This window comes from Mytilus trossulus, chromosome 4 (assembly GCF_036588685.1).
Source record: "Mytilus trossulus isolate FHL-02 chromosome 4, PNRI_Mtr1.1.1.hap1, whole genome shotgun sequence".
NCBI lineage: Eukaryota > Metazoa > Mollusca > Bivalvia > Mytilida > Mytilidae > Mytilus > Mytilus trossulus.
In genome coordinates this window covers 19633483-19705571 of record NC_086376.1, presented here as the reverse complement: position 1 = coordinate 19705571, position 72089 = coordinate 19633483, and the positions used below count along the sequence as shown (strand labels likewise).

Below are 72089 nucleotides of genomic sequence, written 5' to 3'. Positions count from 1 at the left end.
CTAACCGTATATCGGGATTGTTTGCTTAAAACTGTTAAAGCATGGTCCATTTTCAAAAGTGTTTTCAACTGTTACCCTGATTTCGCAAGGTAAATAAATCTTTTATATTTTGTTACGTATATATCCTGTAAAAGGCACTTTGGGACAAAATTTCACTCCATTGTATGTATTTTTGCAGCTTGTTACAATGGTTTCTTATAATTTTAATAAAGTTTTTCACATTTTGTAAATGGGTATTTTTCTTGTTCTATTGGTCTTTTATGACAGTTGTCAATTGGTAAACAGTTTAAAAAAGGAAGCGTATTTTTTTGCAACAAAATTTGGACATAAATACAAAAATTAAGCTTTATTTTGAAGAGTACAGGAAGAGTTTTATTTGTTTATGCAGCAAGACAATAAGTATGATTTCCCTATATTCTATCTTCCTGAAGGCTTTAAAAACTTGTGATTTTTTATATATTATTCTATTTAGTTTGTTTATTCTGTTTTCAAATTTGGCAATGCTTTCGTATTTTACCATTCTTATGTAATATCAATTTTGCTTTTCAATAAACTGAAGTACACGAAAAATTGCAAATTTTAATCTGATTTATATTTTTACCTAACGATATTGGTTTTTTTTCTGCATTCGATAGATATTTCCCCGGTCGATTTATGTTTCCCCTGTCGATTGATTTATCCCACTGTCGATTGATTGTTTCCCCTGTCAAAATATGATTTCCCTGTCGATTTATTTTCCACCTCGCTGTCGATTTATTTCCACCCTGTCAATAGATTTTTTTCCGATGCCGATTGATGTTTTCCCCCTGTCGATTTGTTTCCCCCTGGCGATTGATTTCCACCTGTTGATTGGTTTCACCCCTGTCGATTGATTTTTTTTCCACTGTCGATTTATTCCCACCTTATGATTTTTATCTACTGATCAACGTGTGTTTCTCTTGATCATAGTTCTTTATTGATCAAAATTCAATTTTGTCGTTAAACTCTGTTGCTGTAGTCTGAATTTCTCATTCCTGTTTACTTATGGTGATTGCATTTTTTTTTCCGAACATTTTTTCGGTAGATTTTGAATTAACTTTTCTGAACTTATTGAATTTGCAGACCACATTTTTTATCACCAACTAAGATTATGGTAAAATATGACTGTGCACTGAACACGGTTGGGATGATTTTAAAGGCTGGCCGTTTTGGTCGAGAATTTTTAATCTTTTGATCCTCGATGCATTTCATTTTTGTACTTGTTTTGGCTTTCAAACTTTTTACATCTTGGTCTCGCTGGTTAGTCTTGTGTGAAAGTGGCGCACGTCTGGCGTATTAAATATTTAGCAAAGTACCTTTTGTTGGCTATTAATCGTTCGTTTCTCTGTCCTATTTTTTCTCTCATTTATTAGTATTGTAGTCCTGTCATGTAATGTTGTCATTTTAATGTTATAATTATCATTGCCGTTAAAGCGGGAGGTTTAGCATGCCATAAAACCAGGTTCAACCCACCATTTTTATCTTAAAATGCCCTGTACCAAGTCAGGGAAATGATCATTGTTATATTATAGTTTGTTTCTGTGTGCGTTATATTTTAATGTTGTGTTTCTGTTGTGTCGTAGTTCTCTTATATTTGAAGCGTTTCCCTCAGTTTTGGTTTGTAACTCGGATATGTTTTTCTCTATCGATTTATGAATTTCGAACAGCGGTATAGTGCTGTTGCCTTTATTTAATATTATCGATGCTTATGGTATGTTCATATTTTGTTTGTGGCACTTACAAATTCTGTAACATCCGTTTTCGTAAGTAAAATTTTGAATAGTAAGATATAACATCATAACAGAATTGCTATCAGCTATAGCATTTATACATATATATGCAAAAATCAAGTCATTGCAGAATATCAATCGGCAATGGCCCTGATTTAGATTGATGGACATTCTTTTGGCGTTTCAGTATCTAAAGCAATAAATAGCTAATCTCATTGATTGTACCTGAATTTTAAAAATTACGTCACTTCATTGGTTGATTTCCCACTGTAAGTGACATTGTGAGCCAATCACAACATTTTAATGTACGCTTTAGTGCTTAGAATGCATTAAATTCTGCAACAACGAACTATTTCAAACAGTAAACACTGCATTTACAGCAGTGACCCTTCTAGCCAATCACAGCGTTGTTGTGTACGCATTGGTGCCCAGAATATAACATTCAGAAACGGTGAACTATTTCAAACAGTCAACACAACATTATGTATACAGCGGTCGGAAAAATGAGTTCCGTTGTATAATTTGATACGATTGTATTACGAAATCAGATGACCTGCTGGGTCTGACATTTATTAAGTGCTAATTTTGCACTTTGGGACACGAAAGAATTAATTTGGTTACTACAGCTGACTATCTTTAATTCACACTGGATTCAAATTATTTGCGTCTATTAAATATACAATTGAATTTACAGGCGTATTAAGGGAATGCAACACGCATATGGTCACAATAATTCACAGAAAACCCATTTGAATCTATAAAATCAGTTTATTTTTAGGCATGAGTGATCAAAGTTCTTATAAATGAACACGTTTACATCGCGCCCACATCCACATCTTGCATTTATTTTCATACTATGGTGTGAAATTAATGGGGTTATAAATATGTTTTACTAGAACTTTCTTTCTAAAGTTTCGATGCAAATAGTTTCCATTAACAATGATTGCATAAGGTAAGGGAAACACATTGTAGTATCTTTTTTTATTCTTAATCAAACCCTAAAGGGAAAAATGCATTAAGATGACATGCAATCAACAGGAACCGAAGGCGAGACAGTGACTCAAAAAAGAAAACATACATTAAGATGACATACAGTCAACAGGAACCGAAGGTTTAACTCGGTATATGGGTATCTGTATCATCTCTATATCAGTTTAACCCTTTTAAAAGAGGATCGTTTATTATATTGTTCTGAATGTATAAAATACGCCACGTCCGGTTGCAACGGCGACAGGGAGAGTGGTTTCCTCTGTCTAGCACGCCACCTTTTTCTTGTTGCAGTATGATTGTTACATTTCAGTCTTTAGAACCTTCATTATGGACTATGATTTTACTTTTCGTCATACATAAGCATTAAATATTTGTCAACGGATATAATTTCAAAAATCACAAACAATTTTTCTAAAGATATAGCTAAGTATCATCCATATTAAATATCACAACAGGTATTTTTCGAAAACAAAACAACTTTTAAATCAGAAAACTCAAACTTACTTAATTTCAAGACACATAAGGAAACACTGAATAAGTGCCAAAAAGTATAAAAATCCTGATTTAATATCAAAATTAAAAATCCGAGATATGAAACTTAGTGAATGAGGACATACTAAGGGATAAAAAATCAAATATCAAAATAGGACATTGTTACAACAACGACATCCCATAAGTCGGTTAGCTGTTAAACTTTTTAAGCATTAATCAGATAATTTCAACAAATTATAGAAATGATCTAAAAGCATCAATGATTAACCGATTATATTATTACATTTCCGTTTGCTCCATTGAAAGTTGTTATCAAGATTAACCTTTACTGAGAACAAACCAAAGATGTATGACTGTTAATGAAGAATGAGACGATTTAGGCCTATCCTATGTTGAACGATTTTCTTATCCTTATTCCCCATCCTGATCAACGATACTATTTAGACATTCCTTTTTCTGGTTTGTATTTTTGCATTGTAAGGTTGACGACAATAAGTCAAAGTAATAAATGTAAAAGTGCGAAATGAGGTAATCCGGAGCAATATGGCGATTGTAAACTGGCAACACCCCTTCCATAATAACTGATACGAAAGGTCAAACAACTTCCTACAATATGGATTAATTAGGGCAAATACTTCATGGATAGAAACTAATTTGATCATTTCAAAAAAAAAGTTCTGTTAGGTAGAGCATGGAAGTAATATTAATAAATAGTAAATATTACTTCCATGTTACTTCCATGGGTAGAGAGACAAGAATGAAGAATAGAATTTTCGAAGATGATTATGTAGGGACAGAAATTTTGATTTTAAGTAGGAAACCCACGGACTTGTCTAAAAAATTATAGCAAGGGTTCTTAAACTTACAGAGTGCGTCGCATTCTCTATGCATATATTGATGATGCATTTCGACCTGAAGTGGCTGTTTATTTTTACATGTCCGCATTTAAAAAAAATCAAAAAACTAGGCGAGACAAGAATACCTGGTATTAATTTTCGATCAATCCTTGTCTAAATGAAAATAATGAGACTATTATCCACGAGAGCCCAAATGAAATAGATATCAGTAGCTATGTGTCACCGTTGAGCGGCACTCACACCATACAGACTGTTTGTGTATGAGGTGACACAATCATGTACAACCGTCGATGTTGGAGCTAATTTAAAACACTAAAAATTTGCAGTTTTTTATAGAACAAGTTTACATCTTTTCTTATTTACGCTTTTGTATATACTTACTTCCTGGTTGACATTTGCTTAAGTTATTGAAGTGCAATACTTTTGGTTTTAAATTATTCTTTAGTGAAAATAGCACATTGAACAATGCAAGAAGAGTGCAAATTAATGATTTTGTTCTAACATTGTATTTTCTAAGGACGCCATCGTATACTGTCTTTTGTAGTAATTTGTTTAGAATAAACACGAGCAAATCAAATTAATCAAGTTTATTCAAATATCAAAGTAATTGCATTACTGCAGAAAACACATAACTTGATGCAACATTTTTCAACTCTTATCAGAGCTTAATAAGAATGAAACTGAAGAATTCCTTAAGGACAATTTAACTTGTTTCACTATTTTCAGATTACAATCTCAGTGAGAACAAGATAGTTTTGGCATTCAGTATCATGAAATAATATCAAGATACGAATACAATGAGTTATTATATCAGCTCGTAATTGAATTAATGATTCCATTTTTCTTTCTATTTTTTCATTCTTGCTTCATTTTACTATATTTAATTAGTTATGAAATATATTCACGAAGGAGATAAGCAAGTTGTCTTACTTTGGCAAGAATAATATTAGATATTAATATAAAGAGACAATGATTGCAGGTACATGTACATTTTTACAAGGATAAATAATATTCTTAAAGTTTGATGTTAATAATTTATAGGGGGAGGGTTTTTTTTCTCATTTGCTTTTTCCCCGACAAATGAGACTGTAAAATTAGGGGGTCCCTTAGTTGCTCCCCTGGGCAACTGAGGGTTGATGTAACAGGTGATTGTTAATAAAATATGTTAAATATTAAAAAATAAAAAAATAAAAAATATACAGAGACATGTTCTGGGGAATTGTAGTTTTCTATAACATAGGACACATGAAATAAGGTTAACGCATTTGAGTTTTGTACGTTACAGAATTAATTGTTTTTCAACACACCAATCACACAAAACAAACACATGCCAATATAGATATCTGTATTACCAAAGTCTATAGAAACTATAGGTATGATGGTGTGTGTCAATTACACCTGAAGAAACTGCAACAATACTGATCAAAGTTACTTATATTTAGCCTGTATAGATCATTGTTAATGTTATTAATACCACTGGTTGGTCGAAACCTCTGCTGGTGGACTGTCAGTCCCGAGGGTATCGTCAGCTAAGTAGCCAGTACTTCGAATCTTGCATTTACAAAATTTAGGAAATTATTTTAAATCAAGTAATATAGGGCCTAACGCAAAGCTATGATTCCTTGTCCGACTAATGCTACACTTTTTTGTCATTTTTGGTTTATAAGTTATTCATATTTTCTTTTATAAACTTCGGGTTTTCAATTATTTTGGCTACGAGCATCACTGAAGAGACATATATTGTCGAAATGCGCATCCGATACAGAAAATTTTGTACCGTTGATATGATATAGCCATCAAATACTTACTTGCGCACTCCGGCCGGTGGCGAGGATGTATAATAATCATACCCATTCCTCATATCAACTCTATATTAGTACATAAGTTGACTTGATCACCAATTTAAACATGATAACACCGCAAAAGTTTCAAAGGTATTGGATCATGACTGAGTGTGCATGTCTCTACGGAAAAGAGATTTATTATAGAGCTACAATACAGATATCAATTGGTCCAATATAAACTGACCTAGATAGATCATAAATTGTAACATTTAAACTATTGATAAATTTAGAAGACAATAGACCGTAAATGACCAGACCAGACCAAACTATCTCCACGGAAATGGGATATGTCAATTTTAATAATTCAACTGCATGCACCATTGTAAATGATGCGAATACAGACCACGTTATTTGGTCTCTGTTGGATAGTTGGCAATCATATCATCATATCTGAATATTTTTCCTATTTCATTGAAACGCAATATGATTAAGGCCAGTTGAAAATAAGAGCGAAACTACACCAAACTTGCAGACAACTACAATGCTAGAAAGATGGTATCAAATTGTCATTCTTTCGGACGCTAATCAGAGGTTGGAACAATTTCGTATATGAACTGATCTTTAAAACATTCTCACCTCTGAATCATTTGAATGAAACACATTGTTGCTGTCCGTATAGATATGTTATGTATGTACATATGTTAATAAATAAATTAAGTGTACAAATAATTTAAATGACTATAAGAATTGGAAAGTTATGAATAATTTAACTTTACACGAAAATTTAAAACACAAAATCAATTTTCCGAAAGAAAAGCATGCGAAGACAAATCCAATTAACTGATGTTCCAGGAGTTGACGGAAATCGTATCCAGTGAAGAAGTAGAAGTAATTGGTACAGTAAGTTTAAATTACATTGATTAAATATTGTTAAAAACGACAGTAAACAAAATTATACATAGTCTAAAAATAAGACCATGCGGTATGATTCCAAATGAGACATCTATCTACCAGAATTCATAAGACGTGGATGCTAGCAATTATACACAACCTTGTGGCTATTAACAATGAGAAAAAAAACCATGCCGTATAGTCGGTTGTATAGGCGCCGATAAGAAAAAGTAAAACAATTCAAAAGAAAAAACTAACCACCTTATTTCAAACCCATAACAAACCCTCGACAATATCAAGCAACGGAAGGAATCGAAAACAAATGGCACATTCCTCACTTGGATCAAGGATAATATTACCCGTATGCATGGTATAATAAAGGGGAATATAGTTTATTCCATGAAATATAAGAAATGTTGCGGGGTACCATTATTTGAATTATGCTTCATTTTATCAAAAACTGTTTACACTTTTATTAATTGCCATCTTGAGCTCTGATCCCATCAACAACTGTCAGTCCATACTTTACCAATGCAAGTACATTTATTTGGTTTTGAGATTTCCCGTTGGAGAAACACCCAGATCAGCGCTTCAGACGAATAAGAGTTGTCAAGTGTAATTTTCATTTTATTAGACCATACACAACAAAAGGTTCAACAACTAGAATGTGGTTATTGGTGCTTGGTGATATGAAAACCTGAGTGTTTCGATTGATAATATTCGATAAACAGTAAATTTACAGCAAAATGGTATGCCATGTCAGCAAATGGATGGTAAGTTCTATGTAGCGATGCCCTAGATAATGAAACATCAAATAGCAGTGGTATTGAATAGGGTGTAATACAAATTCATCAAAGTCACCAGGTCAAATACTAATCACTTGACCCACTTAAAAAATAACATTAAAAAATATTTCTAAAATAAAAATAAAAATAAGTCAAACACTAGTCAACACTAACAGGGTGTCTAGAAATGAAAACATACAAACATGACTATAAGTTCAAATTACTTACATGTAATGCGATATCAGTGCAGAACGATTACAGTAAGATGTCTCCAAACAAACATGTCCAAACAAAAAGTACTTTCGGAAAAAAACTCTTCCGATATTGATCTTTAAATCACAACAATTGTTTCAGTCCTTCTTCCTTTATAAGTTTTGCATGATGTAACGAGACGGAACAATCCTCAAGGGGCTATAGAATTTCAAGACATCAATAAAAGCCTTACAATTTTCTGTCCTCTCAGTAGTAAATTGATATATGATAGGATCACTGTAATTACACTCAAATCAGTTCTACAGTAATTAGATACATGCTGGAAAAAAACAAAACGATATTGTCACGTTAAGATCTTTAATTTTACTATGAAGACTCAAATTGGATAGTATATATATAATTATGATTTGATTTTACTTTACCATGGACGTTTATTGAACTTGATTGCAATGCTGATTCTTCTGTGATTGGAAATGAGGATGAAGCAAAATCATACAATCACATACTATTGACAAGTTATGTCGTTAGAACTGACCATGGATTTGATTTAGTATACAACATATTATCTCCTATAATCATCGTATTTTTCATTCCCTGGATAAAATGAATAATTGATGGACCAGATTGTGGAATATAATCACAATCTTTATAAATCAGGGGAAGTAGTATGCCAGTAAAAGATGTTGACAATTCAAGACCGAGATCACGTTGAGGTGTCTCATGCCTACGAGGGCAGACTGACATTCGCTGAAAAAGATCACAACAATGTATGTGGCATAAGCGTAGCTTCAAGCCTTTGTAATACCATGACCGATGAAAACAATACGAGAAGTAACCAATTATTAAGCAGTTTTAATGAGTAGGATAGGCGAATGTGGGTTTTTTTAGCATTATAACGTACGCTTGTGATTGGGGTTTTTTTCGCATAAAGGGAGTCTTATGTACCGAAAGGGATTTCAAAACTCTTCAGAAAAAAACTGACAACATTATAGTCAAAAAAGCATGACAATCAACAGTCTATAAAATACTACATAAAGAACTTTAAATAGTGTACAAAATTTACCCCAACAAAAATCTCAGATAAAATCAGGTGCTCCAAACGAAAGGTTAATCATGTTTCCGTGTGGCACCCTTCATGAAATTTTTTATGATGAGTTTTTGGCATATGACTTGTGATTAATATAGTCTTTTTAATCACTATATGTCATCATTTATTTCATCTTTACAAGGATCTGTATTTTTCAAAAGTATGGAAAAAAAATTTAATTCTGCACGAAGTGCATTTAGATCTTTTTTTTTGGAACAGACAATTTTTACTAGACATCGAAAAAAAAATCCAAAATGATGAACTAAGGCAAGAGTAGTTTCCGCCTTCAAATCAAATAAAACATATCAATAAGATTCGAATAAAAAATAAAGAAGCTGCAAGGGGTACAATCAAAATCACGTGATGGATATACACACACCGGAAGTAACAGTCGAGCAGACCGCTTGAAAGGTAAGTAGTCGTATTTACTTGTTTATATCAATAAAATTTAATAAATAAGGTAGTGCACCGAATGTCGGAAACTATCTAGTTTTGAAATACACAATTATCCTTACTAGAAAGCGTGCAGTTAATGCTAACACTTCGACACAGTTCCAAAATTTCACCAGATAACACACACACCTCATATGTTTTTATAACAAAAGTGTTTGCAATAACTGCACGCTTTCTATCAAAAACAATTGTGTATTTTAAAACTACATACTATCCGACATTCGGTTTGCCAACTTATTAATCAAAATTTAATTGATATCAACAAGAAAATGCAACTACTAACCTTTCAAGCTACTGTAACTTCCGGTGTGTGTATATCCATCACGTGATTTTGATTGTACCCCTTGTGCATGGTCTCGAAAGGAGTCAGACCGGGTGCGTTTACTGGAAAGCTTGCATGCATGCATGCGTCACTCACTATGCGAATCTTCACTCAGTCAAACTGTTTCAACCAGCTTGAATATGACAACACAATGACTAAACGATGCTGGAAAAAAATATTAATTGATGAAACAGATAGTGTAATACATATCAATCCTGATAAATTAGGGGAAGTAGTATTCCAGTTAAAGATGTTGACAATTCAAGACCGAGATCACTTCTATGTGTCTTGGCCCTAGGAGGACAGTGTGACATTCTCTAACAAAGATCAAAACAATGAAGGTGGCATTAGCGTAGCTTAAAGCCTTTATAAAAGCATGTCTTCCCGTACATGACCGATAATAAAAGTAACCAATTATTAAGCAGTTTTCATGAGTAGGATGGGTGTGGGGCTATAAGAATTATAACGTGCACTTGTTGCTACTATCTTTGCATAAAGGAAGTCTGTACGTACCGAAAGGATTTCAAAAGTATTAAGTAGAAAAGAAACTAAAAACACTATAGTAAAAAAACCATGACAGTCAACAGTCTACAAAATACAACATAGAGAACTTTAAGTAATGTACAAATATACCCCAACAAAAAACTGGGATAATATCAGGTGCTCCAGAAGGTAGGTAGATCCTGTTTCCGTGTGGCACCCTTCGTGAAATTTTAATAATGAGTTTTATCATATGACTTGTGATTAATATAGTCTTTTTACCCACTATATTTCATCATTTATTTCATCTTTATAAGTTTCTTTACTCAGTCTAACTGTTTCAACCAGCTTGAGTGGGACAACACATTTACGATGATGGATGACATTATTAATTGATGAAACAGATAGTGTAATACAATCACAATCTTTATAAATCAGTGGAAGTAGTATTCCAGTTAAAGATGTTGACAATTCAAGACCAGGATCACGTCGAGGTGTCTCAGCCTTAGGAGGACAGACTGACATTCGCTGAAAAAGATCACAACAATGTAGGTGGCATTCCTTTGTTATAAAATGTCTTCCTGTATATGACCGATAAAAAGTTAGAGAAGTAACCAATTATCAAGCAGTTTGTATGAGTAGGATAGGTGAATGTGGGATTATTAGCTTCACAACGTGCACTTGTGACTGTTATCTTCCCATAGACAGAGTCTGAACGTATCGAACGGGACTTCAAATCTCGTTAAGAAGAAGAGAAGATTCTTCCCTGGGTTATACAAGCTAAATTATATTCAGGTGATTTTCAATAAATGTATTTCAAGTCTTAAAAAAAAAAGAAGAAGAGAAGAAATTGACAACACTATGGCAAAAAAAAAAGAACTGACAAACAAAATTCTATGAAAAATCAAATAGTACTTTAAATAACGAGCAAAATTTCCCCACAAAAAGCAGAGGTAAGATCAGGTGCTTTGGAAGGTAGGCGTATCTTGTTCCTTGTGTTGCACCATTTATGAAATTTTAAATAGGATAATCATATTGTTGTCATTCTCGTCACTACAATTCATTTTTACAAGGATTTTGCATTTTTGAAAGTCCCCCAAAGATTTTTAATTCTGCACGAAGTGTGGTTAGATTTTTTTTTTGCATAGACAATTTTAACTAGACATCGATAATATTATTTCAATTATTATGAAAGGCAATAGTAGTTTACCGATTTTCAAATTTAGTAAAGCATATCAATAAGATACACATCAATTTATGACAAACACAAAATGAGGGAATCGCATGAAGTCAGAAGGAGACAGACCGGCGTATCCTGCTAGTTTGCATGTGTCACTTACGCGCGTCTGGCGTATATATAAAATTTTGATCCTGGTATCTATGATGAGTTTATTTACCATGCGAGACGACACAATCAAACTGTTTCAATCAGAAATAAGATCGACGACAACAACGACTATACGATGCAAATTATATCATATATCTATTAAGCAAAACCTCACCAGCAGATATTTTGGGCATGGATGGATTTCAACAGGGTTACCAAAAAGTGCTTCATAAGTTCAGCAGGAACTTCAGATTATTCCGGAGTAACTAGATACACCCTAAATTAGTTTTTGGTTTTGTGTTGCTCAGTTAAAGATTTTCTGTTTATTTAGTGTTGACTGTTACTTGTATGTTTTGTAATTTATTTTGGTAACGGTGTTGCATGTTTCTATGCTAGAAGCCTTCTTTATCAAGATTGTATTTTGTCTAGAATACTCATAGTTCGGTCTGCGTTCAGTTGTACAATGTGTGTTGTTAAGTAAAGTTGGGAAAGGAAATAGGAAATGTGTCAAATCGACAACAACCCAACCATAGTGCAGACAACAGCCGAAGGCCACCAATGGGTTGTCAATGTAGCGAGAAACTCCCGCACATGAAGGCGTCCTTCAGCTGGCCCCTTAAAAAATATGTATACTAGTACAGTGATACTGGACGTCATTATAAACTCCGAATTATACACAGGAAACTAAAATTAAAAATCATACAAGACTAATAAAGGCCAGTGGCTCCTGACTTGGGACAGGCGCCAAATTGCGGCTTGGTTAAACATGTTTATGAGATCTCAACCCTTCCCCTATACCTCTAGCCAATGTAGAAAAATAAACGCAGAACAATACGCACATTAAAATTCAGTTCAAGAGAAGTCCGAATCCGATGTCAGAAGATGTAACAAAAGAAAACAAATAAAATGACAAAAATGCTTTAATTTGTCAAGTTTATAAACATTTCTTTCTAAGATGATTAATTCTATATCAAACTAAGAAATATACCCATACTACGTTATGCAAGATTTGTACAAGTTTTTCAGGTAAGCTCTATGACCAAAGTTTCGGGCTCAAATGGAGATGATTACATCATAACAACATATTTAACAAATACGACTTCCTGCGATAACACTTAAGTAGTTATAAATGCAAGCTCTACCGCAAAGTTTCAGCATTTCTTGTAAAGGTAGTAGACAACGTTGCTATGTGAATTTTCAATGTCAATGTTGTGTTGTTTTGCTCAGCCTTGCGATGCACAGATTTTGAGTGCCCTTTCAGTTGGTAAAAAGGCACTGTTTTGGTTCATTAAAATCAAAGGTTACATGCGTGTTAATTAATCCAAATAAATCCCTTCTAACTTGCATGGGAATTCTTAAAGTATTAAAAAGTAAAATACCAAAAATACTAAACTCCGAGAAAAAAATCAATAATGAAAGTCTCTTATCAAATTGCAAAATACAAAAACTCGCTCAAATTACATGCATGGATAACAACTGTCATATTCCTGATTTCTCTCAATTTGTTCATAGTTTAATTAGTCATAAGACGTCAAGGATAGTTTTGTCAACTCTTTTAGCAGCGGCAACACCCTTTGGAAGGTACATTGGAATGCCATAAGACAAGACTCGTTGTTGTACTTGCATAAACATAAAAATCTTAAAATGTTTAAAAAGAGAGACTGGAGATATCAAAGGGATATCCAAACCCATAATTTAATGACAAACTGGCAACACTATGACAACACTATGACAACAATATGGCAAATAAACAAAACGACCAAAAGACAAACAACAGTATACAAAGCACAACATAATAAAATAATTACATTAGATGTATGTTTCATTATAATACGTTATTCTGATTGGATAATTGCACATCACATGTTATTCCGTAAGCAATTGCATGAGACAATAACATTTCATTCATGATGACACGAGGTCCCACAATAAAGTGCACAGGTGAATCTAAAAATTAAACTTCATGAAAATCGTGTTTTTATAATCCTAGCTAAAAAATGTAATTATAAGTATTGAATGCTTCTTTTTGTAACTTTATAGGGTTGTAAAAGCGTTGACCGTGCGTACATTTTTAGAATGAAGCGCTTCCGCGCTTCATACAAAATGTACTTCGGTCAACGCTTTTACACCCCAATAAATTTACAAAAAGAAGCATTCAATTCTTAAATAAAGATTGAGTTACATGAACTGATTACTCCACCAATAACCGGGGTGCTATCAGATCCAAACTCCGAAACAGCGGTAACGTCCTCTTTACTACGCTTCGTTGACTTTAATGATAGTTTAGCGAAGCAACGTCACCACTGTTTCAGAGTTTGCATCAGATGATGTCGCAAGCTAATCAACTCCTCCTCCTCATGTGAAATCTACTCGTGTTATTCTGACAAATTACGTTAATTAATCTACTTCAAGTAACAAGGAAGCACGTTAAATAATTTCAAAAATCTATTTTTGATTTTTAATCTCGTATGTCAGATCTTAATGACCTTCTTCTTGTTTACTAACAGTGCAATTTCTGTATATAAATCTATTCGAACAAAGCATTATTATAACAGAGGTGTTTCGGGTTTGTTGTAAGATTAGTTTTTTACCCTTCTATAATGTCATTAACATCTTGAAGCACAAGATTATGAAGAGCTCTGATCCATAATGATTTGACATGCAATTAATCTACTCTATTTGAGCGATTCTTTACATTTTCCTGGGAATTTCCTTTGAGAGATTTGTCTTACAAAATCTAATTAAGCTTTAAGATTGAGTATTTTATAATAAACCACAGTCTGCTAAGAGGTTACTAATTAAAGCACCAACGTAATCTGTCTTAAAAACTAACGTCTTATTTATCAAACTTTATTGAAGAAAGCTACATTACAGTATTTGGACAATACATAATAAATTACATACAAACACAAAATAATAAATATTCAACTTCAGACAAATTAATCCTACAAGAAAGATACATTACTAACAAATAAATTAAATGGATTTCAGTTTATATTAAGCACTATCTTGTTGTATCAGATGAACTTTGAGATCAGAATAGTATTCTGTTCAAATTTTTCTTCTTTTCACCAGCTGTCCAGGATTTGGACTTAGACCTGAAGTGGCGTACATCTTCAGCGTGATCTTTGTGAAACATTGATTTGTAGCTCATTGGTTCGCACAACATCTGTAAAAAAAAAGGTGAAGATTAAAGAACCAGCTCAAATGAAAGGTGCTAAAATGAACAACTGAGCTTATGCATTCGTTGAAAAATTAAGTGAAATGGTTTTTGAATCATAAATACACTCATCTCCAACATACAGCATATTTGTGTGTGATAACCACAACACATTAGCAAAAAGTCGAGAATACATTCAAGTATGCCCATTCAAAAAAGTGACATCTAGTAAAGTATTTAAAATTTGAACATAAAACTCTTGAATCACGTAACTTAGAATTCTAGCACGATGAACACTGTGTAACACTTTTATTTCTGGCAGGTATTTTACTCAAAGTAAACATTTATGTAAATAGCATGCGTCTAATTTTGTGTTCAGAGTCCTTTAATTGGTTTAGTCTTTGCGCCTTATTCTGTAGTGATGTGGTGGCATCGTTTACGGTTTGTCATTTTTCAAAAAAGCACCATAATTTACATGTTGGAAAAAGAAAATTTGTTTTTGAAAATATTTATACACACTTTTTACTTTAAAGTGAATGTGGATTTACCAACTGACGAAAATTACAGTTTCAAAATGAGATGTTCAATTCGTTGTCAGTAGAAAAATCAGAAAAATTAAAGCTACTTTCTCCAAATCGTTGAACTAATTAACGTTTCCTTTATAATAGGATAGTGACATTATTCCACGTTAAATTACAGAAACTCGTATACGTTATTGCTCTAGAATAGAATTAGCACCCAAGGGAGGAATACGTGTCAAGACAATTACATACTGAGCACAGTATAAGATAAAAAGTAAATAGAAATTACAATGTTATTATGTACTCTCTACGCATATTCTGTTATAGATGTAGATAAATAATAGATTGGTCATCATCTTTACTTTCTTGTAGGTGTCTGGAAGGCAGTAATTAGATATTTTTAAATATAAATCATCTGCACAAGTTCAAAAAGCAGATTCCAATAAGATAATGTAATTTGCTGCGTGTTTTTTTTCTACATTGGCTAGAGATGTAAGGGGAAGGTTAATTTCTCACAAAACAAAATAACCCCGCCGCATTTTTGCGACTGTCCCAAGTAACCTCTGGCTTTTGTTAGTCTTGGTTGATTTTAAATCTAAGTTCTTTTTTTTTAGTATAGCAGAACACATTTTGTTAAGGGGCCAGCTGAAGCAGGACTATCTTGCTATGTTAAAGACCCACAATGTCCTTCAAACTGGTCCGCCATTTCATCTAAAGCTTTGCAACGGTATTAGTGTAGAGATAAGTGAACGCAACAGGGGTCTAGTTTATGGTAGCCTTCGGCTGTTTTCTGCTCTTTTGTCTGATTGTTGTCTCTTTTACACATTCCCCGTTTCCATTCTTAATTTTATTTCATATAGTTATTGACCGATATCAATACCAAGAAGTAAAACTGTTTAATTGATCTTACCATGTGATCTGGATAGAAAGCTTTGTAACCACCTTCAAGAAGATATACTTCTGGATACGTCAAATGTGGATAGTTTTCAGCGTTTATTTCTCGGTCTTTATTTCTTAGAAACCTGCATCTGAAAAGTAGATAAGACTAATAATAAAATTCAATAAAAAAGATGTGGCATGAGCGCCAATAAGACAACTCTCAATCCTAGTCACAATTTGTAAAAGTAAACCACTATAGGTAAAATTACGGTCTTCAACACGGAGCCCTGGTTCACACTTAACATGTACATATAGGGATTATCTTCTATGGGCAAATCTAGACCAGGTTTCAATGCATTACTATTTGTATGGTAAAAGTGATACTTCCATGAAAGTATGAGATTTGGTCAAACTTAGACTGCACTGAAAACGATTTCATCTGAGTGTATCTATTACAACTGGCTTGTAGGACCTTTTTTATATTGTTTTCATGAAAATCGCCCAAAGATCAATTGTGGCAAATAAATTTTGTTTTTTGTGTAATAGATGTTCGTAAATAATCTTTCATGTTCTGTATTTAAGTTTTACTTTGTGAAATTTAATCATGTTTCTGTGTCATTCTTATTTAAGTTAACTGTTCACTAATGTATAGTCCTTGATAAAAGGATCAACATCAGGTTGTTTTTGCTGGTTATGCGTTGTGTAAGTTCAAGAAATGTGGGTTCTTTTTTAACAAAGGTTTTAATGTTTTCTGATATCTAACGATCACTGATTTAATTTGGTTTCAATACTTAAACTTTTTCTATATAATTTAACGAACTTATACGACCCTGTCTATAGTTATACATTGTGTACGGCTTCAACAAGAAGACAATCTTGATGTTTCTAAAGTTAATAGAGAGCCAATTATTCGACCAAGGTGGTTGGTTTTCTAGTAATTATAATTCAACTTCATTTTCACAAATTTTCCTTTAGTTTTATCAATATTTCTCTTATAGGGATTATTTAATATTGTTAAAGGTTTGTTCGTGTAAATTCTCGATTGTTAATGTACTTTATGACAGTTTTTATTAGATAAGCTTTTTGGTGGATAGTTGTCTAATTGACGTCTCCTTAAGTTTCTATTGTATCTAACAGAGTCCCTGTGGACGAATTTATCTCCCCCACCCTTTTCATTCCTTTTTATCTCTTTTTATTTTAACACCAAAGATATATTTATATTGTATAGCTTTATGAGCAGAATATTCGCATCTGTTTTTATTTCACGTCTGACAAAAATAGTTTTAAGGTTGTCTAAATGTGGAATCATTTGGGCTTCAAAAACCTATATGTTATATTCAATACGAGGCGCACCCCGACTTCCCGACTATGTTATCTCATTTATTTACTTTACAAGGTCCGTCTCTGGTAATATTTCAAGGTATTTTAACAGTAACATTAGACATAAAACCATTAAGCATCTAACAGAATTAAATAAAAAATGTGTTTATTTGGAATGATAAATGTTGGTCTCAAAGTTCTTTTAGTCATTAGCGATTCTCCAGTGTAGAATAATTCTTATCCTTCCCCGTAACATAACCCCTGCAATTTATTTTAAAATGTGTAGTTTTTTTTATGTCATTATCCAAAGAGTTACATTAATTAAGTTGAAGATAGTTTAGCAATACACATGAGAAAATATAAGGCGTTTAACCCAAAATTATAAATGGGATAAAGGGTGATAGCCTGCTTGTTCAGTTTTATTAAAAGGAACATGGTCTACAAAATTCACGATTCTTGTCAATACGCGATAATTTATATAAGATAACTTTGAAAACGGCAATAAAAGAGACTCTTCACTTTATAAAAGATCTTTATAGTTATTATTTTTATTTACTAGTATATTTTATATACATACACTCATCGTTGAATTTGGAACTGTAAAGATTTAGTAATTTGAAGAAATTAAAACATTAAAATGTTTTTGATATTCGATTGAGGACATATATCTTACCTACGGAAGGGCGAAAGTCTTCGTTTTGATTCTATTTGGGGTCGTTTAAAGAAATGTAAGAGACGGTGAAGGGAAATGATACGTAAATTGAAACTTACAGTTTTGGTCCTCTTTCTGATGAAAATTCACAGTGAAAGATCAAAACATTTGATTTTTCCTCAGAACTGTGCATGGCTACATTTCTCTGTTCCAACAGCGCTGTCACTGCTTCTTGAGTGTATAAATTTTCAGCGCCCTGTAATGATAATCACGAAGTTTTCACTTGTATGCTTTAGTTTAGACAGTATTTATTAATGAAAAATTACAACAATACAGTGTAGTAAAATATTACATGAAATTCAAATATGGGATTCGGAAAAAAGTTTGAAAAAACTTTTATAAATCCGTCTCTCAGTGAGTATGTTTAGCTCAGACATCATGGCAATCACGTTTGTAATTTTTATTTGCATGTTTCGATTCAATTTTAGGTATATAAAAGGGAGATGGATGTTTTACGTTTAACATAGCTATATGTTGCTTGATATTAATATCCGAAGTAGTAATATTACAAAGTCTACAGAATACATCTGAACTAGTAGTATTACAAAGTCTACATAGTACATCTAAACAAGTAGTATTACAAAGTCTACATAATACATCTAAACTAGTAGTGTACAGAAGTGCGAACGCCGTTGGTAGACTAGTTGCGGTCGTTCGCAGAAATTCTAGAGAGTGAAGTGAAGTGATAAATAACATGTTGCTAGACTCTTTGATGTTAATTTAAAAACCAGTTTCAACGCCTCTCACTTTTGCTTTTTAAGTGAGAGAATTTACATCATACCTTAATATGTCCGCCATCGTATTCAAATGGATATCTGCAGTCGATGACTCTGTAGCTATCAATTCTGTCGTCAAATTTTCCTGATACTAAATCGGCAACCTAAATAGGAAATTTAACACAATGAAGTATGTTTGTAGAAACTATATTTGAGGAAAATAATAAGGTACTCATAATGTTAATAAATAAAACAGAATCTATTCCAAAGCGGTTAAAGAAATAAGATAATAAAAATAAAACTTGTGATACAAACGCCATTTTTGAAAAGTAATATTAGTAATTGATTTATTCGCCAACATTTTGTAAAACCATAAAAAATGTATGTAGCATACTTCGGTTGGGTCAAGTATCATTAGTCTAGGAATAAACAAGCAATTAAGAAAAAAGTGGAAATTTGAAAATTACAAGAACCTCAAATCATGGCGATTTTAAATACGCTAGCAACGTTTACAAGGATAAACTGTTTAATATATCGATGAACTCTTCCAATTGCTCTATTTCCTTGTTGTGTTTCAAGAAAGAGTACTTATTTTTTGTATTTTGATCGATTCACTCACGACAAAATAAATGACTTACTGTTTCTGGGGTAATGCTTTTCAAATCTTTGTTTTTGCCGTGGATTGTGGGTAGACAATATGGTCGGCTGCCGTCAGCAACAAGGTGGTCCACTTCAAACAATTTATTCACAACATCGGTTGATATATTTGCATTGTTTTTGGGAGAGTCCTGCAATAAAAGTATCAAACAATTTAAAATGATGAACTAACAAGTAAAAGCACTTATCATATGCGGTGGTTTGTTAAATTTGGTTCAGCCTCCAATAAACACTTGTGTCTCAAAAACTATTTGAAACATTTCAAGAAAACTTACACTAAAAGGAATTATCTTAATCCTTTAAGCAACCTATCAACAATTCGACATATGACTGCAACAGAATCCATATAAAATTATTTTTGTTTTAATATTTCTTTCTCTTTAGATTTATATCGACTAAAATGTTACAAAATTAGCTTCTAACCCCGAGCGATAAATTAGAATGTTACATAAATATTTTCGTATCCCGAACGATAAACTTGAATGTTTCAAAATTAGCGTCTTATCCCGAACGATAAACTAGCATGTTACAAAAATATTTTCGTATCCCGAACGATAAACTAGAATGTTTCAAAATTAGCGTCTTACCCCGAACGATAAACTAGCATGTTTCAAAAATAGTTTCTTACCCCGAACGATAGAGATTTCTTCAAAATTCTTTGAGGTCTTGGTCTGCATGGTCTTTTGCTTGGCAGTTTGGGAGTGTCTGTGTCGAGAAGTCGTTTCTGGTGAAATAACGATCTCTTGGCTAGTTTTGGATCTCCACTTTTCAATTTTGTCAGCTTACCTTGTAACTACATAAAAAAAAACATAATTTATTTTAGCATCGTCGTCTTACAGCTTGAAAATTTTATGAGGGTCTGAATAGGGTTTACATAATATAGAATAATTGGTAGAAAGTACATAAAAGACAAGAAATATAAAGAATACAAAAAAAAAACGTTATTTTTGAAAATTGTCGGAAACGTCTGTTGAACCCTCGGACAGTCATAAACAGCACATAGTCCACAATTAAAGATAAACAATTGAAAACAAACATACCTCGGATAAGCTTGTGTCGTGTGTATCTTCATCAAAAATCGTTAGTAATCCTCCGAAACTACTGCACAGAAATGGACTCTCACTTGACTGAAAAGGAAACAAAAAATAATATTACAGCATTTGACGTTTGTTACTTGTTGACTAATCTTATCTTACTTGACGACAAAGTTTGTTTCTTACTGATTTACCGATTTGTGAATGACACGTTAAAAACTTTGATATGCATTTAGTGTATTAATCAAAAATTGTTTTGTGGAATTTTGTCGCAAATGCAACAGTGCTCTGCAGGATTATAAGATAAAAAAAATAATGTTTGATACAAATTTATTAATTCGTACTACTTTCATATATTTTGTATTAATGTAATACAATGCTTTTTATCAACAATTATTAAATTCCTTTTAAAATAATTGTCTTTAAATACTCATATATATACGCAACCATGAACACTTATTTCCAAATGTGTTTCTTTCGTATTAGTAGGGGTTTCTTTGCACCACGCTTACCGCACGGTTTAGATATTCATTTTAAACCAAATTTACAAGAAATTAAAAGTACTTGTTTATAACCTTTTATATCCTTAATAAGCCTTGGATGTTGTACCCGTATATTCAGTCAGACAAAGCCTACACAAAGATCCATACCTGCATTGTTTCTTCCATACCAAGTCCTGAATCTTCGTCACACAAAATCACAGAACTTTTCAGTGTTGTCTCTTTCTGGATTACAGAATCCTGCAAACATGCACTTGTAAAATCTAAAGATTTCTTTCTTCCGAATAGGGATTTTCTCGACATTGTTTAACCTGTAAGTTCAAATAATATTATGACAACTTTTGATCAATTCCTATAAATATATCTTGTCCGGTCAGATAAAGATCAGAACAAGTTAATCTATGTATTGGATACTGACATGTTTTGACAGTTTCTGGAAGCAATATGTTTTTGTGTTTTACACCAAATTAAGTGACGATATTATCAAGGATTCGTGTTTTGCAACAATTAGAGTATGCCCGTGCCATAAAATACATGTTTTACCCCCGTTTTACCATTTCTACACGTAAATTTACATGTCATAAAGATGTTCAATACGTCTTGTGGGAATGCCAATTTCTTTTTTTTAATTTTGACACTGATAGTCTTATTTTGAAATATTCAAGGAAAATAGTTTTATGTACATGTTTTATCCACCAAAGTACCACATTTTTTTTCTTTTTTAAATGTGATTACGTATTGTTTGTCTGGTTCTTTTCATCACTAAATTTCTTTCGACGGAAAGAAAAATCCAAGACTTTTTTTGTTCCTTATGAGTTTTGATTTTTGTCATCCTAGTTAAATATATTATTATTTAAACCCAGAAGTTGACTTCATACTACAATGCCAAACATATGAAAACAACACGTTATTAATGTGATGCGTCAAAAGCGCTTTTCTGGATTTACCTTTACCAGGAACGCTCATAGCCGAATATTTGAAAGCCAAGGATGTAAAAGAATCGAAACAGTTTGGAGAGTTGGAATACCTTGAAAAAATAGCCAAATTCATCTAAGGTCAACTTAATCTGAAGTAGTTGAAACCTAAGTTTCTTTAGATTTAAGAAGAATTCTTTGTATAACTTTGATAAAGTATTCTCAAGCGCAGATACTCTCCCTTTCGAGTTAGATGTAAGCGTACGAATGCTTAATGGCTTTGTTTATGATTTATTTAACCAAATCAACATTGTATAAGTCATGCTTTTTTTTATGAAAAATGGAATTTTCGGGATTTTTGCATTTTACAAATTCATTATTATATTTCGTCAAGAGAACGACTGTTTATTAACTTTCAATGGAAAAGATGGAAAAAAACAGATATACAAGTCAATTAACAGAAAGTTGTTAACTCAATGGACGTGTATTGCGTTTTACAGAAAAGGTGAAAAAAAACTCAAAATCATAATTTTAAAACCATGAAAAAAAGTTAGAAAAAATCAGAAAATTTAAAGTTAGAAAAAACATAAATTACCTTTGTAGATACTTCGTGAAACTAAAATAGAAATATGAATATTTTGATTTGTATTTTTTTGTTATATATAGAAAGTTTAAAATGTCATGCTCTATAATTAGTAGTAATTAAATATTGTACTCTGCACTTCTAAACTCGGCTTGAAGCATTTTTAGCTTGAGTAGGAAGTCCTTCTCACCTTATGTGTTGTAAAAACAACAAAAATCATGTTTGGCAAAACTATGATTGCAATTAATTTCGATTTAGAATAAGAAATACTAAGTGGCCTATTGACAAGGTATTTGTCTTTTAAAACATATTCAGCAATTATATTGATTTTAAACATGAGTAAGAATATTATTTAAGATTATTGCTATTAAGTTTGATAAAAAAAAATCATATTTATCTGTTTTTTTTTTGTTTTTTTTTTTTTTCTAAAAGGGATTTTGACTCTGTTTTATTGAGTACGTATGTGTTATCGTTTTATGCATTGGAAACAAAAATTCTATAAACATGATTCATTTTAATTCTTGTTTTTCGTTGACTTTTTTTTTTAAAGTGCTAAGGATATAAGTTCTGATAACAATAGTTCTTAGAATACTTCGAAAGAAATGAATATTAAAAATATCAGAATTAAAGAATTGAAAAATTCGATTTACATAATGCAACAACTCTCTTGTTTTGATGGTCATTTCATTACATTATTAAATTGTTTATTACTGTTACACCCAGACACGCAATATGTGAAAAAATAGGAACAGAGTATACAACATGAAAGTAGCAAATATTTCAAGCAATATGAGAAATAACATTGCCCTTTTTTGGGGGGGAGGGGGGGCATCTAAACCATTTTTCAAAGGAGAATTACCAAAATTTGCATCAGAGACTAGTAATTGCAATCTGGAAGCTCAGAAATGTGTGATAAACAAATCTGGCTCCTGATAATTAATTCTGTTACGTTGAAGACTTATTTTTACATTTGTCTTTAGAAGCACTTGAATGAAAATATCAAATATCAATGAATGAGTTCATCAATCAAATATTTGAAAGAAAAAAAAGTATCGGACACAAACTTTTTATATCAGAAATAGGTTTGTTCAACATTTCAATAAAGCAACTACGACAAATACTAGTATTCTTATTTCTACTGACATCTGTAAGTTATGTACTTTGTTAACTCTGAATATAGGTCTTTTACTACCGTTTGACTGTAAGACCCATACCTGAAGGGGTCATTCGTTTGCCGTGACGAATATATAAATCAGTATATCAGTTCGGTCAGAATGGTTACTGCGATAAATCAGATGCGTTGTATTTTTAGGATAAGATAATGCCCATATCAAACAACTCCTCATTTCCAGTGGCAGTCCACAATTCTGGCCTTAATCGCCGTGGAACTGTTTTTCGAGATTTTTCCATTGTTTTTAAAATACTTGTATGTTCTCGACCCGAACATGAATAAATTGTTTGCCATAAGACGTTAAGCAACAACAAAAAGCATTCAATCAATCACAACGAAATGATTTACTTACATTACCCGTGACTCTATATTCTCCGTTCTAAGACTTACGTAAAAGACAAGAACATGAGATTTTAAAGAAGACTTTTTTCAAAAAAAGAAACACTAGTCTACATCTCTACTAAAAAAAAACATATATAAGTCTACGGTTTTGTCGTTTATTTAGCCTTATTAATTTTCTCTCCCACATAATGAGATAATATAAATCGTTTAAATTGGTTAATTCAAACTAAGACTAGTATAATACGGTAGTAACCGGTTCAAATGTCCGACTGAACCTATCTCTCACATTCAGCAAATAAGTTCAATTGACATGAAGGGAAAGAGAGACAACTCCTGTTTCTGGAATAAAGTATGAAAGGTAGACAAGTTCTCGTTAATATCAATTGACCTGATAACTTGATAACTACCTTGCAGCAAACTTCTCTTCATATTGCTATATATTGTTTGGTTTCGTTGTAAATAGTCCCCTGAGTGGCTAATAAACACTAACTTGGCAACACTCTGCTAGCGCCTAACTAGTAACATACTCTTGATTTACACAGTGGTTTTTCATATTTTAAAAAAACATTTTCTGAAGTACACCATGTTCATAAAATTATTACAGTGTATTTGCACTGAAGTTTTGCAACTTGTGACGTATTATTTTTCTTTTGTCATCGTCACACTGAACATTTGTCCTATATTTGAATTGGTCATGTAAAGATGCTTTTCAACTCGCAATATCATATTCTATGTTTAGGGGACCGTGAAATTGGAATAAAATCTCTAATTTGGCATTTAAATTAGAATGGTCATATCTGCTATCATAGGGAACATGTATACTAAGTTTCAAGTTGATTTGACTTCAACTTCATCAAAAACTACCTTGACCAAAAACTTTAACCTGAAATTTGAACTATCATTTTCTATGTTCAATGAACCGTGAAATTGGGGTAAAAACTCTAATAAGGCATTAAAATTAGAAAGATCATATTAAAGGGCTTATATGTACTAAGTTTCAACTTGATTGCATCAAAAACTACCTTGACCAAAAAATTTAACCTGAATGGGACAGACGGATGAACAAAGGAACGGACAAACAAACGAACGAACGGACAAACGAAGGGACGCAGACCAGAAAACATAATGCCCCTCTACTATCGTAGGTGGGGCATAAAAAATCAACGGCTTATGATAGTTTTACGGAGATGAATACCAATAGTACTAACTGTGATGGTCCTACATTCTATTGATATCTATATTTTTGCATATGCACTAGTTGTACTTTTCTCAAGACACTAAACTCATTAGTTCTGTACCTATAGATATTTAAGATGGGGAAAACCAGGGTTTATCTTTGACTGGTAACTGAATGTTAAGAAGGTATTGCTTGTTGATAAGGGTCATAAATGTTATTGTTTCTAGTTTCTCGTTTTTAATATAGATTAGAACGTTGGTTTTCCCGCTTGAATAGTTTTACACTTGTCATTTTTGTTCTGTTCTGTGTGAGCCAAGGCTCCATGTTAAAGATCGTACTTTGACCTATCATAGTTTTTCTTTTTCTTTTAACAATTGTGACTTGGATGGACAGTTGTCTCATTGGCACTCATACCACATCTTCTTATATCTTTTTGACCTAGCTTTCATTCCTGGGAGTACTAAAAGATCAATACTTGGTGGTTTTTTTATGTCTTTTTTTTTAATTATCTTATTGTTGTTCTGATGAGTCAAGCCCTATGCAACTGATTTATTTTTACATATTATACTTTTGTTGTGCTGTTAAACCTGTCAAAAGTTTGGGGAGGATTGAGGACTGACAAACATGTGTAGCCCCGACACATTCTTTATATATCTGTCCAAAGTGAGGAGTGGTGATCATTTACAACTGTCTACTTTCTTTGTTTTTTGCATTGGTTTTCCAATTGAATTGTACCATATTTTGTCATGATCGTGCCTTTTGACAGTTTATTATATGGTTCGGAATTTGCTTATTGTTGAAGGTCATACTGTGACATGAAGTTATTCATATCATCTTCCTTTGGTCTCTGGTGGACAGTTGTCTAATTGATAATAATACCACATGTTGTTTTCCTTTGTTTTTTTATTCTCCTTTTATCATTTTTAATGTGCATGTTTCATTGAAATTCAGTTGTATACTCAAAAATTATACTCATTCCAAAATTAAAACACACATTTGAATACAATACTCAACTTTTATTTGTTTTTTCGTTGATCATTCACTCATTTACCTTTTACACAACAATTCCATTTAAACAGATATATACAAAATATAACAACTACACATAATCACAGATTTAATATGATGTTTTACAAGAATATATTACTCCTTTAAGATTTTGTTGGTGTCTTTAACCAAGCACACTAAAAATAAAATTCTTACAAACTGAATAATAGCTGAGTAGAGCAAACCTTGTACATGTATTCATATCAGTAAGAGAATATTCAAGAAAAAAAACCTCATTTTAAATATATATATATCTACTGATTAGTGTCACACGCTAATAATTTTTTAATTTATTTCTTTGTTCAGAATACTGCAGAACAAAGCCATACTTTATGAAGGTGTTAAAAATTAAATAAAACAAAAACAAATTCTCTATATATATAATTTCAATTTTCTTCATAAAAATAACAAATAATGTTTCCTATAATATATTATAACTTCTTAGCAAGAAAACAAAAGAATAACAAAAAAAAGCTTTTAATAATCAGAGATCCCTTGATAGCTTAAATTTTAACGGAGGAAATATCAAATGAAACGGAAAATGTTCAATTATCTCAAAATCTGCTGAATACAAATATAAGCTAAATTAGATGAAATTCATTAGAAATCATACCTGTTTGAAAAGGACGAAAACATTGATACTGCAGGATATATAAGAATTATCAGCAAGGGAAACATTTACATCAATAAAAAATAGGGATATCAAGAATATATGCAGTTTTGAAAGATTCAGATAACATTAATCTTTTAAATTCATAATCAAACATTATATTCTTTCTTCTAGATGAGAAAATATTGATGGCTAACTTCTATTTTTACTAAGAAACATTAAAAATGATACACAGATAATGAATGGATTGTTTCCCTTTATATTGGAATGTATTTTTTTTTACAACCAGTGTAGTAATAAACCTCAATAACAGCTTACTTCACATTTGTAATTGAATACTGATATACAAAGCCGTCTGAAAACAGATAACGTCAGGTTCTTTTTATTAAACCTTTCACAGAAAAGTTTGTTCAATTTATTTTTACATCCGCCAACATTAAATACATGCACCAAATATAATTTAAATAAACTTAAAATTTCAAAAATAATTTATTCTATACATAAACAGCACTTATTCAACCAAACACTGAATTCACTATGAGTTATCCTCCACCAAACATAGTTAGGCTAAAATGCTGAGAAATTCTTAACAAGGTGTAGAGTAGGGTGCCCATTTTCGCCACATCGTTCCATGTTTTCTACAGTTTATGGTCAGGTCTAAATGTTTTTGAAGTAAACTGATATTTTTATATGAAGATAACTTCAAATGCAAAATATTCTTAAGCTTGAAAACGTGTTTGTTTGAAAAAAATCATCTGAAAAGTTAGATTAAAGGGTTCTTGAAATTTCCGGATATTTTGTCAATGGGGGACACATATTCGCCGTTTTTACACATCTTTTTAAAACCAAATAACCGCAGCTTTTAACAATTTTTTTCAAATCAATTGCATTATAGATGAATAGCAGACTTTTCAAGGGTGTAAAGAATTCAAAATTAGAGCATTCAGTCAAATATTTACTTAGAAATACTTCTTTGAAATCATTTTTTTTATTCAGGAAATTGTTCGAAAATCGTTGTCCGTTTTTTCGGTCATTTTCGGTAGGAGCTGCAATTTGTTTCAGTTTAAAAAAATATCATATTTGTTATAAAAATATAATTTACCAGTACATTTTTTTCATTTTAGCCATCCTTTGAAGGTTTTTACACCTCAAAATCCTAAAACGGCGAAATTGTGTCCCCGGCGAAAATGAGCACCCCACTCTACACAAAATAAGTGTAACTTCACATGTAAAAATTTCCCATATTTTCACCTATTTTTGTGACAGAAATGTCTATGCCATTGTTTCCTACACACTGTCAGTGCTACAGCCTTTTCAAATTCCCAAATAAATTCATTTATCACAGTAAATCTTAAGTAGTATAATAATAATGGAACTGTGAAAACTATAGAATTTATACTAAAAACAAATTCCTCAATGACAAGAATTTTCAAAGATGCAGTTGGTTTTTCTAAGTTGTGTTATTTTAAATTAAAATACACATGATACAAGTTATAAAAGACAATGCCAATGTACTTATGTAAAATTTGTTTCTGTTTCCAGAAGTGATGTGAATAAATATAGATGAATTTCTATTATGCCCATTTGATGTGTTTTCTTATGAACATTTTTGAATTTTAGGCAATTGAACAACAAATTGATTGAAAATATTGATTCGAAATTCTGTTAAAAGTTGTTTGCGATTTAATGAAGGAATGTAAGGTCTGTTGTTTTACAAGCCTAACACCAAAATCTGCTGTAATCAGTACCTAGAAAGTAAAATGATAAAAGTCATCAGTCCAATCGATTAATTATTATATTGCCTAATGAAAAATAAAAATTCTACAAAATTTCATTTCTGAGGTCCCTACAGCTAATATTTTCTAATTCTATAAAGAAACAAGATATCTAGTTAACAGAAAGGAGCAAAAGAAACCATTTTCACAGGTTAAAAATTTCCTAAAAGCAAATTCAGTATTTCTACATAAAAGGCATTATATGAATACATCTCTAACTTCTGAAGAACCCAAACTAAAGCCTGAAATCAACAATAAATATAGCACTTGAAAAGAAAAGCATAATTTTTTTAAATGTACAGCTAAACCAAAACTCTTGCAAGTATTATTTCTAAAAAAAATAAAATGAGAAATCTTCATTTCTTAACCAATGATTTTCCTTAAATGAATATTTAAATCATTTTTCAGAAATTTCACATGTTGGTTTAACAATAATTTCTAACATTACAATCTCATTACATGTGAAAAAGTAATTAAATCAAAGATATAGGAATATTACATAATCAAAATTACTACATAGCTGAAAAAAAAATTAATTTCATTTCATTTTAGTCAAAATAAAATTCATTAAAATTCATAATGAGGCATGAAACCATAGAGTTAACAGATTTAAAATCACGATAATACAAAATAATGATTAGCGATGACATAAATTTAATTGACTTTAAGATCTGCTTCACGAATTTGCTTCTGCATCTTCAGATTTCATGACAAGTTTTTATGTTAATCAAAGGGAAGGAATGCAGGAAACGTAGTTTTTAAGAACTAAAATCAAATTTGCATAATATGTTTGAAGCAGAAAATTTTGGTACATTTATTGAAGGTTAAAGCTTCTTGAAGGGTGTTTGATTATTATCCATTATCCTGGTCTTTCACATATTCTTTTTTATATTCAACATTTAAAAACTAAACTTAATAACACAAAAAGACGCTGTGGATTAATTTGTTTCCATGGATACCAATTTAAGTGGATTGTAGAAAAAATGTTGTTTTTTTTATATCAGATTTCACTGCTTTTGCCAATTTTAGTTAAAAAACTCAAAAATATTAATACTTTGCTGAAAAGTTAAATTTTGTTATTTACCAGAGCCAATTAATTCCCCAAATACTGGTACCCAACAAATTATTATAATTCCACAGTAGCAGAAATTAGCTGATCATAACAGAAAACAATTCAGCCAGTTTCAACTTTAAAAATTACAAATTATGTGACAACAACCAAGTTACAATCTTGAAATGTTATATAATGATTTATAATGCCCAAATTGTCACTAACAATATTCAGAAGTTTACAAAATCAATTAGTAGATGGACAATGAAATTTTCATGGACAATTAAAAATCATAATGTTGGAACCAGTCTAATGAGATAAAAGAACCAGTTTGATTGACACCTGAGCGTAGGTCACTGAAAACAGTTAGATATAACAGTTCTGATAGGATTCAGGTTTAACAGTTTATTTAAAGCTTCCGAATGCACTGAAAGCTTGATCTGTCTTCTGTTGGAATGCAGCGTTTGCCGACACATTAGCCGTCATGTTCATACTTCCCATCGTTGTTGTTGACATATTACCCATCATTCCCATGTTAGGCATCATACCTGTAAAGATAAGTATACTATAAATCATGGTTCTGCTTCATGAATGACTATCAAAGAATATGATGCTTCATGTACTACATAAATGATCTTGAAGGGATATGGTGTACATTTATACAGTTGCATTTGATCAACACTACACTATATCATGTATATACTAAAGGAGTAGGTCCAGTAAGTGCCGATTTTGGCTTCAAATTTCAAGTTCATCTAACTAAAGATTTTAGACACTTTTTAAACACTTAAGTGTCTATTTCAGTTGATTCATTAAGTTTAAGGGAAAGATTTTAACTGACTTACTCATTAAAAACGGTCCGATTTTTGCTTAAATATGAATAATCTATCAAATATGCCCAAAAATGTCACTTTTCAGATGGTTTTTGTCAAAAATGAAAGTGGCTGTATCCGTGTTCATCCCCAACCTTTATATATGTTACGTATTATCATTAAATACAACTTACATTTCAAAAAGAATGAACACGAATGCGACCACTCATTTAAGACGGAAACTGTCTCAAATTTAACTAAAATGTTAAATTTGGGAAGATTTCAGTAATTTAGCATTACTTAATGATGCTAGTACCCCGTATTTTTGCATTGTATTGTCACAAACAGCCCATATTTGAGTAGCAGAAGCATTTTACTTTCCAATGAATAACTAAAAGTATACATTTTAACAATTTTGTAAAACAGCTATATTTTGAGGCCAAAAAAGATCCTTACTGAAACTACTCCTTTGTATTTTTAAAAAATTAATCCGACATATAAATCTTATGTCTTTAAATAAACCAGTCACCACAAACAGAGAAGAAATGTTACTACCAGTACATGTACTTTCTAAATTGTTTATTTTTTTTTATTTTTCAAAGACTCTCTTCCTTTTGAATTAAACATTACGTTTGATCTAGTCTGACAAGAGAGGATGAAATCTTTTGCCTCATGTTTTCAGTAATAACTGCTGAATACAATTTAGTTGCAGTTCATTTTCACAAGGTCTGTATAATATTTAATCCTATTAGCAACTACAGATCCAACAATTTATTTTTTGCTGTCACTACAAAATTAAATAAGCCACACAAAAAAGAAACCAAGTCCAGCACTGTTCACCTCATAGTGAAATAATGGAGCTTGTATCATAATTTCTTAAGCGACAGATTAATCAATACAATGTTTTCCTTGTTTCTAGATCCTATTTATTTCATGTATTAGAATTGTACACTAAGTTTTCACATTGGTGGTTTCATTTGTTGCCAAGACACCTTAAATATACCAACACAAAGTACATACTTAACATACTTAAATTTAACCACTTCTTTTTAGTGAACTTTAAAACTTTACTGTAATCATTTTCCAATCAAAGCAATAGCCCAAACAAAGCAACTGACTTCAAATAGTCTTTTCAATTATGGTCAAAAATACATCAATATCTCAATTTAGAAGTACATTTTTAAAAGTTCACATTGCATTAAGTATTAATTACATTTAGGAAACAACTGTTATGTTCATAACATGGAAATAAAAAAGTAACAAACTGATGACATTTAATTTGTACATGGAAAAGGACTATTGCCAGAACTTCTTTTTTATAACCCTATGCCTAGACCTAACCTCAGTCTGACTGTGCATGCTAAGAATTATTAAGAAGTGTATTAATATCTTATATGGTAACATGCAAATGTACATGCTATATATCTTTATTTGATAATGTATTTTATGTGTGAACTTTCATTCCTAAGTTTGAACTTTTACTGGCTTTTCAGATTAAGCCAAGCTTTACAGTGCCCCTCCACGACAACTATTCCCCTCCGCCTTCAGGTGGGGAAATAATTGGTGTATGGGGACACAGTAAACTTGCTTTTGTAGTCCTGTCAAGTAAATAAGTGTATGCTATTGCATGGTACCTATAAATAAATCATGGACGTGGTAAATGTCCATGGAACAGCCACCAAACAACACGTAAAAAACAAAACTTGAATCTAGCAAAAAAACACTAGTAATGAAAGTGCAAAACAAGTTTCATGCTTTAGAAAGGTAGTTTGAGAAAAGCACACTGAAACACCGAAATGAATTTTTTAAAAAGCATGGTTGGGTCAAAATTTTCTGAATTGTATTTTTTACCTTATGCCTGTAAAAATAACAAAGTTATTAAATTCTATTCTAATTACATGCAAAAAGTATCTATAAAAGTCCACACCAAAATGTACCAGTAATCACAAAATTTTGTAAAAAGTGTTGAGTGAACCTCAAGCATGTTTGGTGAAATATTATTCTGTTTCATAACACGATCTTCCAATTGGTGCTTTCTCCCCCCAAAAAATGTCACAAAGCAATTGTCTTTACACAATGTCCAACAACTCTTTCCACAAATGACCAGAGGTCAACCTTGGCAGTTCAAGCAAAACAAGAATGTGTCCCAAGTACATGGATGCCCTATCTTCACTTTCATTTTCTAGTACAATGGACCTTTAAAATGTGTAAAAATCTCTAATTTGGCATAAAAATTAGAAAGATAATATCATAGAGAACATGTGTACTAAGTTTCAAGTAGATTGGACTTCAAATTCATCAAAAACTACCCTGACCAAAAACTTTAAGCCGAAGTGGGACAGACAGATGAATGAACAGACGAAAAAAAAACATATTGACGCACAGACCAGAAAACATAATGCCCATAAATGGGGCATAACAATTGAAATTGGAATCTAGTGTATTTTAAAGTTTTCATAATGTTGCATACATATGCATGAAACAAATCCATATAGCCATTCATGGTAAAACACTTGCCTTATTTTGTTTGTTAGTAGATATCACGTTTACTGCATTCACTTTTGAAAGACTGTTTTCAATAAAAGGGGTACCCATAGATAATATAATAGTCTTGAACATTTGAATGACAGTTAGGACATTTTTATATCATATTGAAATTTGCTAGCATTATCAAATTAGCTTTATAATTGATAACTTAATATCTCTTAAAGGTATTATTTTCAAATTTGCTGTTAAACAGTCTTTGTAACAGTTCAACAACCAATTTTTGTAATTCATAATGAAGAACAAAAATATGTTTGTTTACACCTACCCATATTTCCAGTCATCATAGGTCTTGGTTGCCCCATCATATTTCCTTGTGGCTGTTGGTTCATAGACATACCAGCCATTCCTTGATTAATTCCTACCATGCCTTGATTTCCTACCATTCCTTGATTACCCATCATGCCTTGATTTCCTGCCATGCCCATACCTATAAAAGAAAACAATTTTATAAGAAAAAAATCATGAAATTGTTTCACAGGACAGATAACTTCCCAAACTAACATTATAAAATTAAAAGACATTTATACCTTATTTGTAAAAAGACATCCTAGATAATTTAGTTGTTTTGTCTCATTTCTTAGTGATGTAATGATGGAATTTGTTGCTTTCCACAGAAACTCCTTTTTTACAATTATTTTTTTTCTTGTTGTTATCACTAATGACTCAAGTTTTGTTGTTATTCTTGTTGTAATCACTAATAGATTGTGTTTTATTGTTGTGTTGTTATGTAATTTAGTTAGCTGATGATTGTTGCTATCGGTAGTTATCCATTGCTGCAAGAGCTATTTTCAGTAACAAGTTGATTCTGAGGGTAGAGTTGGAATGCACTCAATTAATTGATTGATGTATTGGTGGCAAAAACCAGATGGACACATAATAAACAAAATATTTTAGGTTGTTGTTTGCTGTTGTTCTATGTTGTGCTTGGTTTACTGGTTGTTATGATATATTTCCTCATGCTGTCAAGTTTGAGGTTATACAATATTTGTGGAATAATAAGTCATTGATAGGTTGTGTATGTAAACTAAGTTGTGGACGCTTCATTCATTTTTGTATTTGCTTCAAGATTGTGGTATATTTATAGATTATCATTGGTTGTGCCAGTCACATTGAGATGACCAATGATAATCTGTTTATTGCTATTTTACCTATGACGACTTTGTCAATTTCATGTCAATTTCATTAGCGATGCAACATGGCTCCTTAGTTTCTAGCGATAATTTTCCATATCAAGCCAGTAGCATGATATGAAAAATTATCACAAAAAAAGATCAAAGGAAAAATGCACAAGATAAACACATTTTCAGATTTTTATTGTTGTTCCATCTAATGGTTGTAACTGATTCCTGAGGGGGGATAGGACCTTTATCAGGACTCTGGAATCAGGTGCTTTTAAGCTTTGGATTTCGAGATTGACCCTTTCAGGATCCGAGAATTCTTGTTTTTGAATTTCAGGACCTCAGGATTTCGTGTTTTTAAGCCCGGGATTTTGGGATTTCATGTTTTTAAGCCCGGGAATTCGGGATCAGGACCCCTCCTACTCTCCCTCATTCCTTCGAATTATGGATTATATTGACTTACCAGCTTGAGGTTGCCCAGTCTGTAATTGGTTCATTGACGGTTGATGTTGTTTATTTTGATATTTACTAGCAGGACTGAGAGCATCTAAGTCAATATTCACTTTACTACCTTCACCAGACCAAGTATTCAAATTCTTCTAAAATTAAAAATAAAACGTCAACTATCTTAAACATCATTACTAATTGTACATGACAGATTTTCCCTGGCTTATTGAAATGTAGTAGACTGCTTTGAATTTATTTTTTTGGACCATATTATATTTCAATCTTTATTGATATGATTTTTTCATCATCTTAAGTAAAATAAATACTTATCCATTACAAAACATTCTTAACATAATTTGTGTATTTCAAAGTTTTAATGTTTTGTCAGTATTTCCATTTTATATCCATGCAAAACCCTGTTGTTAGTTTCTGTAACATTGCCTATTTTTCATGCTTGCCTGAAATAATGTTTGTTCTTTTTACATATATAAATATGCAGTGTTAGCTGCAAAGGTTCTGAAGGATAAGGTACTTACAAAGCTTCAATCCACTCTCTTTTAAATTGTTTAGAAAAAAATAGCTTAGTCAAATTGAGAAAAAAAATTAAAAAAATTGTAGAAGGTTTATTATTGAATTTTCAATATAATAATAACATGTGCAGTTGTTTCAAGCTTTCTAATTCTACAAGATTCGTAAACATAGTGTAGTTGAATATTTATGCATACATTTTTAGGAATCTGGCTCAGAAAAGAAATCCTTTATCACTAGATTGTATATCACTCAAGAATAAGAAAGAATAACTGACTGTTTGACAATATCTTTGTTAACATACATAGAAATAGAGAGTATATTTTCATGACCTCCTGGTTTAAGCTATAAAATCTGTAAAAATCTTGTAACACGAGTAAATTATTCTAGTCAACACTTTCTGTTATACCATAAACTGAGACATTTCTATGTATGCATAAACTACTCCCATTTTTTCCAAGTATATAAAATATCTATTAGATCTTTGACTGTCTCTATGCTTTGCATATCCATAGGTCTCAAAAATAAACTTTTATATTTACCTTAGCCTATTGAATGAAGAGATTCTTCAAATTTTTTACACTTTTTTGACAATTAATATTTTTACAACTGACTTTCACAAACTTGAAAAGGGTGAGTATGACTTTGGTAATAAGACAAATTCTACACCATTTCTCATGTATCACATGACTGGGAGTAATCCATGCATATAAAAGGTAAAATTATGGAAGGAGGTGGAAAAGCTAAGCTAATAATCAACTGAATATAATGGAACATATTTTTCTCTGTAAAACATTAATTAATTCTTTTCCCATTGATCAGTTTGGCAAAGTATTTGCTTACCAGAATATTAATATATGGTAATCATGATAATGAAATTTCTAACGTTGAACACAAACACAGCTAGAAAAATTTGAAAGAAACATTAGCTGTAAGTTTTATCAATTCTCTAAAATAAAACAATTACTGGTCAGCAAAAACTTTGCCACTGAACTTTAATTCATTTTCTTTCATCGCTCATCATCTTTGAAAAATAATTACTTTTAAAAAATATTGTATTAATGAAATATCTTTCAATATTTTCTTCTGAAGTTAATATATGAATTTCATATACTATGGATTCATTCATTTTCCTTGGTACCAATATTCATGGATTGCGGAAACCTTGATTTTTTTTATTTTGTAGATACAGCTTTATACAAATTTGTTTTGTTGAACATTTAAATTCTTGGTTCATGAATCAAATGCAAATTAGTATCCAACAAATAATAAGGAATCCATGGTAGAATTTTGTTTGCAAGTTTTGTGATGAGCGATGAAAAACTGTCCTTCACCATGCTTAGAGAGAAAAACAGTAACAAACCTTGACCTCAGTGCTAGTTACAGTTTCTTCCTTAGAAACTGTCGTCTGCTAAAACAACATCAAAGTTAACTAGGAATAATTTGAAAAAAACTAAAACACACTGAAAGTGAAAGCTTCACTATTGAAATCAAAATCTAAGGCAAATGAAATTTGTTCATGATCTTGTAACTTAAGTGGAACTTTTTGACTTTGGTCATATCTTTCCTATCTTTAACATTATATTTTCATAATTCTTTGATAAATTTTTTGGAAAAGATATTTTTTCATATTCTAGAACAATTATAAACTATCATTCTTCTTAAGAAATAATCGGATATTTTTTTTAGGATTTACATGCAGCAGGCAAAAGGAAAATTTTACAATTTTGATTTCAAGTCAGCATAACAAATATTCAAACAGAAAGAAAACATAACTTTTTTTATAAAAGCTGTGAGATCTAAGTTAATATTTGAAATCAATATATACTACCTGTGAAGGTAACCAGTATTGCTAAAGGTATATAAATATCAATAGAGAGATAAAAAGGTAACCAGTAATGCTAAGGTATGTAAATAATGTAAATATAGATAAATAGATACTGTGGATTATTTTCATTGGTACCAAACTTTGTGGATTAAGGAAAACTTATGTGTTCGCTGATATTTAATTTCACAGTTTTGCTAAAACTTGTATACAATTCTATACAAAATTTCATTTGTTAAACATTTAATTTAATGATTCACCTTTACTCACGAAATCCATGAAAATTGATATCTAACGAATAATAATGAATCCACAGTAACTAAAGCAGAAGTTTAATAACATATAATTTATCCAGTGAATTCTGTAAAAATGTCTGCTGTTTAACAAATAATTTAACAAATTCAAAAATTTCAGGCAGAAAAACTGTTCTGACAAGATGTTTTCCTTGCTATTAATATTTACTAGAACACAAACTGTGACTGTGAATGAATTTAAGTATATTACTATGCATAAGCCTTAATTTAGTATTGGTACTGTCATCTAAAAAAATCATGCCGATTATATAAGATGCACAGTTTTCTCTGCTTTCAAATTCTTTCTGGTTGAACGCGCAACTTGGAACTTATCAATTATTGGTATGGTAATAGTAATTATTTGGAAAACAAAAGGGCCTGGAATAGAGTATTTTTTAATCAACAGAATTGTCCTCTAAAAGTCATAAATAAAGTTGAATTCTTTGATTGGCTGTTTTAGGTCATGACAGCTAAGAAATTGAAATCTTTACCTATACGCCTTATCTTATTTGTCTAGTTTTTAGTATTCGTATTGTCATCTTAGAAAGTCATGTTGATTAAAATACTACAATAGGGAACAATGTGATAGTGATTGAGTTTAGTAGTGGCAACCCTGTGATTACGACCCGTGTATATAGCAAAATCCTAAATACACCATTTGGTGATGCGCCTGACAGATGCGGAACATTCAGATAAGGTAATAGGTAACAGGTGAATATACTATTGTTATTGATATCGGATTCGACCCCGAACTTCTTAATCATTGGCAATATTAATTATGTGGAAAACAAAAGGGTCTGGAGTGGTGTAATTCTTAATCAACACCATTGTCCTATATTAGCTATATATAAAGTTGAATTCTTTGATTTGTTGTTTTTTCCCCATGACGGCTGACAAACTGGACCTCGTTATTTTAGTATTATAGATATTAGAATTCTACAATTTCTTATAAAATATTTACAGAGTTCACTGTATCATAGTACATATACAAAAACAAAACAGCAGAAGTGCAAAAGACCTCCACTCAAAAAGGAGCTATTTTATTGAAGAGGATTTCAAGCACCAAGGAAGGATTATGATTTGAGGGACAGGCAAATAAATTATTTGGTGATTGTAGTGATTGAGTCAGACAATTTTTGTCATAATTTGAGAAAATATAACAGAAGTAAAATTAGGCTTAACATTTTTTCTTCGTTTTTTGTTTTTTCAGCTAAAATTAAATCACAAAGTAGGAAAGACAACTGTGTTTCAAACTAAGTTATTTGGTTCATGACTTCATAACATCTTAGGATTCAACTAAGAAATTACTAAATAGAGGTAATTAACTGTTTAACTTCAAGGTTAGAAAAAATTGCCTTGAATTGGATCATTAAATGTCATAGTTATAAATTAGACAGATAATATTATTGAATTTGATATAGCTCAAAGGTGAATAATAAAATTTTATAATAAAATGACAATTATTTTTTCCTGAATAGAAAAAATATGAAAGTATTTCAACTTTTTTCAAGTATCATTATTTCAGGAAACTTATAAAAATGTGAATTGTGTCACCATTCTTTATAGTGTAAGATTGTATATAATACATTATGTAAAACAACAAGCAATAACGGACAATACAGATATATCTACAGGGATTTTGATAAACTAGAGGAACAGAAAGTGTTTACATGGATACAAAGCAACAAAGGTTATGCACAACTTTTTGTGAAAGCATACAATTAAAACTACAATCTACTTATCAGAAAGTAGATTTTCCAGTACACATTACTTAAGCCCTTTCATAAAATCATATTATATACATATATAAGACCACATTCTGTATACTAGCAGAATACATATTTTGTTTCTTGATTGTTACTGCGACAAGACATTACAATGGTAGCCATGTGCACGAGACAGAGGGTATGCATTTTATATTTTGCTGTATATGTTTCTTAATCATGTAATAACAGGTGTCATGCCTACCTTAACTGGCTCATCAGGCTTCTTCTGAATTATATTTATTCATTTATTTTCTTACTCTACATTATATATCACCAAAACATATTCCCAAGTTTAATGTGAGGTGTGTATCGAAGACAGTTTTTACCCAAGAATGACAACTACCCATATAATTTGAATTAAAAAGCTAATTTATTATTATTTTTTCTTATAGTAGAAAGTTGGAGTTTTACACCTTTGTTATAAAAAAATAATAGGTGCCTTCTACCACAAATACTTCAAAAATAGCAAAGTAAACTATGTGGTTTTAATGAATAATATACAAATATAGCCTTTGTATGAGGTCAACACATGGATAAATTGACCCAAAGAAGAATATTGACTGAGGACGAAGTCAGAGGTCGATATAAGACTGACCACAGGGGAGAAAATGGAAGATTAATAATAACTTTTTTTTCGAATTAACTGAGCTGAGTACATAATCAACCAGTAGGAATTGTGTTTTAACTTACCATATTAGATTGTCCTGGTTGCAAAGGGGTATAACTCATACCAACATTCTGTCCCATCATGCCTTGCTGTGGAAACATTCCCTACAACCATACAAAAGTAGTTGTTGTATGTCATTTTAAGGTGGTACCTAACACTACAGGGAGATAACTCTGTAAAATCAGCTAAACGTTTTGATTACGTTGTATTGTTTAGAGAATTTAAAGCTTCTCAATGATCAAAACAAGTGTCTGTCAAACTGCTATATAAACAGTGTAAATTTTCTGATAAAACGGTTGGTTCAAATTTTTGAAATTTTTCTATTTTTGTCAAAGGGTCAAAGTAAATACTTTGTGAAAATTTTAAGAAAATTAAATGAGCCAAATTAATTTTAGTGAAAGTGTTGGGTACCACCTTGAGTATGTATTTAGGTGAAAATGAAAAATTTCAAGAATTTAAAATTGATACTTTAAGTCAGAAGGGCAAAAGGTAAGAAACAAAATAAGCGAGGACTATCAATAGATTATAGATCTCCTTTTCTAGCTTTTTCCCTTTAAAAATATGGCGGGGAAATTGTACACTCAGACTTTTACCTAACATTCAATCTTGTATAATAAAAAAATTAACGGTACCAATTTTCTTGCATCAGATGCACATTTCAACAATACATGTCTCTTCAGTGATGTTCGTGGCCAAAATATTTGAAATCTAAAACTTTTATAAAAGACGAAGAGCTATAATTCAAAAGGTCCAAAAAGTATAGCCAAATCTGTGAAAGGGATCAGAGCTTTGCATGAGGGAGATACATTCCTTAATTTATAATAATTCTCAGATCGAAAGAAAATCAATCTAGAATCTGCTTCAATTTTGATAAATGACCTTTTATGAGCTACTGAAGTCAAATACAAAGCAAAATGACAGTACATTTCAAATACAAAACATGAAACACTCATCTCACAAAGGGCACTGTATACAACCAAATTACAGTACATAAAAAAAATAATAAGATAAGCACATGTCACAAGAGAACACTCAAAACAAAGTGTGACCTATAATCAGACTTACCTGTTGGTTCATTCCCATTTGGTTCATGCCCATCATACCTGGACTCATCATTCCCATCTACAAAATAGTACATAAAATTGTTTAAAAGCTCGGTAAAATTCATTCATAGTTTGTCAAATATTTGACCGCATTAGAATTTGTATGTGACGCTTATCTAAAGTCTGCACTAGTATAAATTCATATGTCATATCTAACAGTAAAATTAAAGGGTAGAGAATAAAGTTTCAGAATTATAACTTACTTATATACTTTACCATTGAAATTTGTGTCAATCTTATAAATAAATAAATGGAGAATGTGTCCAAAGTCAAACTTGATCAGAGCTATGTGGTAATGAGCATTGTGTATAAGTTTCATAATATTAGGTTTAGGAAAACTAAAGTTAGAAAAAAGGGAATATAATTTTGATATGTAAGGTTAGATGTATAGATGCACAAGGGTAACACTTTATCCTCCCTCAATATACCAAGAAACTGTTCTGTAAGTTTCAAAATTCTTGAATTCACTGATATTTGTTTTTTTTTCATACTGTGGATTCATCATATTTCTCGTATACAAATTTTCTGGGATTGAAGAACATTTGTATTTTCAGGGATATTTGTTTACATGGTTTTGCTAAAACCCTGCATACAAGCCCTTAGAACACTTGTACTTTGATGAACATTTAAATTGGTGGTTCATCTTTATCCATAAATTCGATGAAAATTGAGATCCACGACTAATAATGAATCCACAGTTTTCCATGTTCACAGAAAAAAATGAAACAGTACAATACCATGTTTGGATTGTTCATTGGTTGTTGACCCATGTTTGTCATTGGCTGGTTCATGTTTCCCATTGGTGCCTGTGTTGACATGGTTGGCTGGTTCATTCCCATTGGTTGAGACATCTGTCCCATACCTGGCTGATTCATCATTCCCATTGGCTGAGATGACATCATAGGCTGGGATGACATCATTGGCTGAGATGACATAGACATCATAGGGGCCATATTGTTCATTGGTTGGATGGGATTATTGGACGGTTGCATAGCAGGTGATGATGTGCCACTACTAGAGAATACATCAAACAACTCAGAATTTGGTGCTGCTTGGGTTGGACCAGATGATGCAGCGCTAAACTGTTGGAAATCAGCAAAACCTTCAGAACTGAAGAAAAAGACAAGTAGTGTTAGCAAGGATGCAGACAATATTCATGCTTTTATGCTGTAATACTATATAGCATCACTGAAATTAATAAGCAACAAGTTTATCATAAATCATATTCCTGTGTCAGTAAAAACTATTAATTTATACTGTAGATTCATTAATATTCCTCGGATACCAATTTTCGCAGATTTCAAGGGTACAGGAGAACCACAAGTTCAAATGTCCAAAAAATTACAAATTTTCTAATAGAATGAGTGTAGACTAGTTTGTTTTTATGTTGTATTGTTATACCACTGTCCCAGGTTAGGGGAGGGTTGGGATTCCGCTAACATGTTTAACCCCGCCACATTATTTATGTATGTGCCTATCCCAAGTCAGGAGCCCGTAATTCAGTAGTTGGCGTTTGTTTATGTGTTACATATTTGTTTTTTGTTCCTTTTTTTATATAAATAAGGCTGTTAGTTTTCTCGTTTGAATTGTTTTACATTGTCATATCAGGGCCTTTTATAGGTGACTATAAGGTATGGGCTTAACTCATTGTTAAGGACTGTACGGTGACCTATAGTTGTTAATGTCTGTGTCATTTTGTTCTCTTGTGGACAGCTGTCTCATTGGCAATCATACCACATCTTCTTGTTTTATATTTGCCAAAACCATGAAATTAAATATCCATGAATATGTAAGTTTTCCTCAAACCACAAGAATTGGTGAATCCACAGTAGCTAAGCACAGGCTGTTTCTAAATAATATTATTTTTAACAAGAATGAGTCCTTAGTACCAGGATGCCTTACACGCACAATCATTTCAGTGTTCAGTGGACCATGAAATTTGTGTCAAAACTCTAATTTAGAAGATCATATCACTGAGAACACATGTACAAAGTTTCAAGTTGATTGGGCTTCAACTTTATCAAAAACTACCTTGACCAAAAACTTGAATCTGAAGCAGGACAGACACACAGATGAATTAGCAGGCAGATGAATGGAACCCACAGACTGAAAAACATAATGCTCCTAAGTGGGGCATAAAAAAACAATTATCAATAAAAATTCTACAAATAAATCTGTTACGTTTTTACCTTTTAGGTGATGTGGCCCCTTGAAACTGTGAGAAATCAGCAAAACCATTTGATGTTGAAGAAACTATAAATAAAGAATAATTGTATGTAAATAAAGGTAAAACATATATATCATATTATTTCTGCTTTTACAAAGTAAAAAAATTGTAAAAATCATACATACAACTTTTCTTTACTATAATATTTCATTAATTTAGTAAATATGAAAAAAAAAAAAAAATCTTAAAAACTTCAATAAGTCTGGAAAAAAAATGTAGTTGAAACTGACAGCCCTTTTTGTCATCCAATCAAAAGCAATGCTATAACAGGTAACTGTGGTAAAACTATCCTACATAAGATTTTGGTCGAGCTATATCAAAATAATTTTCACATTGCAATTATCAATATAGATATTTTATCATACCTGCTGTTGTATTTGTGGCTCTTGGGTCAAAATCATTGGCACTTTTAAATTCATCAAATCCTGATATTAAATCTGGTGCATTACTACTGGACTGTGACTGAAAATATCAAACACATGGTCAATAATTTATGGAAAAAATTGGATTCAATTATTTTCATGGGTACTGTGTTTTTGTGGATCAAGCAAAAATTACATTTTCGTGGTTGTTTAATTTCATGGTTTTGCGAAAGTCTGCATACAAGCCTATAGAAAATTTATCATTGGTTGATTAATTCATTTCGTGGTTTGCCTGTCCCAACGAAATTGACAAAAAATTGGTATCCAACGAATAATAATGAATCCACAGGATTAAAAATACGTTCAAATAATATATTACAGGTAAACCAAATGTACTATCATGACACATAACAGTTATTATTCAATCAATTGAATTTATTTCAGTCTCCTTATAAATTATTTTTTTATGAAAACAAGAACATGTGTCCTTTGAACGCCATGCCTGCTCACACTTTCCTTATTCTAAGTTCATATGACCTCACATTCATGATAAACTATGTTAGCTATAAAAGGTTCCAAACTCATGAATCTTAAAAAAAATCAAATTAGAAAACTTAATAGCTAAGCATGAAACCAAAAATAATTGTATTTGCTAGTTCATTTTTATTTATTTTTTAATTGATACTGACCATGCAGTACAACAGAAAATGCCAATTAAGGTGAAGCATATGCCTTTAATTTTGTTGGTTAGACTCTGTTTGAATAAAAAAGATGAATTTTCTCTTCAGACACATTTTATTTTATTTCAAAATAGGTACATGTATTAGAAATCATGATTGAATGGTAAATTACTTACCTTGACCTTGCAAGGGCTGTATAGCTTGTAAAGGTCGTTCAACTCTTGAGTCAATATTACTTACAATTGTGTCAGGATTTTTATTTTTCCCATATGAAGCTGCAGCTCCTAGATCTAATTTTTTAGCCGATTGTGATCGTCGTATAATTTTTTCTGTATGTGTGGTGTGTGATCTCTCTATAGATGTGTACTCCTCCTCGTCTTTGAAGTCTAATCTATCGGATTTGTTACCATCATCATATTTATTGTCCATGTCATCACTGTAAAAATAAAAATATTATTTCATTCAGTATCACTAATTGGCCGTTTCAGAATCTAAAGCATCATGGGTAATTTCATTGTTCGTACCCCAAAGTGAAAATAATGTTACGTCATTGGTTGAATTTCCATTGTTTATAACCTTTTAAACCAATTAAAACGCTTTGGTGTACACTTTTGAAAATATTACCCAGGATGCATTAGATTCTGAAACGGTGAATTAATACACATTAGTGCCACTGGTACTGTGGATTCACTTATTTTGATGGGTACCAATTTTCGTGGATTGATTAAAACTTGCCTGTTCATGGATATGTGATTTCATGGTTGTGACAGAGTCCATATTCAATCTAATAGAAATTTGTATTTTGTTAAACTTTTAACTTCGTAGTTCGTCTGTACCCACGAAAATTGGTACCCAGCAAATAATAATGAATCCACAGTTTCTTGCTCTGAGGTAGACTTGCATAAACTTAGTGTTCTCCCGAGATATTTGATTTATCATCATGGTAATCAGAGAAATTTGAAATACAATTTTGTCTTTAACAAGAATGTGTCCATAGTACACGGATGCCCCACTCACACTTTCATTTTCTATGTTCAGTAGACCATGAAATTGGGGTCAAAACTTTAATTTTGAGTTAAAATTAGAAAGATCATATCATAGGAAACATGTGTACTAAGTTTCAAGTTGATTGGACTTTAACTTCATCAAAAAGTACCTTGATCAAACACTTTAACCTGAACTTCACACTATCATTTTCTATGTTCAGTGGACCATAAAATTGGGGTCAAAACTATAATTTGGCATTATAATTAGAAAGATCATATCATGAGGAAGATGTGTATTAAGTTTCAAGTTGATTGGACTTCAACTTCTTTAAAAACTACCTTGACCAAAAACTTTAACCTGAAGCGAACAAACGAATGGAGGCACAGACCAGAAAACATAATGCCTCTCTACTATCATAGGTGGGGCATAAAAAGTTATAGCATCACATCCATAACATCAATAAAAGCAATTTAGACATCATCGCATTCAGAAATATAGCATCATATATTACCATGATGCTTAAAGGACCTGGAGAGAACACTGAATTCAACTTTGGGTAAGAAATGAAAATATTATTAGTAATACTGTAAGTTTGATACTTTGGAATACTTTTTAACGCTTTCCTCCATGGACATCTTTTTTTACACACTTGATTCGCATAGGATTTTTCCAATTAAAAACCAGATGCTCCGCAGGGCGTAGCTTTATACGACCGCAGAGGTTGAACCCTGATCGGTTGGGGCAAGTATGGACACAACATTCAAGCTGGATTCAGCTCTAAATTTGGATTGTGATTAAATAGTTGACACAGCATAGGTTTCTGACACAGAATGAATGTGTTCTAATGAACTTAACATTTTTGTTTTCTCTTAGAGCAATTCACTATGCTGTTGAATATTAATCCTCTCAAAAAAATGTTTGAAGAAATTTTCTTTTTATTTATGAAATTTCAAATGAGAAAAATTGAACCCAATTTTTTAATCACATCCCCCTTTCCCTTATTCCAAAACTAATCTCAATTAAAATATTCTAATGGAGTTTGCAACAATAACTACTCATTTAAATACATCATAAATATTAAGATGTAAAAAAAACTGCTTGTTATCACTGAATGGTAAAGATTATTTAAATTTATCAGTTGGTAGTAAAAAGTGAATATACATTGTATATTGTATATAACAAAGATTTAAGTTGATTCTGGACAAAGAAAGATAACTCCAATTAAAAAAAATTCTTGCAATAAGATATTTCTTGCTTACTATTCTGGACAAAGAAAAATAACTCTAATTAAAAAAAAAATTCGCTATTTCACAATATTGTGAAATTAGATATTTCTTGCCATTGCACAATACTGTGCAATTGAAAAGACTTGCTATTGCACAATACTTAATATAATAATTTTAGATCCCGATTTGGACCAACTTGAAAACTGGGCCCATAATCAAAAATCTAAATACATGTTTAGATTCAGCATATCAAAGAGGCCCAAGAATTTAATTTTTGTTAAAATCAAACTTAGTTTCATTTTGGACCCCTTTGGACCTTAATGTAGGCCAATTTGAAAACTGGACCAAAAATGAAGAATCTACATACACAGTTAGATTTGGCATATCAAAGAACCCCATTTATTCAATTTTTGATGAAATAATAAAGTTTAATTTTGGACCCAGATTTGGACCAACTTGAAAACTGGGCCAATAATCAAAAATCTAAGTACATTTTTAGATTCAACATATCAAAGAACCCAACCGATTCATTTTTTGTCAAAATCAAACTAAGTTTAATTTTGGACCCTTTGGACCTTAATGTAGACCAATTTGAAAACATGACCAAAAGTTAAGAATCTACATACACAGTTAGATTCGGCATATTAAAGAACCCCAATTATTCAATTTTAATGAAATCAAACAAAGTTTAATTTTGGACCCTTTGGGCCCCTTTTTCCTAAACTGTTGGGACCAAAACTCCCAAAATCAATACCAACCTTCCTTTTATGGTCATAAACCTTGTGTTTAAATTTCATAGATTTCTATTTACTTATACTAGCGTTATGGTTCAAAAACCAAGAAAAATGCTTATTTGGGTCCCTTTTTGGCCCCTAATTCCTAAACTGTTGGGACCTAAACTCCCAAAATCAATACCAACCTTCCTTTTGTGGTCATAAACCTTGTGTCAAAATTTCATAGATTTCTATTAACTTAAACTAAAGTTATAGTGCGAAAACCAAGAATAATGCTTATTTGGGCCCTTTTTTGGCCCCTTATTCCTAAACTGTTGAAACCAAAACTCCCAAAATCAATCCCAACCTTTCTTTTGTGGTCATAAACCTTGTGTCAAAATTTCATAGATTTCTATTAACTTAAACTAAAGTTATAGTGCGAAAACCAAGAAAATGCTTATTTGGGCCCTTTTTGGCCCCTAATTCCTAAAATGTTGGGACCAAAACTCCCAAAATCAATACCAACCTTCCTTTTATGGTCATAAACCTTGTGTTAAAATTTCATAGATCTATATTCACTTTTACTAAAGTTAGAGTGCGAAAACTAAAAGTATTCGGACGACGACGACGACGACGACGACGACAACGTGATAGCAATATACGACGAAATTTTTTTCAAAATTTGCGGTCGTATAAAAATCATCAGGTTTAAAGTATAAATGCATTGGGAAAACAAATATTTCATCAATGAAATTCCAGTCAGGTATTCTCATGAATATCCTTTGCATATTGGATACAAATTTTGTTAAGTCTGATGCAGACATTTCAAGATTTCAAACTGAGGTACTACACAGGCGTCAAAAGGTGTCATTATGGAGTAAAGGGGGTGGCGTCAAAAGGAGTCATTATGGAGGAAAGGGTTAATGATCACCTGGTATTAATAATACTGATTCAATCTTAATATCAGTCTTTTCCAATAAAGACTCACATCATAAATAATGAATTGTCAATCTTTTTAATGAAATTTACTGTATTGATATCTTTTAGAGAAAACTGTTTCATTTATTTCTTGGAAGTGCTTATTGCTACATATATATACAATTATATTCTTATCAATATAAGGTCTATTTCTACTTCAGAGGAAGTATTTATGAAAACCAGACAAGGTATCAGCTCTATATTTGATAACCAATCTCTGAAACATTCCTAGTGAGTAGTCTATTATTTTAGAAAAATTCTATCTAATCCTATTTAAAGTTAGGGTCAAGGATAATTTGTTTGAAATGAAGGGAGATATCCAATTTACATCAATAAAGCCTAGTTTGTTACTATTTGGCATAACAAAAATAATCATGAAACTTTTATGCCCCGAGGGAATTATTTTAGATAGTTTAGTCTATTGTAACAGAGAAATTAGTGTATAAAGTTAGTAAAGGTGAATACTGTGATGCTATACAACTATACCATTGTACTTTTCAAAATACAAATATAGCTTTAATTAACTCTCTTGTACAAGTATTTAAAATATATTTTGAAAATTTGAAGGGTGCGCTTAATATTCAGGTGCGTTTTATGTAAGGACAAAAACAATCTTCCCCCCTAAAAACGGCTGTGAGGCTTATAAAACGATGCGCTTTAAATTTGGGAATATACGGTAAACTGTATTTTTTAATAACAGAAATATTTGATATTATAAAAGTTCCTAAGGGAGTTGCCTAGAATGGTATATCATACAAACAAAACTCTTTCAATAATAATAATTATTATTAGTCAGTGGCTAATTTATTTTCACTATTGAAGTTAAATAACTTGGATGGTATCAAGGGGTATCAAATTCTCACTCATATTAAAACCTGGAAGTAAATTCTGGCTTGATAATGGTAGTTATTGTATTCCTCCTTTTACCTTAAAATATTTTTATCATTAAAATGACAGTTTGCCGCATGCTCTCAGTCTGTAATAAATGCAACATACAACGTAAGCCAAACTTTATGGGCCAAAACAAAAGTATACAGAGAATACATATAAAAGTGTATAACAGATTACACTATATAAAAATGTAATACATTGTATGTACATGTATATTTGTGTTTATATTTTGAATCGATAATTTTTTTTTTGTAAACTAACACCGAAAAATATTTATAATTCTTATATAACTTTCACAAATCTCGTATGTAATATGTAGAAATGATATAGTATTCAAAAAATCAAAAAAAAAATCCAAACAAAACAAAAATTTGAATGTTATACAAAATTTGAGATGAATGATTGAGAGATTTAAGAGGAGAATAGGAAAGAAAACTCTGCAGAATTTTTTTTTATCATTTAACAACAATAATAGCAACAACAAGACATACACAGAACCTATTTATACAAACAATTAGAAATTTAAATTGATTTTAAATTTCACTACATGTAAATAACATCTCCAAATTAATAGGCGAATTTTTACCTAAAAAGATCTGGTTAAAAATTAAAATCATATTCAAATAAAAGCATTCACAATTACCAGTAAAGAAATAAGAAAATTCCATCAATATAGGATAAGCCTAGGACAGGAAATATGAAGGCAGTATGACAGACTTTGAAAATTAGAGCAAATATCCCTTTACTTAATGCTTGGGGATATTTCCTTACCCTGGGTAATGGAGGAAAAATTGAAGAAGGAAAATTGATTTTGTACTATTTGAATAAAAATGTGAACTAACTGATAAAAGCAACTTTTTAGATTAAAAGTTTTTATTTCTATGGATAATGATAAAAAAAAATCTAATGACGATAGACTGAAAAGCAATAACAAAAGCAGGTATATAATAAAAATAATTTGCTTGTTTTAAATAATCAGGCAAAATACAAAATATTGATGTGAAAATAAAAATGACAACATGCTGAATGATATTTACGCCTTGACATCTTCCCCTGCAGGCTGGTAAACTATATTTGAACACCAACTGAAATAATAGGCACATTTTTTTCTGTCAAAGGGAGATAAACTAGAGGCTCTAAAGAGCCTGTGTCGCTCACCTTGGTATATGTGAATATTAAACAAAGGAAGCAGATGAATTCATGACAAAATTGTGTTTTGTTGAAGGTGATGTGTTTTTAAATCTTACTTTACTAAACAGTCTTGCTGCTTACAATTATCTCTATCTATAATGAAATTGGCCCAGTAGTATCAGTGGAAATGGTAATTAAAAATTTACAAATTTTATGAAAATTGTTAAAAATTGACTATAAAGGACAATAACTCCTTAGGGGGTCAATTGACCATTTCGGTCATGTTGACTTATTTATAGATCCTACTTTGCTGAACATTATTGCTGTTTACAGTTTATCTTTATCTATAATAATATTCAAGATAATAACCAAAAACAGCAAAATTTCCTTAAAATTACCAATTCACGGGCAGCAACCCAACAACAGGTTGTCAGATTCATCTTCCAATTACAGGGCAGATAGATATTGATCTGATAAACAAATTCACCCCAAGTCAGATTGCTCTAAATGCTTTGGTTTTGAGTTATAAGCCAAAAACTGCATTTTACCCCTATGTTCTATTTTTAGCCTTTGTGGCCATCTTGGTTGGTTGACCTGGTCACGCCACACATTTTTTAAACTAGATACCCCAAAGATGATTGTTGCCAAGTTTGGATTAATTTGGCCCAGTAGTTTCAGAGGAGAAGATTTTTGTAAAGATAACTAAGATTTATGAAAACTAGAGGCTCCAAAGAGCCTGTGTCGCTCACCTTGGTCTATGTGAATATTAAACAAAGGAAGCAGATGGATTCATGACAAAATTGTGTTTTGGTGATGGTGATGTGTTTGTAAATCTTACTTTACTAGTCTTGCTGCTTACATTTATCTCTATCTATAATGAACTTGGCCCAGTAGTTTCAGTGGAAAATGTTAATAAAAATTTACAAATTTTATGAAAATTGTTAAAAATTGACTATAAAGGACAATAACTCCTTAGGGGGTCAATTGACAATTTCGGTCATGTTGACTTATTTGTAAATCTTACTTTGCTGAACATAATTGCTGTTTACAGTTTATCTCTATCTATAATAAAATTTAAGATAATAACCAAAAACAGCAAAATTTCCTTAAAATTACAGATTCAGGGGCAGCAACCCAACAATGGGTTGTCAAATTCATCTGAAAATTATAGGGCAGATAGGTCTTGATCTGATTAATTTTACCCCGTGTTGGATTTGCTCTAAATGCTTTGGTTTTTGAGTTATAAGCCAAAAACTGCATTTTACCCCTGTGTTCTATTTTTAGCTGTGGCGGCCATCTTGATTTGATAGTCGGGTCACCGGACACATTTTTAAAACTAGATACCCCAAAGATGATGATTGCCAAGTCTGGATTAATTTGGCCCAGTAGTTTCAGAGGAGAAGATTTTTGTAAAAGATAACTAAGATTTACGAAAAATGGTTAAAAATTGACTATAAAGGGCAATAACTCCTAAACGGGTCAACTGACCATTTCGGTCATGTTGACTTATTTGTAAATCCTACTTTACTCAACATTATTGCTGTTTACAGTATATCTCTATCTATAATAATATTCAAGATAATAACCAAAAACTGCAAAATTTCCACAAAAATTACCAATTCAGGGGCAGCAACCCAATAACGGGTTGACCGATTCATCTGAAAATTTCAGGGCAGATAGATCTTGACCTGATAAACATTTTTACCCCATGTCAGATTTCCTTTAAATGCTTTGGTTTTTGAGTTATAAGCCAAAAACTGCATTTTACCCCTATGTTCTATTTTTAGCCGTGGCGGCCATCTTGGTTGGTTGACCGGGTCACGCCACACATTTTTTAAACTAGATACCCCAATGATGATTGTGGCCAAGTTTGGTTGAATTTGGCCCAGTAGTTTCAGAGGAGAAGATTTTTGTAAAAGATAACTAAGATTTACGAAAAATGGTTAAAAATTGACTATAAAGGGCAATAACTCCTAAACGGGTCAACTGACCATTTCGGTCATGTTGACTTATTTGTAAATCCTACTTTACTCAACATTATTGCTGTTTACAGTATATCTCTATCTATAATAATATTCAAGATAATAACCAAAAACTGCAAAATTTCCACAAAAATTACCAATTCAGGGGCAGCAACCCAATAACGGGTTGACCGATTCATCTGAAAATTTCAGGGCAGATAGATCTTGACCTGATAAACATTTTTACCCCATGTCAGATTTCCTTTAAATGCTTTGGTTTTTGAGTTATAAGCCAAAAACTGCATTTTACCCCTATGTTCTATTTTTAGCCGTGGCGGCCATCTTGGTTGGTTGACCGGGTCACGCCACACATTTTTTAAACTAGATACCCCAATGATGATTGTGGCCAAGTTTGGTTGAATTTGGCCCAGTAGTTTCAGAGGAGAAGATTTTTGTAAAAGATAACTAAGATTTACGAAAAATGGTTAAAAATTTACTATAAAGGGCAATAACTCCTAAACGGGTCAACTGACCATTTCGGTCATGTTGACTTATTTGTAAATCCTACTTTACTTAACATTATTGCTGTTTACAGTTTATCTCTATCTATAATAATATTCAAGATAATAACCAAAAACTGCAAAATTTCCACAAAATTACCAATTCAGGGGCAGCAACCCAACAACGGGTTGACCGATTCATCTGAAAATTTCAGGGTAGATAGATCTTGACCTGATAAACATTTTTACCCCTGTCAGATTTCCTCTAAATGCTTTGGTTTTTGAGTTATAAGCCAAAAACTGCATTTTACCCCTATGTTCTATTTTTAGCCGTGGCGGCCATCTTGGTTGGTTGACCGGGTCACGCCACACATTTTTTAAACTAGATACCCCAATGATGATTGTGGCCAAGTTTGGTTTGATTTGGCCCAGTAGTTTCAGAGGAGAAGATTTTTGTAAAAGTTAACGACGACGGACGACGGACGACAGACGACGGACGACGGACGACGGACGACGGACGCCGGACGCAAAGTGATGGGAAAAGCTCACTTGGCCCTTCGGGCCAGGTGAGCTAAAAATGGTTAAAAATTGACTATAAAGGGCAATAACTCCTAAACGGGTCAACTGACCATTTCGGTCATGTTGACTTATTTGTAGATAATACTTTGTTGAACATTATTGCTGTTTACAGTTTATCTCTATCTATAATAATATTCAAGATAAAAACCAAAAACAGCAAAATTTCCTTAAAATTACCAATTCAGGAGCAGCAACCCAACAACCAATTGACTGATTCATCTGAAAATTTCAGGGCAGATAGATCTTGACCTGATAAACATTTTTATCTCATGTCAAATTTCCTCAAAAGGTTTTGGTTTTTGAGTTATAAGCCAAAATATAAGGCAAAAAATGCATTTTACCCCTATGTTCTATTTTTAGCCGTGGCAGCCATCTTGGTTGGTTGACCAGGTCACGCCACACATTTTTAAAACTAGTTACCTCAAAAATGATTGTGGCCAAGTTTGGATTAACTTGGCCCAGTAGTTTCAGAGGAGAAGATTTTTGTAAAAGATTACTTTAATTTACGAAAAATGGTTAAAAATTGACTATAAAGGGCAATAACTCCTAAACGGGTCAACTGACCATTTTGGTCATGTTGACTTATATGTAGATCTTACTTTGCTGAACATTATTGCTGTTTACAGTTTATCTCTATCTATAATAATATTCAAGATAAAAACCAAAAAAAACAAAATTTCCTTAAAATTACCAATTCAGGGGCAGCAACCCAACAACCGATTTACCGATTCATCTGAAAATTTCAGGGCAGATAGATCTTGACCTGATAAACATATTTACCCCATGTCAGATTTGCTCTAAATGCTTTGGTTTTTGAGTTATAAGCCAAAAACTGCATTTTACCCCTATGTTCTATTTTTAGCCCTGGCGGCCATCTTGGTTGGTTGACCGGGTCACGCCACACATTTTTCGAACTAGATACCCCAATGATGATTGTGGCCAAGTTTGGTTTGATTTTGCCCAGTAGTTTCAGAGGAGAAGATTTTTGTAAAAGTTAACAACGACGACGGACGACGGACGACGACGGACGACGGACGCAAAGTGATGGGAAAAGCTCACTTGGCCCTTCGGGCCAGGTGAGCTAAAAATGGGACTATACAGGAAATATATATTTCTATGTTCAAACTTATTTCATGACAACAAAAAACATAAAAAAAAAAAAAAAAATTTACACATTCTGTAATATCTAGAAACCAAAAATCTTTGAAAAAAACATTCCATGATTTTAGATAATAGGATTTATATAATTTTATAATTAAAATAACCAACTCAAAAGTGTCAATCTCAAACTCTGCAAAAACTATTCAATTTTCAAAACAAAACAACATTATCAACATAAACTCAAACAAAAAAATATAATTCTATTTATATATTTTAAAACTACTGAATATGCAAACTTCTTCCATTTAGGACATGCCATTTAGTGATTACCAAATTTTCTGCATTCAAAATATACAAATATTTCCTCACCTAAAATCAGGTTGGCTGTTTTTACTATCTTGTGACCTGCTTGCACTAAAATATAGGTCTATGGTTTTAGAGAAATATACATGGCATGAGAATAATGGGGTTAGTATCATGATTCTTAGATGCATGCCTATGGTGTTAGTCACAAATGATAAAAGTGTAAACTTTCCTTAATGATTTCTAAAAAAAAGTATGATAATTAAATGGATTTATCAAGATTTTTTTCCTTTTTCTTCATCAATAATAAATTGATGGAAAGACCTTTAAATTAAGTTTCTTTCAATACTCGAAAATTCTCAAATATGTAAAAAAATAAATATACATAAAAATACAAAGAGTTACTCTCAGACTGAACTTAAAACCATTTCATGCACTTTCTAATATCTTATTTTCTTCCTTTTATTAGGGCTAGGGGGTGTTGTCTCCCTTATATATAACCAGTCTATCATAAGAACATTATTTGCAGAATCTTATCTGGATTATGAAAATGATATATGATCTATAAAACAGTTCTAGATTGTACCATGTGTTCTCATATATGAACTGTTTGAATTTACAAAGCAAAAAATGAATAACTGCTATGAGATAAAGATTAGAACTTCTTTATAATTGAAATGAGAAATGAATTTTCCTAATGATTGCTGTTTTAACCTGGTCATATGACATGGTATGATAAAACATTTTCCCTGACTTGTTTAGCCTACAGTGAGCCCTGTCTTATTGAATAACATTCAGTCATAGTTTTCACAGGTACCTAATATAAAAGTCCATTATAACTGGTGAAAAATTTGTCACATCAGAAGCTATTATTATACTGATAGATAGAGAGAAAGAACAAGGAAATAGAAAGAAAACAAATAGTACAGTGTAACTATACCTATAATCTACAATATCATCTGGACCATGTCGTCCTTGAACTTTATTCCACAGGCCTTTGACTTTATCTACGGCTTCCTCTGTTATACTCTTACGACCTGTATCAAAGTCATCTATTTCATCCATACTACCATCTTGATCTTTCTTTTTTGGTTTTTCTTCATATCTGTCACCTTAGGAAAAGGGAGATAACACAGATGAAGATAAAATCCTAATTTAAAAAATTTTAAAAAATTTTTACAATGTACAACTTGTTAATTTCATGCTTCATAATGTATGATTAAAAAAATCTAACATGTTCTAACATCCTAAATAGTTTTCTTATATCCTTATTATAATAACAGGGTATTTTGGTAGGTCTTGTGAATCTTGTGATTTGGTTAATGTTTCATCTTTCATTTTTGTTTGGTGAATTTATGGATGTAACAGAAAGAGAACAAATGAAATATCCATCTTATGTTGTTAAGAATTTGCTACACAAGGTGTACATATTATTTCAGTCTCTTCTGATTCACATAAATGTGCATAAGATGATACAACAATTTTGATGCACCTTTGGACTAAATAGTCCAGAAATATTTCTATGAGCCCAGGTCTTAAGGACCAGGGTTAGTAGGAGCCCTGACTGGTACAATCTTTCGGCTAATAAAACTTACTATATCTAAAGTCTCCACTACTTTCACCAGACAATCCAACAAATTTATCTTTATTTTTCTTTGCTTTTCGTCTCTCTTCTCTCAATCTTTCATCATCCTGGATGAAATCTATCAGATCTTTTACTTTTTGTCTCACTGAAATGTTTTAAATATGAAAATTATTAACATGCTGTTTTAAAAATTAAGAAATAATTAGTACATGTACATGTCGTGTTTATTATGACTTCATTATTAGGAAAGTCAATTCAATTCTTGATTTAATTTACCCCTCAGAAATAAACCTGAACTTTATAAAAGATTCATATGATATGCACTGATAGTATTCACCAACTAGAAAAATAATTTGCTCTGATCCTTGAAATACAGTACCGTCCAAAAATATCGATTCGATACATTTTTTGTCCGATTTCTGTGTTTCTCGGAATCACACTGAGTACCGCGGATTTCACTCCTAAAATCCTCCAAAGATTCTCTCCCAACACTGCGCGGCTGTTAATTGGTTTATTGCCCATCGGATGTATTTAAAATTAACGACGCGTGAAAACATAATTGGATTACCCAGATAATTTACCTTTGAACATTTAATCGATCTTGTATGCACAGGTGTGCTTTAAAATCACGGTATTATAAATTGAGCAAATGTTTTCCTTTCTTTGACAGATAAAGATGTGACAATATCATTTAGAATAAGATAATTATTATCTTATATGTTTTTGTCTTGTGCCATTATCTTTAAAATAAAACGTTCATACGAAAAAGTATGAAAAAAATACTTGTTATTTTGTGTTTCTATTACAGTCCAGTCAGGTCATACATTGTGTTCTTTCAACAAGGACGATTTTGTCACAATTAGTATCTTTTGTAACTTATTCAATAAGCAATATCGGCGCATTAACTGTTCATTATTTAAAAATCAACTGGCTAATAAAATCATGTTGTTTTTACGGTCGGATCATCAAGTAAACTTAATTTACTGAGCAATGTAAAATATTATGTTTCACTACCTCTGTACATTTATACAGACTTGAATAATTTAAATTACGAACAGAAACTGTAAAATGACAACTCTGTTGAACAAAGGAAATAATTTCAAGTGATATTGATAGCGCTTGTCATTTTCGTATTTTACAGAATGGTTTTCAAATTAACGAAAGTATTTATATCAATTTCGTCATTTTAATTTGGAAAGTGTAAAAATATTTATTCCAGTTAAATCAGTCATCATTTTATTTTTCAAAACTCCCCCCCCCCCCCCCCCCCCCCCCCGCCTACAATTGTCAGTTCTGTATCGTATTATTGTCATTTGAAAACAATTTAAAATCACCCCGGACAATTTCCATCATAATTTCAATTAATACATCATCAACCGTGAATTTATATTATTAACCATGGACGTATAACTAATGTTCAGGTCTACTTTCTTTTTTGAAAGATAAAACATTAAGATTCATATAGTAAAAGATTTGTTCTTGTTTATTCGGATAAGAATTATATTATAGATTCCTATTAATCAATTGTAAAAGGACCTTCTGGGGCCTCAATACGATTGCACAAAATGTCGTTCTGCAACTTTAGAAACCTTGAATGGAATTTTCCCACAGTCGTCTAGAAAGGTCACCTGAGTTTACTGGTACGCGATATTATTTCCCGCCCTTTAAAAAAGCGTGCCGAGGATAAAATTGATGTTAACTATTTATAGCATTTAACATTGATAAGTAAGTCAAGTTCAAGTTCAACCCAAACTGTTGACAACTGAGATGTGTATCGTGGAATTGTCTTCGCACGGCAAATAATTGTTTTTAAAATATTTTATATGATCACTGTTTAAACTACACAAATTTACATTCATTGTGAGAAAATAAATATTTTACAACAACGAATTATTGCAGCTGTAGAAGTATTCCTGATGTAACCGAAATGACTTATTATCCTTCAGAACTGCCAACAAATCGTAAATCTAAAATGCCGTAATTATTAAGCATAACGAATGGTAAATAATATTTCCCTTTTTAGTTGAACATACAAAACTTTCAGACACGTTATTTTTATGATTTTCTTTAAACTGCTCTCATCAACTTAGCAAAAGTTTCCGGTTATTTTTACACAGTTTAAGTATCTTCATTTCGTAAATAAAATATTAATTTACTTGTGAAGACATCAAGGTCTAAATTAAGTAGTTTTCATTTTTTTTATGAAACTTAAATGCAATTGAAAGAATTAACAACCTTTTGCTTTTAAATCATTTATTCATTCTAGCAATTAGATAATAGTAAAAAGAAAATGCCGTAGACTTATACAATTATTACGGGGCTATTATTATGCCTAATGAATGGTGAATAAACTAACCTTTTTACTTGCATATATAGAAAACTTTTAGACACATAATTTTTAAATAAAGACTTTAACTTTGAAGTAGAATATTTGGTTTTTAACATATTCCACTATATTTTATAATCCTTTTTTTTAAAAGCAAGTACATAAAGGTAAAGATATTTTTAGATTGGCTAACAAAAAATACGAAAATATTTTGAGTTATTATTACCACAAATTAAATTTAATTAGTATAAAAGACATTTAAAATTATACACCTGTTTGACACTTAAAATTATACAGTAGACCGGAAATATAATTCTTTATTCCTTCAACCTTTACCTGTCAGGTAATCCAATTACCTTATCATTCGTGTGCCGGTAGAGATCAAAGTAGGATAAGGGCAATTAATTCCTCGGTGTAGAGAGCGAGCTCGCACAATAAACATTTACCTGATTTTGGGAGAGATTACTCCCAAATTCCTCCCAACATTTTGGTAGGATTATCAGAGTTTTTCGGAGTGACTCCGACATTTTCCTTGGTGTAGGGTGTGGGAGAGTTGGTCCTCTTGAATGGTACTGTACTCATCTGTCAATTTATGCTACACTTGATAATCTCACCTAAAGCACATACAACAATCCCCCCTCAATATATTTCAATTATTGAGTAAACATACCATTAATGCCTTGATCTTTGCCATGTTCATCTGTAAATGTGTAGTTTTCCAATCCTCTCAGATCATATAAATGTTCTCGTGAACTAGTTACTACTCTTTCAGATCCATTTCTTATCAAGTAATTTAACAACAACAAAGACTGAAAGGGAGATAATCAAATTAATATCAGGAATACGATGTTTATATAATTATTATTTTAATACATGTACAAAAAAATGTACAGTAAACATTTATGTGTCTAACACATGACCCATCTATATTGGTATATCAACATATAACAGGCTATTATTTAAACTTGGAATTATTTTTAATTATAGAATTTGCAAAATTTTCTGTGCTTGAAATTTTTAATAAATTCCATGTTTATTTGGTATAATAAGGTTTAAAGCAGTTCATAACACTTTCCATATAATGTATTTTGTATAGATAGTGTTGTGCACGTCACAGTACATTCTATTGAAAATGTACCATCTTTTTTTGTATAAGAAAGTGTTGTGCGCAGCACAGACCATTGAAGTACAGCAGTGGTCTCGCTAGCCCAAAATAGAAGGGCGCCGCGCCCTGAGTGCCCTCAGCCGCGCCCTGGGTGCCTTCATTCGCGCCCTTCTGCCCTGACGTCTTTTCCAAAATTATCTTGTGCCGTTTTGGTTAAATTTTGTTTCATCGATTTCTGATCTCCAAGTTAATTACATATATGACACCTGTGTAATTGACCCCAGGTTAATCATGTCATTACAATCAATTACAATGATAAAGACTTCAAAGGTGTTAATAACTAGGTAATTTAATTAGGACAATGTATCTTTTTGTCATACTTTTGATGAATGTGTCAGCGAGTGTGTTTAGCTTGGGTCTAGCTTGGGTCGGCATTTTCGATCTCCAAGTCACAATGGAAGAGTGTATAAATGAAGACTTTCATGACTTTAGAATTGAATTTAAGTCATCAAAATAAAACTATGCCTTTACAGAAATGCCTTCCATCTCAACTTGTTAGCGAGAAACACAGTTTTAAATTAACGCAGACGTGGTGGAAATTGATTTTCGAGTTACTTCCCCTGTTTTAGCTTATTACAAATTTGTGCTCTAAAAATATTATCTAGTAACAAAAAAAGGAATAAATTACCAATTGAATATATAATAGCATAATAATGTAACCTTAAAGATATTTACTGTCTTTGAACATATTCAAAGAAATATATTGCAATTTCTACTTGATAATTACACTTTTAGCCGATGAACTTTATTCTCACAAAACTACATGTCATAGTTACAGAGAAAATATATATTTACAGTTACATATATGTATATATAAGCATGCACATGTGTGAATAAATAACGTAACTTAACTTGGAGGACTGACTTTCACCTGTATTGTTTTTATAAACTTACATATTTTTTCTAAAATAATAGTATTGTCTGAATTAAATAAACTATTAAATTTGTATGTACTTGGATTTTTACAGCAATATTCAGGTAAAAATTTCTTTCTCTCTAAATCTAAAGATTTACAAGTCATTATATAATGATATTCGTCACCAATTTCGTTTGCGTTGCATAGATGGCAAAGTCTGTCGTTTCGTGACAAGCCTCGCCATCTGCCGGTCTCAATTGGTAAACGATGACTACCACATCTAAATTTGCAGTATACAAATAATAAACTATTAGACAATTTGTTGAGATAATTCTCAAATTTCAAATTATTTTTAAAAATTCTGTAACATAGGCATTTAGGTAAGGTTTCTATCTGTGACAAACATAATTGTGTGAACTGATCTTTAAGCTTTTGCTCCACACTTTTTGATACCCATTTGTCAGCAAAATGCATATTCCAAATATTAGACATTCCACAATTATTAAAAATATTTTTAATATAGATCAACCATTTACTTTCAAAACCATAGTTATTTAAATTTACAAGTAATAATTTATAAAGAACATGAGAAATTTTACACTCTTTACCGTTTATAATTCTGCCCCAAAAATTTATCATACGAACTTTTGCATAAAGAAATAATGGGAATCTGCCTAGTTCTGCATAAACTATACAGTCTGGGGTTGATTGCTTCAAATGTAAAATGAGTTTACAAAATTTTAGGTGCACCCGCTCTAATAAGTCAAAGTTTTCAAATCCCCAAATTTCTGACCCATACAACAAAATAGGTACAACAGCCTTATCAAAGAGATCAAGTTGACATTCAATAGATAAGTTATTAATTCTACTCTTCTTCAAGATAGAATACATAGCCTTTATTCCTTGATCTCGTAAGTATTTTCTAGTTTGTAAAAAAGAACCACTTTTAGAAAAAAATATTCCTAAATATTTATAATTTTTAACAATCTCAATTTCATTGTCATTGATATAAAAATTCAAATTTTGTGGAAGTCTGCCATTTGTAAAAACAAGAATTTTTGTTTTATCAACATTTACCTTAAGTTGCCATTTGTTACAATATATGGCAAAATTGTTTAACATATTTTGTAATTCAGTGTTACTATCCGCTAATAAAACAGTGTCATCAGCATATAACAGTAAGAAAATCTTAAGATACACATCTAGTTCATTTTCTAGGTCTGCACTTATTGACTGTAAACCTTTTGTATCTAACTCTTCTAAAAATGCTTGTAGATCGTTCAGATACACAGAAAACAGAGCAGGCGATAAATTTTCCCCTTGTCGTACACCAATTTCGCAAGGGAAGAAGTCAGATTTCTCATTATTGAAAACAACACGGGATTTTATATCGTTATACATATTTTGTATAACTCGGAAAAATTTTCCGTTAATATTATTATTCAACAGTTTAAATAAAAGGAGATTTCTTTGAATAGAATCAAAAGCTCTCTGAAAATCAATGAATGCACAAAATAACTTTTTCTTCTTTAATTTCAATAGTTCGAAAAAGGCATAAATAGCAAAAATATGATCATTTGTGTTGTATCCTGGTCTAAACCCTGCTTGGTTTTCTTCTAAAATTAAAAATTCATCTAAATAATTACAAAGTCTACTGCTTAAAATGGAAGTAAATATTTTACCTAAACTTGATAGTAATGTTATTGGCCGATAGTTTTTCGGTTCACTTTTACTACCTTTGTTTTTAAACACAGGAATAACATTTCCTAAAAGCCATATTTCAGGTAAAAAACCTGTATCAAAGATTAAATTGAACATATATACATATATATCTAACATCAATTCAGAAGACGATGAAATATACTCATTAATTATCAAGTCGTCACCAGGTGACTTATTATTTTTAACACTTTGTATACCTTTGATAACCTCGTCTCTTGTTATTGTATTGTTCAAAAAATAATTTGATCTATCAGTATCAAAATTGTTATCTAGTTCAATATTTGCCTTATTAGGAGTATCTTTATTCATTTCTTTAAAAAAATCAAAAAACTGTTTGATATCAATGTCATTATTCACTGGACGTTTCAACTTGTTAAAAAATTTCCAGAAATCACGTGGCTTTTTCATACGTAATTCTTTCATTTTCTTCTTCAAATCATTATTATAGAGACGAATGCTATCATCCATAGTTTTTTTATACATTTTTTCACTATTTCGTAGTCTAACTTTAAAAATAGTAGACCCGTAATGTTTATACAATCTTAATGACTTTCTATAGTCTTTTCTACTATTTTTACAATCGTGATTAAACCATTCTTTACTGTTATATTCTTCTTTTGAATTATTACAATCTTTCGTAAATACACCAAAAGTTTTTTCTGCTGAATCAAGCAAAATCTTAGTAACATTGGTAACAATTTCATTTACACTATTTTGATCCACTTTACTTATATCATCATGTATTTCTAAGATATGTGACAATAAATCATTAACCTCATCTCTGTTTATGTTACTTTTAAAATCAGTACTCTTTTCATGTTTCCATTTACCTATGTATTTTTCATTATTTCTAATACATGTATTTTCTTTTAGCATATCTGTTTTTACATTACAATCTAGTTGCAAAAAGATTGGTGTATGAATATCCGAAAATAAATTGCTAAATAGCATTATTTCAAAATCAGCAATTTTGTGAAATACATTTGCCGAGCCCAATACGTAGTCAACTACGCTTGAGTTACGGCTTGTCGGCCTACCAACTTGGTCAGATAAAAATCGACCGTTCAGTATAAATATATTGTTATTTTTACAAAAACTTATAAGCTTTCTGCCATATGTATTAACTGTTTGATCTTGAGAATTTCTTTTCCTCGGTATACCAAGGCCGTCTAAAATGCCTACTTCAGAAAACTCATTAAAATCAATCAATTCATTTACAAATGTATCATCAAAATCATCTATATCATAAAAATCAGCTAAAGTACCAGTACGACTATTAAAATCGCCAAATAAGAAGACATATTGTGAATCTTTATACATATTATGCAGTTCTATCTCTATCTCAGATATAGCATCATCTGCTGTATATAAAGTATTAATAGGTGGAATGTAAATCACACCACATATTAGATCTTGTGGTAATTGTACTAATGTCTTACAAATTTTAAACCAAAATACAAAAGGACAAGTTGAATCAATTGGAGTGATATAATTGTTTAAAGAACTTTTATGTCCAAATGCTAAACCACCTGATCTATAATTTGAGAATTTTTTTCTATTTTTACAATAAAAAGTAAAATTTTCTAAAGATATATCATCCAAGTCATCTAATTTGGTCTCTGAGAAACAAACAATATCATGGTCTTGTAATAAATTTCTAAATTCTGGATATAAGAGTTTAGATTTTAGACCACATACATTTAGTATTAATAATTGTAATTTATTTTTTACTATAGACGTAAAGTCAGTGTGAATAGTATTGACACTTTCACTTTGGTGAAAATCTGTTCCACTCGAGTAATTCGGTTGATAACAACTGTCCTTTAATCCTCCTTGACCTCCTTAACTTGGGGTTTTCGATTTACGGGGGTCTCGACCAGTGTTTCTTGATTGATGATTTGGACCATGGGTGGTAGTTTTCGGGCGTGCCCCTCGTCCAATATATAACTGTCTTTCATTTGTCTCCATTCTTGCCTCGTCGCTTCTGTCAGGTGGGATGAATTCAGCCCCGTCAATAAACAATCGATCTTTTTTTAGATGAACCTTCCGTTTTTGACTTTTGGCTTCTTTGAAGTAGGGCCACAGTAACTTTCTCCTGTCATTAATTTCTTTGGGATATTGTTCATTCACTCCAAAATGGGTCCCTTTCAATGCCGAAGCAGCGTATCGAACTTGCTCCCTGTCTTTGAAGTTTTTGAAACGACAAACTATCGGTCTAGTATTGTATAAGTGTATATTTTGTCGGTCTTTAACAGAAGATTCTTTTCCAAATCTGTGTGCTCTATGGAAATCTATAGCCGATTCCATTTTCATCTGATTTCTCATGAAGTGTTTGAGTACGTCTTCCGTATCCTCTGTATCATTAGTCAGGGGTAGTCCAGTAAACACCAAATTCTCCCTCATAGATCTTGTTTGTAGATCTAAGTGTCTATCATGTAGGTTACTGAGATCAGATTTTAAATTATCAACATCAAGTGACATATCATTAAATCCAGCTTGTAACTCGGAGACTGAAGAGGTGACTGTAGTATGATCTGTTTTACTTATTTCAAACTGTTCATTGACAAATTCCATGCTCTTTTCGACATCGTCCATACGTTTAGAAACTTTATCAACATTTTTGACGAGATTATTCATGGTTGATTCAAATCTACTTAGTTTTTCATTAACTTTATCTAGGGTTGTGAGTTTTTCAAAAATCTGATCTACTTTGAGTGCGAGGGCCTCTATCATACCCTGAGTATCAGTACCTTGATTCATGGTAGATTGCATAACGGGTTGCATCATATTAGGGAAAGGACTTGAAGTAGTGCCAGTAAAAAATTCTGGTGATCTTTGATTAAACATCTGCATATTAGACTGTGGCATTTGCATCTGTTGCACATTCGGTGACATACAATAGGTATTCATATTCATCTTTTTTGTAGGTAGGTTGTCCACAGAAGTTGGTTTTCCCTCAGACTTTGATTTATTTACTGTTTTTGTTTCGTTTACATTGTTTGTTTTTTTATTTCTAGCGTGAGCACTATTCGTCGTTAACTTACTTGGTTTTTCTCCACTGTCATTTTGTCCTTTCGATTTTTTTCGTTTCGTCCCAGTTTTGCCATTTTTCTTCGAATTCATGTATTACACTAATATGATCATTTTATGTAGTAAAATAGATCCTCACATGAACCACTATAATGTTAATTAATCCATTTTTCAAAATTTTCAGAGAGAGAAAAATGTATGTCTCTTAATTCTCGCACATGCGCATTCGTAGCAATCCATGTTCTAAACATTGATATATAAGTAATGCTCTGAAGCACTAGGGGAATGATCTACTAAATGCAGTAATTGCTGTAGAAGTTAAAAAAAACCATATTCTTTGTTACATTTGTTTTTTATGTAGAGATATTAAGATGATAACACAATATTGACTGTTATACCCCTATTTTTGACATTTTTACTCTTTGAGTATGTTTGTTTTGTTCATGCATCGTTGACAATTTAATGGAATTTGATGCGGCTGTCATATAAGTGAGAGGTTTAGCTAGCTATAAAACCAGGTTCAATCCAACATTTTCTACATTAGAAAATGCCTGTACCAAGTCAGGAATATGACAGTTGTTACCCATTCGTTTGATGTGTTTGGACTTTTGATTTTGCCTTTTGATTTTTGATTTTCCTTTTTGAATTTTCCTCGGAGTTCGGTATTTTTGTGTTTTTACTTTTTTCATAATCTATATCATTAATAACTACACAAACAATGTATAGTTGAAAAGCATCTTTATATTAAAAAAAAACAACATATACAGTAAAAAAAAAAGAGATTCGTTAACAGTAAAAAAAAAAGAGATTCGTTAACTCGTGATACACACAGAAACGTAGACAAAAAAATTAGCAGTGCCCTTTCTTATCATAAAAAGTGCCCTGCCCTCCACTGGCACCCTGCCCCTTTTGATTTCTAGCTAGAGCACTGTAACAGAATAAATATGGAATTTATTAGAAATTTCTAGCACAAGAAATTAAGAAAATTCCATTATTAAGAATAATTCCAAGTTTAAATTATAGCCTGTTATATATGTAATTATAGATTACCGTTGGTCATCTCAGCGATTTTATGGCTTGAGCCTGTACGGCAAAAGTGAGAAAAGCAAATCAAGTTGAGATGACTTTAGAATATTTCGTTACCCTCAAAATGCTTCACAATTTTAAGTTTTGTTTTGTCGCAGCATTATTATGGTTTGCTGAATATTGTAACTTGTACATTTTGTAGTGTTGTTGCGGTTAGTCATTTGTTATCCTGAATATGATTAAAGTATTTACTACTGGACATTAAACAGTCAGCAATCAATCAATCCTATCAAGTCCTCTCAAATGTTTTTTTTTTAATTGTTTCAATTAACTTTTTTAGTTGTATTAATTATTTTTTATGCATTTAAATCAATAATGGTGACTTTTTCACATTGTATGTTAGAAGTTGCATGGATATACATTTGAAAATTTACACAACTAAAAACAGTCTTTCATTTATTTAGTGACTTTGGTTTCAGATTTTCTTATATGAGAACTGATGATATTAAATAAAATGTTTAAGACTGTGCCCATGGAAAAAACAGGCAGTGGACGGCACATAACATATTTGTTTTCAAAATTTTTCATCTATTTCATATCACAAATTCATTCTTTTTCAAAGTTAAATTTTGTTTTTTTATTAACTGCAACAAATAAAAAAGAAAAAAAATACATAGAAAGCACTAAAAATTCATTGAAAGGGGAGATAACTCTTCATTTTGTACAACATTTTGTTGCATAGTTAGTGAACTTTTTTGAGCCATCCACTGTTGATTCAAAAATAGCTTTGACATATATATATCCTTTGTATGATATAAACATTGCATTGGAACCAAAAATTCAGTCGGAAAAAAATTATGTTGTACCACCCATATCATAGGATTTGCCTGATATTTACTTGGACAGCCACTTAAAAAATTTAAAACAAACTGTGAAATTACTTTATATGTCCTTCTCCAGTTCTTTTTGTTATCTTGTAACATTCTTTTCCATAACATTCCCACCACTTCAGGAAAATGTTCATATGTAAATGTGAATCTGGCTATTTCATTCATCAGTGAGCCATGAGGACCCCAGGCATCATCATTTGTGGCTTCTCTAACTTTGGTCTCAACTTCAGAGTAGTTCATCACAACATTTGTGCTGTAAAAAAATAAACCGGAATATAAAACATACAAGTTTACATTGGTGCTGTTTAGCAAGGGTCACAGAACTCATAAGAACATTGATGGGAAGTCCAAAGAGAACGGTTTCTATTATCTTTGTTTGAAATGACAATGAATAGAGTTTTTATGATCCTTACAAGAAAGATAGTAAATTCTTCAAAACTGGAGGCTTGTATTGCATTGTATTGATAAATTAGTTAAACTCTCAAATTGATTAAATTCATAAATTGGTTGATAAGGTCTTCTTGATACGAGGCTTTGATTTTTATGTACATGTAGTTCTATTGTATATTCAAAGCTAAAACATAAAATCACAAGTCTTTATAATGTATCTATGGAAAAGGAGATTGGATTGGGTTACAGCTAATACAGAAGACTATGTAGTATGTGTAGTTATTTTTATTGATGAAGGGCATGATATGACCTTTCAATACTTTTTTGGTTGTTTTATCAAATGACATACAATTTGAATAAACTGTGTCTCTATTTACTGTAAATTCAGAAATAGTTGGTATGTTTTTAATATTGCAAAAAATGGGACAGATTTTACAATTGCAATAGCAAATGAATAGTTTAAACTCACATTTTGAAACATGTTTAATATGAACAGGAATATTTTTAAACAGGATTTTTCTCAATGTCACAAAATTACAATCTATTTAAGTCTAAAGTGACAAAATGGCAATAATAAATGCACGCAATAATTTCTGAATTTACAGTCATTTGTGAGTTTGGCAGAGACTAGTACTGCTGCCATAAATGTAGATTTCAATGATAATACAACATAGTTTATAGAAAAAAATAATCAATATTTATGTACAGTCGACACGGTTAATATATCAAAGATTCAAAACCAAATTAAAAGATTTCATTATCTCGTTTTTTTCTTCAGACTAAAAAGGTCAATATAAAAATACACTTACTTTCAAGTTGATTGAACTAACTTCATCAAAACTACTTTGACCAAAAATTTTATAATTTTTAATTGTCATTTTCTATATTTCTTATGGACCCTTCATGCCCTTAGCATCATCCTGCTTAGTATACTTAGATGATTTTCTTTAGATTTATTTTTTGAAAATATAAAATAAACTATTGTGAGACATTTATCAATTCAAATTCAACAAATAGTTTTGTTGAACTATTTTTTAACCAAGAACTTATTTACATGACTGTACCTGTCATTATCTGATTAAGAAATAATTCATGGAAGCCATAGATTTGTTACAAATTTACACATAACCTAGTGGGCTGTGTGATAATGGTTATTTATATACCTCACTAAAACTCAAATATCAGTCATTAAAAAACTGAAGCAAAAGTTGGTATGCCCTGTATGTGGGGGTGTTCATGTGTAAACTGTATTCCTTGTTTGATAAAGCTACAACATTCTAAGAAATATGTAGTTTGCATGAATAATTTCGTAGATACAATGTACATTGTAACAAGAAAAATTGATTTTAATTCTTTAAATTTTCAAACCAAACATTTGCCATTTTTAATTTATACGATTTTATTTTCTCGTAGGCTACCCTCAAATCTAAAGTAGACATTTCGTAACTAAGGATGACATGTTGTTGACTAGCTGAAATCAGTTAATATGAGAAAAATGCATAACAAAACCAAACAAAACCTACTTCAAAAATGCATTTTTTAAAACCTGATAAATGCAATATTTTACGAATTTCAATGGTTCACAAATTGGAAAAACATTCAGCTTTAGCGTTTTCATTTGTATTACGTCATGTTTCTAAAGAATTTAAATGCACCAAAAACAGAAATAGACTTCCGCAGAATTTCATTTTATTTGGAATTTGTTATTTTGCCATGCATTTGTGCATTAATAATTCTATATATGTTATGAATTGGAATAAGTATAAAAGTTCTTTAGTCTTTTTATAACAGCAATTTTTAAAACATAAAATTGACAAACATGGCATAGCGTTTTGGCAAATAATTCCAGTACATGTGGGGGGTCTCATAGGGGGTTTCTGATCCCGGATCCCGCTTAATATTTTGTCAGATTCCCTGATCTTGCTTACACTATGTACGTAGGCAATTCTCATTTTTTGTCATTTCTCGGGTCCCCCAAGACCTCATTTCCCGTTTTCACGACACAATAATTTGACTTTCACGTGTCACGCTTAAAAAAAAATTAGCAATCCCAAGTCAAGCTTACCCCAATGAGACCCACCACGTGAATGATGTGTACTTGGGAGGTATTTTGTATATTTCTTAAACAGCATTAGTTATAGATAAAATGTGAATTTCATCAAGGTGTTGTTTACAAAGTGAAAGAAGCACTTCATATTAGAATCTGGAATTATCTTCAATATTGTTCTAGACTTGACAAGAAATTATGTACCCCCTGAGTTTCTCTTCAAATTATAAACAAACAAGACTAGTGTGTGTAGGTTTCAGTATAATTCTGAGAGAACGAGGAAACGAGGTACCTATCTTTTGGAAAACTTAAGGAATAAAAATTTTAAAATGTTTGTAAACTTGAATCGTTTTGACAACAGTGAACAGTGTCAAAAATTATCTACACTGTAGACTACAGTACAAACCGGCTTTTTGTGTTTAGCGTGTAACTTACACTTTATCTGTGAGTTCTCGTATCTTCCACATTTTGTTTAAAAGCATATGTCTCTCTTTATTTGGGAAATGGCTCTAATGGGCCTTCGGGTTTTTAAATACAAGATTTTGTATCTTTATCGAAACATGGAACTTGCTATCGTAAACACAAAATGGCGACGTCACGTGACTTTGGTGTAAAAAAATAGGCGTGTCACATTTTCCCCGGTACAACGTGTAATCTACTTTTGTTCCGGGTTAAAAAGTTCCATGTAATACATATTTGGGATTCGTTACAAATTACAAATATCAAAAAATTAAAATGTTAAATAAAAAAACATGTTCTTACATGCCATGCACACTATTTTATCAGAACGAAATAGAACGCCTTATAAAGATTAATAATAATAATAATAATAATAATAATAATAATAATAATAATAATAAAATTAGCACAAAACGTACAACTCGAAAGCATTATTTGATGTAATATGAGGAAGGCGCTACCTTAAATGCCAGCTTTATACCAAGACAATGTCCTATATATGGCGTGTACAAGTTGCGATTTTGTACATGTTATAACGTGTACAAAAATATTGTACATGTTATAACTTGTATGATGCAAAAATACAAGTTATAACATGTACAAAAGTACCTCATACATGTTATAACCTGTACAAAATATTGCTTAAAAATGGTTTTAACTTGTACAAAATCGAAAAATAAGGATATTTTTCTTTTATCGCAACAGATGATATTGACCTCAATAACATTTTCATAACTTTTTTATTATTCCTTCATGTTAGTGTGTTTTGTCCTTTTTTGATACAGTTATTAATGTCCAGGGGTCGGTATTACGAAGCATTCATAAGACCCGTCCTACGATATATATCTTAGGACATGTCTTATGATCCTCTTGTGACTATCTACGGACATATCTTTATTTGATGAATTGTAATTGTGAGTTTCCACTTTGAAGGCAATAGTAAAATACTTTCATTCTAGTTGACACTAAAAGACATAAAAGGATATCCGGAATTGAAATCGGGTATGTGTCTAACGACAACAACCCGCTAATGGAGCAGACAACATACAAAGGCTACAAATAAATGCTTTCAAAGTAGAGGATATATATTTAAAACATCAAAATGACATTCGCCTCATGCAATGATCTTATAGTTTATAAACAAAAAGTGACTTATAAATTTACATAAGTCATGCTGAAGGCCAAACATGTGGAAGAGTAGATCCAAAGATATTGACAATAAAGTGTGGTCCAATGAAAACTATTTCAGCTTTTTTTTGCTTTTACAGAGTAAGCATATAAGACATTGTTTTAGTCTTTGCATGTTATAAAAACGAGAGGGAGGAGTATTTCCCAAAATTATTAAAAATCGTTCTTAAATATTTTGGAAGAATTTAGAAACTAGTATATATCTAATGTAATTGAGGAATGCAAGCTTTTAGTAAATAGTTTCACACTTATTTAAACCATGATGGACTGCATAAAACATACAATTACATGATTGCACATTTTACCAACATTATTCCTGAAACATATATTTCTGAAACTTTGTGATCATTGTCCTTTACAGAAAAGACACGTTCTGGCCTATTTATCGTTGTTCTTATGCATTGGTGAATTTAAATGTATATTTTACTTCTTTAAGATTTATTTTAAATTTTGTACAAGTTAAACCCATTTTAAAGCAATATTTTGTACAGGTTATAACATGTATGAGGTACTTTTGTACATGTTATAACTTGTATTTTTGCATCATACAAGTTATAACATGTACAATATTTTTGTACATGTTATAACCTGTACAAAATCGCAACTTGTACACGACATATATATTGATTGGTTGTTGGCTGCTTAACGTCCAGTGGCAAATATTTCATGCATGTTCAGGACGAATGTTCTAGGCTACATTAACATATAGTTTTTGTCTAAAATAAAATAAAAAGTGCAAATTGAAAATGTTTAGGGAATGATAAATGTTTCAATGTTTCAAAAGGCAGTAGGTATGGTACTTTTTTTCTTATTAAAAAATATTCAATTTCCAAATTGATGAAAAAATATCTGTTCAGGAAGAGGACAAACAAATTTTTTTTCAGATCTTCACCAAAAACGATTTTATCTTTCAGACATGCAAAATAAATTTATCTTTTATATATCTAAAACATTTAAAACATCCCAAACCGCACAGGTAAGTCTGTACACAGTAGGTTTTTAGGTGAAAATACAGTCGTACATGTATTTGTCAATTTGTTACAATGAACCTTAATACTAGTG

General features: G+C 31.4%; 2 protein-coding genes across 21 annotated transcripts; both read right to left on the bottom strand.

The window, feature by feature from the left end:
- Positions 1 to 14339: 14339 nt before the first annotated feature.
- Positions 14340 to 22455, bottom strand: LOC134713794 (M-phase inducer phosphatase-like). Of its 2 annotated transcripts, none has more exons than XM_063575073.1 (9): positions 22438 to 22455; positions 21079 to 21239; positions 20435 to 20521; positions 20023 to 20187; positions 19376 to 19525; positions 18803 to 18901; positions 18081 to 18217; positions 16021 to 16138; positions 14340 to 14598 (listed from the first exon to the last, which is right to left on the bottom strand). In XM_063575073.1, exons 2-9 carry the CDS (start codon positions 21229 to 21231, stop codon positions 14464 to 14466), a joined length of 1044 nt encoding a protein of 347 aa, XP_063431143.1. In that variant the 5' UTR covers positions 21232 to 21239; positions 22438 to 22455; the 3' UTR covers positions 14340 to 14463. The 2 variants fall into 2 exon arrangements, with proteins under 2 accessions (XP_063431143.1, XP_063431142.1); XM_063575072.1 differs by lacking the exon at positions 22438 to 22455 and adding an exon at positions 21664 to 21823.
- A 3661-nt stretch (positions 22456 to 26116) lies between these two features.
- Positions 26117 to 69983, bottom strand: LOC134714834 (clathrin interactor 1-like). 19 transcript variants are annotated; one of them, XM_063576446.1, is made up of 18 exons: positions 69816 to 69983; positions 66995 to 67196; positions 58925 to 59063; positions 55939 to 56073; positions 55284 to 55455; positions 54410 to 54454; positions 49806 to 49853; positions 44214 to 44409; positions 43297 to 43393; positions 42894 to 42957; positions 41442 to 41814; positions 40667 to 40723; positions 39625 to 39705; positions 39137 to 39160; positions 36414 to 36461; positions 34539 to 34674; positions 33223 to 33384; positions 26117 to 30146 (listed from the first exon to the last, which is right to left on the bottom strand). In XM_063576446.1, the coding sequence occupies exons 1-18, from the start codon at positions 69860 to 69862 to the stop codon at positions 30004 to 30006; spliced, it is 2169 nt and encodes a 722-aa protein (XP_063432516.1). In that variant the 5' UTR covers positions 69863 to 69983; the 3' UTR covers positions 26117 to 30003. The 19 variants fall into 19 exon arrangements, with proteins under 19 accessions (XP_063432516.1, XP_063432520.1, XP_063432519.1 ...); XM_063576450.1 differs by having other exon boundaries at positions 34539 to 34671; XM_063576449.1 differs by having other exon boundaries at positions 36414 to 36458.
- Positions 69984 to 72089: the final 2106 nt, after the last annotated feature.

Excerpts from the sequence above, each read along its gene's own strand:
- LOC134713794 (XM_063575073.1), bottom strand. The coding sequence starts at position 21,231 with ATGTCGAGAAAATCCCTATTCGGAAGAAAGAAATCTTTAGATTTTACA. Across the intron at positions 20,188-20,434 it reads ACGACACAAGCTTATCCGAG|TTACAAGGTAAGCTGACAAA; the intron begins GTATGTTTGTTT and ends TTTTTTATGTAG. Across the intron at positions 18,902-19,375 it reads AAAGCATTACCCCAGAAACA|GTTGCCGATTTAGTATCAGG; the intron begins GTAAGTCATTTA and ends TTTCCTATTTAG.
- LOC134714834 (XM_063576446.1), bottom strand. The coding sequence starts at position 69,862 with ATGCTTTTAAACAAAATGTGGAAGATACGAGAACTCACAGATAAAGT. Across the intron at positions 41,815-42,893 it reads GGGGCCACATCACCTAAAAG|TTCTGAAGGTTTTGCTGATT; the intron begins GTAAAAACGTAA and ends CTTTTTCTTCAG. Across the intron at positions 40,724-41,441 it reads CAATGAACAATCCAAACATG|ATGGGAATGATGAGTCCAGG; the intron begins GTATTGTACTGT and ends ACTATTTTGTAG.